The sequence below is a fragment of the Lithobates pipiens genome, unplaced genomic scaffold (genome assembly GCF_037356315.1).
Source record: "Lithobates pipiens isolate NorthernLeopardFrog02 unplaced genomic scaffold, aLitPip1_a1.2 Scaffold_25, whole genome shotgun sequence".
Taxonomy (NCBI): Eukaryota; Metazoa; Chordata; class Amphibia; order Anura; family Ranidae; genus Lithobates; species Lithobates pipiens.
The window spans coordinates 144,582,130-144,654,218 of record NW_027507787.1 but is presented as its reverse complement, the minus strand read 5'-3'; the positions used below and the strand labels follow the sequence as shown (position 1 = coordinate 144,654,218).

Here is a 72,089-nt window from a genome sequence, read left to right as displayed (position 1 = left end):
CAGTGCCATGTATCAGTGCCATCTGCCATCAATGCCACATCAGTGTCACATGTCATTGTCCTGGTGCTCCAGGGCCTTCAAAAGTGTAATAGGTAGTCAACAAGTTAGATGTGTAATTTATGCTCCTAGAACACGTGACGGTGCTCACTGCATGTTGGGTCTCTCTAAGTGGCCAGGCTGTGAAAAAGTCCCACACATGTGGTATTGTAATACTCAGGAGGAGTAGCAGAATTTATTTTGGGGTGTCATTTGTGGTATACACATGCCATGTGAGAGAAATAACCTATTACAATGACAATTTTGTGGGGAAAAAAAATAAAAAACAAAAAAATCTTCATATTGCAAAGAATTGTGGGAAAAAATGACAACACCAAAAACCTCACCATGCCTCTTACTAAATACCTTGGAATGTCTACTTTCCAAAAAGGGGTCATTTGGGGGGTATTTGTACTTGTCTGGCTTGTTAGGGTCGCAAGAAATGAGATAAGCCACCAGTACATCAGATGTGATCTATTTTTTATGATTCGCACCACAGCTTGTAGACTCTCTAACTTTCACAAAGACTAAATAATATCCACTAATTTGGGTTATTTTTACCAAAGATATGTAGCAGCATAAATTGTGGCCAAAATGTATGCAGAAAAATTAATAATTTGCAAAATTTTATCATAGAAACAAAGAAAAATGCGTTTTTTTTTCAAAATTTTTGGTCTTTTTTCATTTATAGCGCAAAAAATAAAAAACCCAGAGGTGCTCAAATACCACCAAAAGAAAGCTCTATTTGTGGGGAAAAAAAGGGACAAAAAATTAATTTGGGTACAGTGTTACATGACTGAGTAATTGTCATTCAAAGTGTGAGAAAGCTGAAAATTGGTCTGGGCAGGAGGGGTGTTTAAGTGCCCAGTAGGCAAGTGGTTAAGCCAAAAAGCATTCAGCCACATGTCTCAAGTAAAAGAAAAATCAATATATATCTCAGATAACAGTTGCTTTTAGTAGTGCATGAACAGAACACCTACTTCGGATATATATCCAGTGTGGATTAAGCTTGTTACTTAAGAAATGGTTGAAGGCTACATTCTGTGTTGGGCCCTGGGACATGAGTATTTTTAATCGAAAGATTCACATCTTCTCTTTTTTGAGGCAGGGTCGTATCGAAATCACCCAAATTGCAATATAACATTTTAGAGCAAATAATCGTATGTGTCAACTAAATGAGAATTATATGATTATTAATTGCAATGCAACATTTTGAGACAGATAGTCGCATGTATCATTATAAGTTAATTGGACCTGGGAGAATGTATGTATCTAGGTTTTATACAGCAACTGCATTTGATAATACAAAGATAAGTTGTCTGATTCAGATATACATCCACTGCAGTTCAAAAGGATGCAGTTAAATTGTTTATTCACAAGCAGGCTTAAGGTTGCATTCTATGGATTTCATTTAGGAAATCAACAAAATTAAGTTTAAGCAATTTATTGATTGCACTATGACATTTAGAAGCATAAATCGCATATACAATTATAGGTTAATTGAAACTAAAAATAGATATAGATATATCAAATAGCAACTGCTTTTAGCAGTGCATGAACAAAACACCTGCTTTGGATGTATATTCAGTGTGGATCGAAAAGATACGATTAAGCTTTTTACTCAAGAAAGGGCTGGAGGCTACATTCTGTATTGAGGCCCTGGGGCATGAGTGTTTTTAATCAAAAGATCCACATCTTCTCTTTTTGAAGCAGGATCGTATCAAAATCACCCCTATGTTTTGGTAAGTTTAGGGTATAGATCCCTTTTATTTTATGCCAGTGGTGTTGTCATTATGATGGTCTGCAAAATGTAATGCAAGTGGAGACATGTCTTCTCTTTTTTGTTTGTTGTCTTCCTTGACTGAGTTTTTTATGCTTCTTAAATGTTCCCTCGATGCGAACCCGGAGCTGTCTTTTGGTTTTACCAATATAATATTTTTTGCATGGGTATTCCAGCATATAAATTACCCTGCAGGTTGCACAATTAATAAAGTTCTTAATTTGAAATGTAGTGCTCCGAGTCACATCAGTGAACATAGTAGTCCTTTCAACAAATCTGCACATCTGACAATGTCCGCATGCATATATTCCCTGAAACCAGTTTGTCTTTCTTTTTCTGGTATATTCTGAGTGTACAAGTGTATCTTTTAGATTCCTTGCTCTCCTAGCAACCATTTGGGGGCGAGGTCCAACAATTTCTTTCAATATCAAGGATTTTGACAAAATCCCCCAGTGTTTTCAAAGTATATCTGTTACTTACAAAAACGTATAGATGACCCTTGATAAAGTCACGTGACTGTGGTGCAACGTGTCGGGAGGAGCCAGTGACATCATCCGAGGTGTCTCTTTACAAACACAGCGGACGCTGTGTGTGGATAGCTTAGAGCAGCTGATTGTTCACAAGTACTGTTAATGGTCATCTATACGTGAGTGAATTGATGTATGTTTATTGAACTTTGTGTGATGGTCACTGCGCAATGATTGCTCTCTTTGTTTTTCATGTTACTTACGCAAACTGACAACAAATGTATTGAAGAACCACAGAATTTTGTGTAAAAGGAGACGTTAAAAGGAGGAATGAGCCTGAATACCCTAAAGATTGTAGATTTGGTTCATGATTGATGTTATAATATATCCATGTGGAAGTATATTCAGGGACCTTTGGTCTAATGATTACATTGCAATACTAGGAACCAGGGCCGTTCGAAGGAATTTGGGGGCCCCAAGCAAAATGGACATGGAGGGCCCCCCCCCCCCCCGCATGCACGCACGCAAAGCCTACAGGAATCACAGCATAGCGATACAGTTTAAGTTCACCAACACTTTATATAAATAAAAAAAGGTTTACAGTGCAAATACTGCTCAAATATACATTAAAAACGTGCACAATAACTAAATCCAACATACTTAAAACGCACGCACACACACACACACACACGCACCACATTTTTAAATTCTCACAAACATGTGCAAATTATCTAAAACTGCTGTTTGCGAGCCTTGTTTTCTGCAAAGGCAATCACAATGTCCTCCATGTCCAAAGACTGGCAAACATCATGCTCAATTGACGTAAGTGCCAGTCCTGTGAGCCTTTTTTGGCCCATGGTGGACCTCATGTAATTTTTTATCAGCTTAGAGTGTACTGTAGAGTCTTTTCTCTGCTATGTAAATTTTTGCAAATTTCTTCAAAAAGCTTTAATAAATATTAACTGATTCAAAAAAGAAGCAATAAGATGGAAATGGGATGGTAAAGAAAGAAAATTGAAAGAAAGCTATGGTAATTGTTTTTATTATGGTCAGCAAGCTACCATATTTTTATTACTAAATGGGTCTTGATGAATGCCCCCCTGTTCCTTTTAAACCCCCTCCCTACCGTGTACCAAACGGCAGGCCAGAAAGAAAGGGAGTGAGCACTCAGTGTGTGCACTTCCTGTCAGTCCGGCAAGGAACAGGAAACTGAATCTCCTGTAACACGCGGACTGCAGGAGGAAGGAAGAGGAGCTTGACCACGCTACAGGCTGCTTGCAGGTTATAGGAAGCAGTGGCCGGGTGCGCGGCTGGGGCCCCAGGCCAGCTCGGGGCCCCAAGCAATTGCTTGTTTTGCCTGTCCTGTCACGACAGGCCTGCTAGGAACCAACGAGAACCTATTTACAATCTAATTTTCTCTGCTTGTGAAGGTGTATGTGGGAGTTTTTAATTTGACTATTTTGGACAGCAGAGGGACTGTCACGGGGCACATACATCAATTTGGTTAGTGTAAGAAAAAGCAATATTTCATAAAAAATAATTTATTAAAAATATACAATATTACAGCTTCGGATGGGTATCACATTTTCAGAGAGGAGAAGTAGGGTAAATCAACTAGTTTCTCTTCTCAGCTTCCTCAGGATATTACGCACATCTAGAAAATATACAACAATTTACTAATAAGTATAACAGTAGAAACAGCCAAAATGACATCACAATACATATAGCAATTCAATAAAGGAGACAAATTTTATAACATATGGTGAGAGTGTGATCTTACCTCTCTAATCCTCTCCCTAAATCAGCCAAAGCCTGAATTACGGGGCATTGGTTCACTAACTGATAATGCCAGTAAGTTTGTAGACAGCTTTTTACTATCACATGTTGCCAGTCTTCCATCATACATTAGGGACACTACGGACCACCTCAGATACATCGAGGACATCGTGGTTCCTCCCGACTCCCTTCTCGTGGCCTTGGATGTGGAAGCACTTTATACAAGTATTCCCCACGAGGGGGGAATCGGGACGACCAAGATGTTCCTGATGGAACAGGAGGAAACCTCGTGGCCTTTAAATGAATTCATCCTTAAATTATTGAAGTTTATTCTGACCCGAAATTTTTTCTTATTTGAAGATTTATACTATCTACAAATACAGGGCGTAGCCATGGGCACATCCTGTGCCCCTCCCTATGCGAACCTATATCTAGGCGCCTGGGAACGGTATATTTTTTCAAATGATTTATTTTAGATATATGTGGACCACATTCTATGCTGGTTCAGATTTATAGATGACCTGTTCACAGTTTGGACAGGGTCTAATATCTAACTGATGGAATTCATTGAGCTAATCAATCAAAATGATTTAAATCTACATTTCACAGTATCTTCTGACCCTAATGAGATTTCGTTTCTAGACTTGCGTGTCTACAAAAATTCAGATGGTTCCCTGGAAACAGATCTGTATCGGAAATCGACAGCAGGTAACACTTTGTTACATGCTTCCAGTGCACACCCCAAATCCCTTGTACGGAGCATCCCGTATGCACAATACTTACGGCTTCGCCGTAACTGCACACGGGATGAGGATTTTCTTACTCAAGCAGGTGCCCTACGGCAACGTTTATTGGCCAGGGGCTATTCTCCAATGAATTTACGGAAAGCCTTTCATCGGGCGATGGATCGGACAAGGGTATCCCTTTTATATCCCGATCCCAAAGGTTCCAAACCAGAAACAACTAAAATCATTACACAATATTCAGCTCATCACAGCTCCCTAAGAGCCATACTTACAAAACACTGGAACCTGCTCACAGAGCATCATGTACTTACGCAATACGTTCGGAAAACACCAGGGGTGGTATACCGAAAGGCTAGATCACTTAGAGATCAATTAACCAGTAGCTATTATCGGACTGAATCTACCCATCGTTCCATCCAAAGGGGTACTTTCCCCTGTGGCCAATGCTCCATATGCCCTTGGATATATTCAGGTTCCAGGGCTATGCTCCCAAATGGAGAAACATTTCTACCATGGTTTTCAGCCAATTGTGGAACCACGGGCATAGTACATTTAATGCTTTGCCACTGTGGTTCCTACTATATTGGCAAAACTATTTGTGAATTTAGGCAAAGAGTGGGAGACCATATATACTACTCGACCAATGGAAAACTCACCACCATTGGTAGACACATAGGGCTATACCATCGCTTTGAACCAGAAGCAGTTAAATTTCTAGCACTTGAGGTGGTTCCTGCTGATATTAGAGGTGGTAATAGAGACAAAATCTTACTACAGAAAGAAGCATTATGGATAGAAAAATTAAATGCTCTTGTACCCCAAGGTCTAAACGAAACCAACTCTTCTAAGCCCTTTCTATCTTTGAACAATGGGTTGTGGTCCTCACCTTAAATATGGAAGCTGTATTTTATTTATTTCCTATAATCCTCGTGTAATTTTGTCCATGACATGTATCTATACTGCCTGATTGCCACTTGCTCTTTATCCTTCCCTTGTTTCTTTCCTTCCTTCCCCCTTCGCCGTTCCCTTCCTTTTTTCCTCCCCTAATCCCCCCCTCCCCCTTCTCCCCCTATCCAGCTCGGTTTGATAGGACCCTTTGTTTCCTTTACCCTTTGTAATTACAAAAGTTGTATCAGTGACAATGTTTTATTGTTATTATTCACTTATAATGTTCATTACATAATAAAATGGTGTCAGAGATGTATTTGTATATTTTTTATAATGGTGGATTTGTTGTAAGGTGACAGTGTGATTTTTGTTATCCTTCTGATCCGATGTTTGTATCCCAAGATTAGCTGAGGCCGTTCGGGGTGGAGGGAGTGCTTTTCTTTCCCGGCGATTGGTGTGTCTTGGAGGAGGGTGCAGTTGGCGATCCACCCGATTGGTGGGTGCTCTGGCCTTTGTTGTCCCCCCTTTGCAAACAGCCCGATGGATATATACACCATCGGAGCTGTAGGCGCAGGCGTGCGGATGGTGGTTCCGCGCGTGCGCTGTTTCTCCCCGCTGCCCTGACTGAGGCGCGGACACTCCCTGTGCGCGGCCATGTTTTGGGTATCCTGGTGGGGAGGTGCGCATGTGCTGGGCCTTCTCGATGCGCGCGCACTGTACAAGCCACTGACCCCGCTGACATCATTCGCCGGCGACACGGCGCAGAGGTCATTGCGGGGTTGAGGGGTATAAGATGGCGGTTCCACGCAATCCCAATAAGGCCGACGGGATCCACGGGACTAGCAGGACTGCCATACGATTGGTGAGTTAGGAAGGGGGCGACCGTTTGGTGCACCTTTTGTTTTATAATCTCTCTAGCCATCTCCACTCACTAACTGACTGCTATTTGGAGTCTGATTCACTCCTTATACACTAATACGCCCTGTGTGGCTTATATAGACCTGCGAATGTGTGCAGCTGCATATACCCGGGATCCATTGTCCTATCCAAACAATTGAATGTACTGGTAACTATCCCTGTTTGATTATCCTGCTCTAACTGACCTTTGGTTGATCTTTTTGGACCCTATATGAGATCACATCTCTCTGCTTTCACTTCTAAGCAGTAATACCTTTTTTTCACATTAATTTTAGACTCTCATCACAGTGGTGTGGTTAGTTGTAGGTGTTGGGCATGTATAGTTTTACCTTTTATTTCCTCTTTGGGTTGGACGTCACTCCCCCTCCCCCCCCTTTCACATTTAATTTTATTCCTTCTTTCCACATGGGTTCTAATTTTTGCACTTACCATACACTCCTTTTGGTTCCTTCTTCATAAACAAATAATTAATCACAAACTAAACTACTAAAATTACCCCATTTGGATATAGGTCGGCATTTGAGTCCGTTCTTTCCCCCTCCCAGTCGCCGGGAAAGACCTGTTCTTTCTCTCGCCCCGTAATTCAGGCTTCGGCTGAATTAGAGAGGATTAGAGAGGTAAGATCACACTCTCACCATATGTTATAAAATTTGTCTCCTTTATTGAATTGCTATATGTATTGTGACGTAATTTTGGCTGTTTCTACTGTTATACTTGTTAGTAAATTGTTGTATATTTTCTAGATGTGGGTAATATCCTGAGGAAGCTGAGAAGCGAAACTAGTTGATTTACCCTACTTCTCCTCTCTGAAAATGTGATACCTATCCGAAGCTGACACTACACTAACCAAATTGATGTATGTGCCCCGTGACAGTCCCCTTGCTCACATTCCCTCGGCATCTCTGAAGGGAGACCAGAGATTTCAAATTCATTTCTCTAGTTAAATTGGGATGAGGGTGCACTTGGATATTGGATATGCTATTTAGATTTTTGTCCTGATGTGAGACCGTTAATTATCTTCTATTTTGGACAGCAGATTGCTTTAGCACTTAAAGTGGAGGGCCACCCTCTTCTTTCTTCTCTCCTCGTCGCGTTGTCTTCTGGGTAATGGGTTGCGCTGTGTTCTGGGAACTGTGTGTCCCAGAACACAGCGCGTCCCATTTACAAAGCGCATGCGCAGTAGGAAACGGGCAGTGAAGCCGCAAGGCTCCACTGCCTGTTTCCCTTAGAAAGAATGGCGGCGCCGGGACCCGAAAGCCGAGGGACGGGTCAGCCGAGTGCGGTCGACATCGCGGGCGCCCTGGACAGGTAAGTTGGCTTATTAAGTCAGCAGCTGCAGTGTTTGCAGCTGCTGACTTTTAATTTTTTTTTTTTTAAACGGCTCTCTTCTTTAATGATGATCTTTATTGAAGCATGACAAGCATTTAGCATGGAGCACTTTATACTTACATATGACATATTGCACTTTATTAAATTAAGCACCTATATTGCACTTTATTTTTTACATATATTTATATGTGCACTCTAAATAGAAAGTTGATTGCAGTGCACTATTACTTGTTGTATATTTAATGATATCTGTTACTTGTTTCCACTGTGCCCCATAGGTGGTAATAATTATTAATGAGGCCTGTATAGGTGTTGTTTTTTATTATTATTTCCATTTGTAGAAGCTGTTTTGTCAGCCAGAAGAGCCCTTCTCTCTGTCATCCAGGCCTTTTTTCTCACTCGTTTCAATTTTTTTTTTAGGATAGGCTCTGTCTTTAAACCTGTCAAACATTTCAGTTGCCTCCTTACGAAAGTCGTCATCCTTTGAGCAGTTTTTGCAGAGTCGCAGGAACTGACCCACTGGGATGCCTCTAATTAGGTGGTCTGGATGATCACTAGATGTCTGTAGGAGTGTGTTTGCCGCAGTTGGCTTCCTGTAAGTACAGGTCACCAATTGTGTACCCACAACGGTGATCTGTAGGTCAAGGAAGGAGATTGTATTGGTATCTATCATAAGGGTCAGACCGATGTTTTTATCATTCTGATTCAGAGTTGTCAAAAACTCATCAAGTTGCTCATGGTCACCCAGTCATACCATAAAGATATCATCAATGTACCTCAGCTAGGTCAATGCCCTGTTGAGGTACATTGGCATCTTGTAAACGACCTCCTGTTCCCACAGGCCCAGATGAAGGCAAGCATATGAGGGGCCCATGGGGCTGCAATCGCTGTGCCCCTAGTTTGCTGATAATATCCTTCAAGGAATTTAAAACAATGCTAGTTCCAATAATTCCAGGACAAATTAATTTTTTGCCCCATAATCAGGATGTACTGTTTGCAGAAAAAAGGAAACTGCCCTGAAGCCCCTCAAAGTGATTCCACGTTGATACCACAAGTAGGGCCTCAGGCGGAATCTCCAAATCATGTAGCTACGTCAGAACATTGCGGACATACAATGGCATTGAAGTCACCAAAGTTTTTATAAAGGAATCAACATATCTGCTGATTCTTTCTAGGGGGCCTTTTATTGCTGAGACGATCTGCCTGCCTGGCGGATTATCAAGGGATTTGTGGAGTTTAGGGATTATATAAAAGGTAGAGTTTTTATATTCTCCTACTCTTAGATAATCCCATTTCTTCTTTGTTAGGAGATTCACTTTGTGGCCCAGAAAAAGTTGTTGGTTGATTTTATTAACTAAAGCGGGGAAAGGGTTACTTAGTAGTTTCTAAAAGGTAGTGATGTCACTTTCAGGTCATCTGCACATTCTAGTTCACAGAGTGCTTGACGATCCTGACTTGATAGATTATCTGAGCCACGTTGTGTCCAGTCTATTTTGTTAAGGTCGTCCTTTACAAAATCAAGGAACACCCTAATCCAATTTGTGGTGTTTGTTCAGGGGAGGCCTTTTTTTTACATTTAATTTGTAAATTACTCGGTCTCCTAATTGGTTCAGAGTCAGGTTCATCATCTGAATCAATCTGCTTATCTAAGAGGGCGACCAGATTATCCATAGCTAAACTTTCCTCTTTATCCTCCGGAGTCATGCCAAGTGTTGCCACATTGGTGTAGTGTGCTTTTGGCTAGTATACCAGATTTTAAAGACCACCTTATGCAAAAATAAACTGATGTCTTTAAACACTGTGAATTCATCCATCGCTGTCAATGGTGAAAAAGATAAACCCTTGCTTAGCAGGCTGACATGTCTCTCTTCTATAGAAAAGTTTGATAGGTTAACAACTTTCATATCCCTCATTAGAGGTAATGACAAAGAATCGCAGCTCTCTAATACTTGGTGTTGTGGGTTTTGGTCTGTTTGCGAGTTTGATAAACAGTCCCGCAAATATTATTCTTTTCCTCATCCTAGGTCTCTTGTGTCTACTCTTCCTCCTGTTGTGTGAGTTCCCTAAAGGGACTAGGTTAGTCACATAAGTCTCATTTATAGTGCAAAATATACGTTTATTTTGTTGTCACCTTTTTCACTGTCTGAAGAATACTGCCTGTTTCTTGAATGGTTAAATGATCTATTTCTGTTCCTTCTACTTTGGCTACGACCTCTTGGTATCGTAAAGTCAAATATTTCACCCTTTTCAACATTTTCTAGGTTTTGCCTGAATTTATGCTGTTTTATTGTCATCAAATATTTCTGTGTTTTTTCTATTTCTTTTTTTCAGTATAATATTATGTTTCTCAAAATCAACTTCATTCTGAAGAGGTTCTTTACTGCTGTGTTCTAATTCTGCCATTAGCTCGTCCAGTTGGATCTTTTCCTCATCAATTATTAATTGGATAACCGATAGCCTATGCTCAATGCATTTGGCTTTCCGTTTTTTTCAAAAATCTGTGTGTGTAAATGTTCCGCAGGTACAACCCTTTCCCATAGACCTCTTAGGATAACCCCAAATTTAATATGTGATTCCAGAGAGGAAATGTCCCATTTACGATTCAAGTATTTAATTGTCAGTTTCTTATGTTCTTTGAAAGGTTTTTTAATAATCTGTTCATGGTCAGTCTTTTCCGTTATCTGTTCTCTAGTAAATACTGTTTGTATCTCTTAGGCCGCAAACACACGGGCGGACTGTCCGCCCAACTAGGTTCGTCAAACAGTTTGACAAACAGTCCGTTCAAAATTAGCATGAACGGACTTGACCACACGCAACGAACGAACAGTCCACTGAAAACTTGCGCGATGACGTGAACGGCACGTACAACGGGACGAGAAATTCGGCGTCCGATACACTGCAATGCAACCTTCGCCGTGTAAGTTCTTTCTGAGCATGCGCGAGACTTAGTTTGCCCAACAAGCCTACACACGAGCGGACTGTTCGCTCAAACCAAGTTTCAGCGGACAGTCTTACGGAAATTCCGAAAAACTTTGTTCGTCAGACTGTCCGCTGAAACTGTCCGCTGAAGCCCACACACGAGCGGACTGTCCGCTGAAACACTGTTCAGCGGACAAAGTTGGACGAACAGTCCGCCCGTGTGTACGCGGCCTAAGTCTATAATCTATCATCGCCTATTCAATAGGCCATGATTTCTGTCTCAGAAAATGGATCAAAAAATGCCTGAGTACCCGTTAATAGTAAATTGGGCACCAGGTCTTTGGCTGTTTGAAATTATGTTATTTTAAATAAGAGTAAGATGATCAAAGGAAAAAGGCATCTTGGCCTATAGGTCCCCTAAGCTACCACACAGCATAAAAATATAGTGTTTTTTTTTTTTATTCAATCCTGGATTATTGTATACTTGTACCTCTGGATTAGCCACAAACTGTGGATCCCTTCCACAGTTCTACACTGGCAGCTTTACCTAGCTATAACTTCAATCAATACTGTTCCTGTGGGAAAATACCCGTGTGGTGTCCCTAAAAATTGCAGACTCACCAGTATATGGTAGGTCTCCATGCCTAAATACAATAGCTGTAAAAAGAAGGACTACAGGAGAAAGGATTCCACTGAGAAGAGACACAGGCGGAACAAGCTGCTTAACCACTTTAGCCCCGGAAGGATTTACCCCCTTCCTGACCAGAGCACTTTTTACAAATTGACACTGTGTCTATTTAACTGCTAACTGCGCGGTCATGCAATGCTGTACCCAAACAAAATTTGCGTCCCTTTTTTCCCACAAATAGAGCTTTCTTTTTATGGTATTTGATCACCTCTGTGGTTTTTGTTTTTTGCGCTATAAATGGAAAAAGACCGACATTTTTATAAAAAAAATTTTGTTTTCTACTTTTTGTTATTAAAAAATCCAATAAACTCAATTTTAGTCATACATTTAGGTCAAAATGTATTCGGCCACATGTCTTTGGTAAAAAAAATGTCAATAAGCGTATATTTATTGGTTTGTGCAAAAGTTATAGCGTCTACAAACTAAGGTACATTTTCTGGAATTTACACAGCTTTTAGTTTATGACTGCCTATCTCATTGTTTGAGGTGCCAAAATGGCAGGGCAGTACAACCCCCCTCCCCCCAAATGACCCCATTTTGGACACCCCACGGAAATTTCTGAGAGGCATGTTGAGCCCATTGAATATTTTTTTTGTCCCAAGTGATTGAATAATGACAAAAAAAAGTTGCGGGAAAATGACAAACTTTTATTTATTTATTTATTTATTTATTTTGCACAAAGTTGTCACTAAATGATATATTGCTCAAACATGCCATGGGCATATGTGGAATTACACCCTAAAATACATTCTGCTGCTTCTCCTGAGTACAGGGATACCACATATGTGGGACTTTTTGGGAGCCTAGCTGCGTACAGGGCCCCGAAAACCAAGTACCGCCTTCACTATTTCTAAGGGCATACATTTTTGATTTCACTCCTCATTACCTATTACAGTTTCGAAGGCCATAAAATGCCCAGATGGCACAAATCCCCCCAAATTACCCCATTTTGGAAAGTAGACACTCCAAGCTATTTGCTGAGAGGCATCTTTTTTTTTTCACAAATTTGTCACTAAATGATATATTTCTCACACATGCCATGGGAATATGTGGAATTGCACCCCAAAATACACCCTGCTGCTTCTCCTGAGTACGGGGATACCACATATGTGGGATTTTTTGGGAGCCTAGCCACGTGCGTGGTTCCCGAAAACCAAGCACCGCCTTCAGGATTTCTAAGGGTGTAAATTTTTGATTTCACTCCTCACTACCTATCACAGTTTTGAAGGCCATAAAATGCCAAATGACCCCATTTTGGAAAGTAGACACCCTGAGTTATTTTCTGAGAGGCATGGTGAGTATTTTGCAGCTCTTGTTTGTTTTTGAAAATGAAGAAAGACAAGAAAAAATTTTTTTTTCTTTTTGAAATTTTCAAAACTTTGTGACAAAAAGTGAGGTCTGCAAAATACTCACCATATCTCTCAGCAAATAGTTTGAGGTGTCTTATTGGGGTAATTTGGGGGGGGGGGGTTGTGCCATCTGGGCATTCCATGGCCTCCAAAACTGTGTTAGGTCGTGAGGAGTGAAATCAAAAATGTACACCCTTAGAAAGCTTGAAGGCGGTGCTTGGTTTTGGGGTCCCATTCGCGGCTAGGCCTCCAAAAAGTCTCACACATGTGGTATCCCCTACTCAGGAGAAGCAACAAAATGTATTTTGGGTTGAAATTTCACATATGCCCATGGCATGTTTTAGCAATATATCATTTAGTGACAACTTTGTGCAAAAAAAAGTGTCTTTTCCCGCAACTAGTGTCACAATATAAAATATTCCATGGACTCGACATGCACCTCAGCAAATAGCTTGGGGTATAGACATTAATAGGAAATGGGGGGAATTGGGGAGAAAAAAATAAATATGGATGAAAGAACCTTCACATAAAAGACCTCAAAAGAAAAAATGTGTAGGTTCAATTGGACTTTTTAGGCATAAAAGAAGTTGTAGACACAACCGATATAATCAAGAGAGCTTATCTCTATTTATTATTAAAATAAAAAATATGAACAACCAATAAAAAAAAAAATTAAAAGAAAAGGAATTTTTTTTTTTACAAATAACAAGAAATATTGTTCCTCCTTATACATACATATTTATGACCTAATAGATATCCTATCAAAGGTAATATAGTCCACTCAAAATTTCCAAAAAGGAAAAAACAAAATACATATTTATATAAATATAAAGTAGAGGATATCAACCATACAGTCAGAAATTACATATGTTCTGGTGCTCTACATGTTTCGCGTCTACTAGATGACGCTTCTTCAGGAGCTGATAAGAGTGTTCTGTATTGTAAGGAGAAAAAATGGAATAAAATAAAATAAAAACATATATATGTATACATATAAGATCATAAAAACGCATTAAAACTAAATGTATCCGAGTAAACATAACATATTTCACTATACCACCTATACAAATGCTAAGGTGTTTCATGAAAGGCATCATTCCGGTATAAACACTCAAAGTACATACCAGTACGTTGCTGGTCCTTGTTGGCCATATATTGTAATCTTTTTTTCATGCAGCCTGTGAGCTGAACGAAAAAAAGAGATTGATCGGTGAGTATGCCCACCATTAAAATACCTCCCTTTATCCACCTAGTTCTAATGATGGGCATACATGCACCGTTTATATATGCCGAAGCATGGGGGCATTCTCCCGCAAAAGGTAGGAGCAAATCGCTCCTCCGCCCCTGCTGCCCCCATGCTTTGGCATATATGCTCTTTTTTTTAACTGTGGTGGTGAAATCACCTCCTACAGCACTGGCGTCACGGCTTTATGTATCGTGGGAGAAAATGCTGTTGCTGTCAAGATAAATAAATCTGCGCTACAACTGAATGATGTACTTGCTAAGCAAATGATGGTTAACAATAAAACAAAGTAGCATTACAGTATAACATTAAGACTTAACCATACCTGCAAAGCAAACAACAAAAAAAGCGGAGTAAAAAATAACACATTTTTTAACGCAATCTGTGCCTAAAATATATATATGCCGAAGCATGGGGGCATCCTCCCGCAAAAGGTAGGAGCAAATCGCTCCTCCGCCCCTGCTTCCCCCATGCTTCGGCATATATGCTCTTTTTTTTTAACTGTGGTGGTAAAATCAGCTCCAACAGCGCTGGAGTCACGGCTTTATGTATTGTGGGAGCAAACGCTGTTGCTGTCAAGATAAATAAATCCGCTCTGCAGCTGAATGTCGTACCTGAAAACAAAAAAATGGTTAACAATAAGGAGGTAAGAACAAAAACACTCTTATTATCCCTCCACTTTATAGGGAGCAAGTTATTACACTGCAATCTGGCTCTCTCCCCCAGCCTAAGACGGGAATCTACAAGCCGCTGGGGAAAGCTCCGGCAATTAGGTCACACGGTGCCATATGCTCCAATCTGCTGATCAAACAAGTGACTAAACAGTGGCACGCTCGTGTAATAATTGTCCACGTACAAGTGGTACCCCTTTCCGAATAAGGGTGACACCAAGTCCCACACTATCTTTCCAGTGCTTCCTATGTAGTCAGGGCACTTTGTCAGCTCTACGTGACTATCTTTGCCCTTGTAAACCATAAAAATACATTTATAGCCTGTGGCCCTGTCACAGAGCTTATACATCTTGACCCCGTATCTGGCATGCATGCTGCGAAGGTACTGTTTGAATGACAAGCGGCCAGAAAACGTAATCAGCGACTCATCAACGCAGACAACTTGATGGGGAGTAAACAAGTCTGCAAAATGTTGGTTGAAGTGGTTTACTTGGGAGAAAAATTTGTAGAGCCGATCGTATGCATGAACCGCAAGATCAGCTCGTATCGTGCCCTGGTCATGGAAGCAGAGAACACGAGCATATGGTGAATTGTGTCAGTGGACCAATATGACAACAACTCACTCTTTTTGGTTATGCAAATGTTGAGGGAAAGGCCTAGAAAGAGCTTAAATTTGGAAACCGTAATTGGTTTCCAATCTCTGGCAAGGGAGGACTGGGGAATAGTGACAATGTGTTGACCAGCGTACAAATTGCTTTGGTCCACAATAGATCTATAGAGATCTTCGATGACAAACAGCGAATAAAAATCAAGTGGCATAAAATCAACTGTCTCCACCTGAATGTTGGGTTGGCCAGTGAATGGGAGAAGTACGGGTGCTGCAGAAGTGGTGGGTTCCCAATCAGGATTGGCGAAAGCAGCAGGAAGGGCACTATGGGCACAATGGGCCTGTGTTCGTCTTCTTGGTGGCAGCAGGACACTACTTGTGCTTGCCACCTGACCAGCTTGAACTGCACTTATGGGACTTGCCACGTCACCACATGATACTGCAGTGCTGTTTTGACTATGACCAGGGTGTACTAGGCCACTGGTGCTTGCCAGTTCACCAGAAGGAATAGTGGCGCTAGTACTGCTCTGCTCCATTCGAGGGACCTGCGGATCTTGCACATCAACAACAGAAGAAGTTCGGGGTCTGGTACGCCTGATCCTTGGCAGGGACCACAACTGTGTTGTCAGAGCTATCTGTCATGGAGCCGCTGTCCTCTACAGGATTGTATTCTGAGCCTGAATCTGACAGATGAGTGACTTCCTCTTCACTATCTGTCATGCTCAGAAACGTGTAGGCCTCTTCACTAGTGTACCTTCTATTTTCCATTTTGGGCTCTAAATTTAGTGGTACCCTAGTGAGACTCAGGGGTAAAAATGCTCCTAGGCTGTCAGCAACTGTATTAAAACGCTACCAAAAAAAACTGTTAGCGATCGCAGGGATCAGGCCTGACTCTGCAAACGCTGCAGTTATGTGTTTAGTGTTTTGTAAGTGACAGTGATTGATAGATACTGCATTTGGGTGGGCTGGGCTGGGCAGGATGGAGGGGCTAAACGCTGGTGCTAGCAGGTATCTGGGCTGATCCCGCTAACACTGCATTTTTCAGGAACCCTAAACTGTTGGGGACGCTAGTATAGATCTGATCAGATCAGATATTGATCTGTTCAGATACTATACAACTAAGGGAAGTGTATGCTGCATGCGTGGGTGTTAGCGGTACTGCCACTAATCTGACGCTGCCTGGGGCGACGCAGACCCTATCTGACCCTAAAACCTAACTTATATCAACCACCAGGCGATCAGGGGGTTAAACCTTTATTAGATAATAAATGGCAGGTGCCCTGAAACTATAAAAAACAAACTAACTGACCAACGTCACCCGTAACAGTTATACGGTGATCACTGGTGAAAGGGTTAACTAGGGGGCAATCAGGGGGTTAAAACCTATACCTTAATACCTAGGTAGTATATGGGGGTCCCTGACGCTATAAAAAGCTGCAGCGAACCTAAACACCTACCTGCCTAACTAGCATCACCTGTGACACTAATACAGCAATCAGAAAAACGATCGCTTAGTGACACTGGTGACGGGGGGGGATCACTGGGTTAAACCTTTATTAGGGGGGGTTCCTGGACCTAAAGGGGGCTAAATCTAACTGCCCTAACAGTTAGGCCCCTTTCACACTGAGGCATTTTTCAGGCGCTACAGCGCTAAAAATAGGGCCTGTATAGCGCCTGAAAAAAGCTGCTCCTTTCACTCCAGTTTGAAAGCCGGAGGGCTTTCACACTGGAGCGGTGTGCTGGCAGAACGGTAAAAAAAGTCTTGCTAGCCGCATCTTTGGAGTGGTGAAGGAGCAGTGTATTCACCACTCCTAAACCGCTCCTACCCATTGAAATCAATGGGGCAGTGCGGCTATACCGCCGGCAAAGTGCAGCGGCATTTTGCGAGTGATTTTAATCCCTTTTCAGCCACCAGCAGGGGGGTAAAATAGTCAGATAATCAGGTAGACTACTAGGCAGAAAACAGGTTGCTTCAGGTACTAGCTGCAGACGAACAGCACAGAACATCTGCAGCTGTACCTTTAAAAAGGGCTACTGGCGCCAATCGCGTTAGCGCGCACACGTGCTGAAGTCCGGGCCGACCCACGGTGTGAGTGCGCATGCGCGAGCGGAGATCCGCTCGCACAGAACGAACGGAGCCCTAACATTGCCCTCCCACAAGGGGCAACCTCCGGGTGCCCCTAACGACTCTCTTTTCAGGGTGTGCGGAAAAGAAGGCCCGAATTAATCTGTCAGCATGCAGGTTAACAGCAGGTTCCCAAGAATTACTCTCCGGGCCATAGCCCTTCCACTTAATCAAGAACTGACCTTGTCACTCCCGTCTTCTGAAGTCCAGAATGGCCTCAACCTCATATTCTTCGTTTCCATCAACAAGAACAGGCTCAGGCGGTCTTGTTCCTCTATCAGGAAAGGGGTCAGGTACAGAAGGTTTAAGCAGAGATTCATGGAATCAGGTAAGGATATTTCATAAGACACTTCATTAATCCTCCTCTTAACTGGAAACGGCCCCAAAAATTTGGGTGCCAGTTTCTTGGAAGGACAGGCTAATTTCAGGTTAGAAGTTGAAAGCCATACCTGATCCCCGACTTGAAGAACCAGTTCTCCTCTTCTCTTTTGATCGAAGGCCTTCTTACTGTCCGCCTGAGCCTTGGCTATGGCTTCTTGTAGGATCCGATTGTTGCGATGGAGAAAGGACACAGTGTCCTGGACTGCTGGAACAGGAGATTCTGAAAGGAGATCAGGAAGAAATGATAAATGAAAACCATAATTGGCAAAAAACGGAGACTGCCCTGTGGCAGAATGACTGGCGTTGTTATAGGCAAACTCCGCCAAGGGCAAAAGGGATACCCAATCATCCTGCACAAAAGACGTGAAACACCTAATATATTGTTCGAGAGTCTGATTGGTACGCTCTGTCTGTCCATTGGTCTGGGGATGGTAAGCAGAGGACAAGGCCAGTTCTATCTTCAAAGTCTCACATAGGGCTCTCCAAAATCGGGAAGTGAACTGGACCCCCCTGTCTGACACAATATTAGCGGGCACTCCGTGAAGTCTGATGATCTCCCTAATGAAGATACGGGCCGTCTCGAATGCTGAGGGGGTTTCCTTCAAGGGTAGGAAATGGGCCATCTTGGACAAGCGGTCACAAACTACAAAGATGGCTGTACAGTTCTCAGAGGGAGGAAGTTCAACTATAAAGTCCATGGTGATCATTCGCCAGGGTCGGTCAGGTGCAGGGAGCGGTTTCAGCAGCCCCCAGGCCCGGCTTCTGGTAACTTTACTTCGAATACACACGGGGCAGGAATTAACATATTGCTTGCAAAATTCCGTCATGCCATGCCACCAGAAGGTACGCTGCACGAGTTCCAGAGTCTTACGGAAACCAAAGTGCCCTGCGAGGGGATGATCATGAAGAAGGCCCAGGACCCTCATTCGGACGTCCTCAGGGACAAAGATTTGATTATCTTTCCATAGCAGACCCTCTCTGGTTGCCAATGTAATCCCCGGAGGGCAATTGGAATTAAGGGAAGCTCCTCTTAACTGGGATAGCAGATCTGGCTGAACGAGCAAAAAGGTGCTAGCAGGAAGAATGGTGTCTGGGAGTGCAGTATCCTTGGAACCATCAAACATGCGAGAAAGCGCATCCGGCTTCACATTCTGTGAACCAGGACGATATGTAATATGAAAGCAGAACCGATAGAAGAAGAGGGCCCAGCAGGCTTGCCGAGGCTTCAGACATTTAGCAGTTCAGAGATACTCGAGGTTTTTATGATCAGTGTAAATTAGCACAGGATGGACCGCACCCTCCAGTAAATATCTCCACTCCTCTAATGCAGACTTGATGGCTAGCAACTCCCGGTCCCCCACGTCATAGTTCCTTTCAGCAGGAGAACGTTTTCGGTAAAAGAACCCTACGGGGTGCATCAGGTCATTATTGCCCTGACGCTGGGAAACCACTGCCCCCACCGCCACTTCGGAAGCATCGACCTCCAAGATATAGGGTCGAGACGGATCAGGGTGGCTGAGAATGGGGGCAGAAGTGAACAGGCTCTTGAGTTTCTCAAAGGCCACCTGTGCCTCAGGGCCCCAATGGAAGCGCACGTTTTGCTTGGTGAGCTGGGTGATGGGGGAGATGATGGCAGAAATCCCCTTAATGAACTTTCTATAAAAATTCGCAAAGCCCACAAAGCGCTGAATCCCCTTCTTGTCAGTGGGAGCCGGCCAATCGAGAACAGCGGATACCTTCTGCGGATCCATTCTGATGCCTGCTGGGGAAATTTCAAGGCCAAGGAATTGAATGTTCTGCTGCTTGAACCTGCATTTCTCGGCCTTAGCGTATAATCCGTGTTGACGGAGCTGAAGCAACACTCTGCCGACGTGCCCTCGATGTTGTTCTAGGGACCCGGAGAAGATCAGGATATCATCCAAGTAAACGATGACAAAAATGTCCAGAAAGTCCCGGAAAACATCATTTATCAGATGCTGGAAGGTGGCAGGGGCGTTGCAAAGCCCGAAAGGCATCACCAGATACTCGTAGTGCCCAAAACGAGTTCGGAAGGCAGTCTTCCACTCATCGCCAGCCCGTATACGGACCAGGTTGTATGCTCCCCTTAAGTCCAACTTGGTAAAGATAGTAGCCCATCTCAGCTTCTGGAAAAGTTCAGGTATCAAGGGCAGGAGATAACGGTTCTTAACCGTAATTTTGTTCAGCTCACGGTAATCCACGCAGGGCCGAAGTGACTGAACTTTCTTGGTGACAGAGAATATTCCTGCACCTGCGGGAGATGTGGAATGGCGCATGAACCCCTTCTTAAGGTTTTCCGCAATGTAGTCCTTCAGGGCTTCTTGTTCTTTCTCAGACAGGGGAAAAATGCGTCCGAACGGGATCTCAGCTCCTGGAAGGAGCTCGATGGGACAATCATAAGGACGGTGCAGAGGAAGGGAATCAGCCCCCCACTTACTGAAAAGGTCCAGAAACTCGTGATATGGTTCAGGTACTGACTGACACAAGTCCAGGTCGGAGTTCAGACAGAGAAGCGTTCCAGGTTGAGTAGAAACTCCAGGAAGGCAGTGATCTAGACAATAGGGGGACAGAAACTTCACCACCCCGGCGGACCAGTCAATGGTGGGATTATGGGCCTGTAGCCAAGGTATGCCCAGGATCACCGGAAACAGTGTTGAAGAAATTACGTCGAAAGTTATCAGTTTATGCTGGCAACAAGTGGTAGCTGATAGTGGAAGAGTCTCCTGGGTGACCTGACCTGATTTGATTTGGGAACCGTCAGCCAGGAAGATGGAAAGTCCGTGGGTCTTCCTCTGAAGAGGTATGGAGTGCAGGTAGGTGAAAGCAGAGTCGATGAAGCAGCTGCAGGCCCCGGAATCAATGATAGCGTTGACGCAGACTGTCTTTTCCTGAAGATGTAATGAAAGTAGAAGAGCAATGTGGGAGGTGTTGGCTGGCATGGTTATAGAGCTGTCAGACACAGAAGAAAGAATTTACGTGTCTTAACAGGGCAGTTGGTCACATAATGTCCAGATCCACCACAATACAAGCATAAATTCAACTGCCGGCGCCGGGCTCGTTTTTCAGGTGACAGGGTAGGCCGCAACAGTCTGAGCTGCATGGGTTCATCAGAGGCTTGGGCAACACTGGCAGGTCCCCCTTGTGGGGGAGAAGAGAAAAAGGCTGCCGGGGTGGGAGCTCTTGCAGTCATCCAAGCCGGTCTATGAGGTTGAGAGGAGCGTTCGGCCCTGCGCTCACAAAGCCTCCGGTCAATCTGGATGGCAAGTGCAATTAGGCCCTCCAGAGAGTCCGGGGTACTGACACGGGCCAGTTCGTCTTTAAGGCCTTCAGACAGACCCATACGGAACTAATGTCTCAGGGCTGACTCGTTCCACTAGATGTCTGCGCTCCAGCGTCTGAAGTCCGAAACATGGTCCTCGGCCGTCCTGCGGCCTTGCTGGAGCGCAGATAGAGAAGATTCCGCAGTGGCAGTCCGTTGGGGGTCGTCATAAAGCTGGGACATTCCTTCGAAGAAAGAAGAGAGAGTCTGGGTGAGAGAGTTATCGTTCTCCAGGAGATGATGGGCCCAGGACTGAGGCTCTCCTTGCAGAAGGGAAATGACGAATCCCACCTTAGTTGCTTCCAGGGAAAAAGTTCTGGGCTGAAGGGCGAAATACAACTGGCAGGCGTTGCGAAAGGCCCGAAACTTGGAACGGTCCCCTGAAAACCTCTCCGGGATAGGTACCCTTAGTTCAGGTGGAGGCATCATAACAGCAGTGTGAGAGGTTGGTAGAGCAGGAGGAGGCGGAGGTAACGTGACTGTTGGACCGGAACTAGATAGGTGCTGGACTCGTTCCTCCAACCTGGTATATCCCTCCTGAAGAGATTTCACGGCCTGGGTGAGGGCCGCAAGATGCGAACAAATCTCCTTCATGGCGGAGGCTCCTTCCGCAGGCACAGTCATGGCTGTTCGTACTGTTAGGTACCTGGGTGGTGAGCCTGACTTGGTGAAAGGAGACCTCTCTTACGGCTCTGGTTCAAGTCCCCCTGGAGTGAGAACAGTGGGGCAAGAGCACAGCGGGGTAGGAGCATCTGGCCGGATGCAGCAGTGAATGCAGGTGAAGCGGAGATCCTCCAGATGCAGGAACCTCAGGAGTAGATGGCAGCAGACGATGGTTGACAAGCTGACTGTGGCGGCAGAGTAGACGGCCGGAGAACTTAAAAGGCTGCAGCAGGTCCAGGAAGGTCTTAGAGCAGGGTATATGCAGGTCAGACAACAGGCAGGAACCAGCAGGGAAATGGCAAAAGGAGCAACGTTAAACAGGCAGAAGTTCAGCAACGGTGGTCAGTCCGAGACAAGGTCAGGCAAGCCGGGATCGGGACAGGAGAGAGCAGCGAAGTCAGACAGGAGCCGGGTCAGATAATCAGGTAGACTACTAGGCAGAAAACAGGTTCCTTCAGGTACTAGCTGCAGACGAACAACACAGAACATCTGCAGCTGTACCTTTAAAAAGGGCCACTGGTGCCAATCGCGTCAGCGCGCCACGCGCGCACGTGAATGGCGTGCGCCCATGCTGAAGTCCGGGCCGACCCGCGACGCGAGTGCGCATGCGCGATCCGCTCGCACAGAACGAACGGAGCCCTGACAATTCCCTTTGAAGGATCCTCCCTTTTCGGGAATAAGCTGGATTCAGCTGTTACACGTGCTACAGGTGGTAAGTCAAGGTTCTTACCCCAGGATCGCCGTCTCCTGGGACAGAGAAGATCTCAACACAGACAGGATCCAGAGCGCGCTAGAGATGCCCCTCGCTACAGCCCTGGACGCAAATTTAGAAAGAACTGGAGGAGAAATCAGCCCTCTGGCCAGAAGTCCTCAAAGTCAGCTTCGTCTGGGGGACGGGAGGCTTCCAAGTCCTTTTGATATAAAGCCTGTCCAGGCGAAGCAAGTTGGGCCTCGTTTACTCCTTTTTCAGCACGTGTGGGCAGCCTCAGTCAAGGACTACTGGACGATCAAAACAGTCTCATTGGGTCATTCCTGGGTCTTCAGCAGCCCGCCCATACACCAGTTTGTTCCTACAATTCTACCACACTCAGAAGAAAAGAGACAAATTCTTCTGTCTTATACGGAATCCCTGTTGGCTCAAGGGGCCACCAATCAGGTTCCAGCCGGGAAAAGGTTCCAAGGGATTTACTCCCCCCTTTTCTTGGTCCTCAAAAAGAACAGTTCCTGGAGGCCAGTCATCGATTTGACACACCTGAACTCATTTATAAGGAAAGAAAAGTTCAAGATGGAGACACTGCTAACAATACGTCAGACGATTCAACCAGGCGACTGGCTTATTTCCATAGACCTGAAAGATGCTTACTTTCATGTTCCAATCGCAAGGGATTTTCAGAAGTATCTCTGTTTTGCAGTGGATCAAATACACCTTCAGTTTACATGTGTCCCATTCGGGCTTACAATATCGCCTCGGGTGTTTTCCAAGCTCTTACTGGCTATCATGGCTCTAATCAGGGTCAGAGGTATTCGGTTGCATTACTTGGACGATCTGCTCTTACTTTCTCAAAACAGAGACCATCTCTTGTTGCATCGAGATCAGGTCATTTCCACTCTGACGGAGTTCGGGTGGCTGTTGAACAGGGAGAAAAGTCATCTAATCCCAACTCAGTCCCTAACTTTTCTCAGAGCCCACAGGGAAGAGTACAATCTCCTTACCTCTAGAGAAGATTCCGGTGATTTGCGACAGAATCTATCTTGCAATGTCGTCTCCCCTTCTCAGGGCCTCACAGTGTCTGATGATAATAGGTACCATGGTGGCCACAGCTCCGATGGTGAAATGGGCGCAATGGAAGATGCAGCCCTTTCAGAAGGGCTTCTCCAACAGTGGGATCCGGGCTCCCGAGACCATCTGGTTCGGATAACCCCTTCAATGAGGGAGAGTCTCCCCTGGTGGTTACAGCAGAAAAATCTTCTGAATTGCCATTCAATAGCCCCGGTCTCCTGGGTAACAGTGATAACGGATGCCAGCAGCAGAGGTTGGGGTGCTCTCTGTCTGACGGAAGTAGCCCAAGGCAGAAGGTAGCCTCAAATGTGTTGGAGCTCCGGGCCGCCTTCTGTGCCTTGCAGGCTTTTCTCCACCTAACATCAGGAACCTCAGTCCTCCTAATGATGGACAATACGACAGCTGTGTCTTACATCAAAAGACAGGGGGCACCCGCAGTCTTTCCTTGCTGAAGGAAGTAAGCCCGATCATGTCCTGGGCCCAGTCGAATTTATTAAATCTGTTGGCAGTCTATCTTTCAGGAATTCAAAATGTCCAGGCAGACTTTCTCTCAAGGTTTTCCCTGGACAACAATGAATGGTTTCTCCACATCGAGGTGTTCAACTGGATTCTGTCTCTGGGAATTCTACTGGAGGTGGACCTGTTTGCCTCCCCATGCAATTTCAAACTAGAGAAATATTACGAGGTGTCGTTGTCCCCAGGCCTCAGAGTGGATGCACTGACGGAGCAGTGGAGGTTCCACAAGGCTTATGCCTTTCCCCCAGTTTCGGTCATTCTCCCATTTCTGTCCAGGCTCAGGTGGGAAGAAGTCAAAATATTAGAGGTTATTCCATACTGGCCCAACAGGCCATGGTTCCCTCTCTTGTTACAGCTCAGCTACCAGGATCCAGTTCCTCTCCCCTCCAGACCGGATCTCTTGTTGCAGGGAACAACTTGTCACCCATGCCCAACACAGCTCCATCTGATGGCCTGTTTTTTGAGAGGGAAAGGCTGGAAGCATTAGGCTGTTCTGACACAGCCATTGCTACTTTACTAAATGCCAGAAGACCGGGTACCAACAAAGTTTATCAAAGAATTTGGTCAAAGTTTGCGGACTATGTGTCTACATCAAATGGTTCATGTAGATCCCCGAAGATATGGGATGTTATTGGTTTTCTGCAAACGGGTTTAGATTTGTCCTTATCAGTGAGTTCCTTGCGGGTTCAGGTTTCTGCAATCTCTGCATTCTCAGGGGTTTCCTGGGCCAAGCATCCTCTCATTAGGCAGTTCTTCAAAGGGGCAATAAGACTCAGACCTCAGAGAAAACCGAGGTTTCCGAAGTGGGATCTTCCGTTTGTATTGGACTTCTTCTCAGAAATGCATATGGTACAAGCATCTATTAAGGATCTCTCTTAAAACTGCCTTCCTAGTAGCCATAACATCAGCCAAGAGAGTTTCCGAGATCAGTTCTCTAGGCTGCAAGGAGCCATTTGTCACTTTTTTCCCAGATCGGGCAGTCTTGATTCCTATGTTAGGATCAAATCCGAAAGTAACAACTGTTTTTCATGAAAATCAGGTAATTGTTCTTCCAGTTTTCCAGTCAAATGAAGACTCCAGTATTCATCCTCTAGATGTTGGGGAAGTCTTAAAGCAATACCTAGAAGCCACAGCTCCTTTCCGGAATTCAGACCAGCTGTTCATTTACTTCTATGGGAAGAATAGGGGTTTGCGTGCCTCTTCAAGAACCATCGCGTCTTGGATTGTCCAAGCCATCCAAAGGGCTTATAAGGCTAAGGCTTTGGCTCCCCCAGAAGCGGTAACTTCTCATTCTACTAGGAGTGTTTCTACATCGTGGGTGGCTTCCTGTCATGTTTCCCCGGAAGTGATCTGTAAAGTGGCCTCATGGTCGTCGATTAATACTTTTATGACATACTATTGTAGAACCGGCTTCTTTGTCTTCAGTTAATTTTGGTTTGAATGTCTTATCTGTTGATGGTGCCAATTAAGCCTTATTTTCTTTAACCAGCAATTGCCCACCTGGGTGTGTATGGCTAGTTATTTCCCATACGTAGGCTGCTATGGAGTCTGTCAGGAAAACAGAACATTTATATCAAATACTTACCGTAATTTTCCTTTCCTGATGGAATCCATGGCAGCAGGAGTTCCCTCCCATTTGCTGGAGTAGGCTAAGTTACGGAACGTGGTCTCTGTCTTGAAGCAAAGATTTATGGGAGTAGGGTCCTATGAGGTATGAGAGGCGGGATTAACCCATACATAGGCTGCCATGGAGTTCATCAGGAAAGGAAAATTACGGTATGTATTTGATATACATTTTCTGTTATGGGACAATTTACTACACTTTACCTAGTTCCCATGATTATACCAGCTGGTGCTGTGGGGGCTGCAATTTTCCCTGTATATTTAAGGTGGGTCACTAGTGATTTATTGGCCAAAAACACATTGAGATAATAATTATTTCAAGATAGTATGTCTAATGTGATATCCTAAATGTTTAACACACCGGGCGAAGCTCTTGCTTTTTGTGCTGCAATTCAATCTGATTGAAAATCTTATGTGCATGAAATGGCCTTGAGTGACATCTAGTGGTGAATATCAAGTGGTGCATATCTAATACAGCCAACATTTTGTGAATATTGTGGAAAGAGGGAAGGAATCTATATATGCAAGTCTCTTTCAAAACTCATTGGTTTATGTGCCTGTATTTATTTGCAGCAAATTACTATTATCTGATTAATTCTTAAGCTAAAATAGATAGTTGGAGACCCCCATAAATACTGGAACCTCTTATTTATAGTTGCATAGTTATATAGAGAGATAGAGCAATCTGAATTGTTGTACCCTGAATATAATCATGAGACCCATTACCTTGCCCTCTCTCTTTTAGATTTAGGAATCATTTACAGGCAGACCTATTGATGAGTTTCTGTCACCCTGCAGTTTCATGGGGGGAACCTGTAGGCTTATGTTCTAAGTCACTGACTATTTACTATGTGAACTACAATAATGTATTTATAAGAGCATAGAAATGTTTGATTTGTACATAATGTTGTGTATACATATTATATATGTGTTAACACATCCATAGCTGCTTGAGGAAGCAGAGTCTACCTGTAAAACTTCCATACTGGAAAATTGTCTTTAAAGAGTGATAGGTTCATTAAGACCTATATATATTATATAAAATGCTAGTAAAGTGTTTATAAAATAGGTGGATAGGCAGATGAACATACAGTATATGGATGATGCAATAACATGTGACTAATGATTAATTTTAAAATCGATTTTAAAGGGTTCCCAATAAAACTTATTGATTTTCGAAAAAATTTTGGTTTGTGAATTCTCTGATTTTGTCATAGAAAAATATATGCTCTTCAAAAGTCTGTATCCGTTTTGGATTAAAGCCTCCATTTTTGTATATACCTGTTGAGGAATAGTGCTATCAGATGCTTTTCACACAGATCTTAAATGACATAACTCTTTTTCATACAATCAACTATATACTACCATTCTAAAATGATTATGTATTTGTTTTGTGTTCATGACTAGTGTAGAATAGCATAGCTCCCAACTGTCCCCGATTTTGAAGGACTGTCCCTGATTTGGAACAAAGTCCCTCTTTCCTCCTCATTTGTCCTTAATTTTGGTCTGATCTCTATAGTTGCATATAAAATGCACTTTTTATCTTTCAAAAAAGTGTTTCCCAGTGCTAAATCTTTCATCCAATTTCTAAATTGCTGCATCTGTAAATTTAAAAAGAAATAGGAGTGGTAGATAAATGCACCTGTGGGTTTAACTAATCTTTTTTTGTTGTTTAATTCTCCTTTAATGGGTGTGTGGCAGGGGTGTGTCCTATACCTATATACTTTTGCTAATAGGTGTCCCTCATTTCCATTTAAAAAAGTTGGGAGGTATGGAATATATATCCCTAAATTGACAGATATCTGCAAGGCCACTGATGGCAAACCTTGGCACCCCAGATGTTTTGGAACTACATTTCCCATGATGCTCAACTACACTACAGAGTGCATGAGCATCATGGGAAATTAAGTTCCAAAACATCTGGATTGTCAAAGTTCACCATCACTGTGCTAGGCCATCCCCCTGAAACTCAGACCCCTACATAAATAAAAAGAGACCACACCAAAGTTTGGAGTTCAATGACCATTTTATAACACAGCATTTCTTAAAACAGAAACAAAACAAAGCTTGCTGGTCTTTTACAGCACCAACACATCCTATTATACTACTGCGAAAAACCTTTAATTATAATAGACCACCAGATGCAACACACCAGCTCAGAGACAAACCTCCCTATCTGCAATGACCTCCTTTTTCATATTCCTAGTTAAACCATCGTTAACAGGAATGCACATGAGGACACCATAACACTGTTGGGCCCTAAACCATTCTATTAGCCCTAAATTTTAACTGTCTACAAAGACCAACAATCGCTCAGCTGCTATGACATTCATGGAGCCACAGAACCAAAGAAAACACAGGGAGGGTGGTTGGAAAAATAATTTTTTTGTCTCTTGCACTCCACTGGAAACTTGTGGCTCAAAGAACCCCTCATAAAGTCTCTGAGATCCCACTCAGCCAGATCCCCATGCTCCAATCAGGTAAGGCTTCTGAAACATACAAAGCTTGCCAGTTTTAACCCTTGTAATGCTTGTCTGCCCTCTTAATCCAGTCATGTCAGCCTTTTGTTTATTTTTTATTTTTTTGTCTTCCTAATGTTTCTGAGATTATTTTACATTCATCCAAAGAAGAGACTAGCCAACATTGGTACTTGGTACAAAAGAAATCTATAAATGATCCTGAAAAAAACATGACAATGTTTTTACAGCATAACTAAATTAACCAGCCACTTTTTCCTGTTAGACTATCATGGCTCAAAGTTCATTAAATAATCGATAATCTCGTATATAAAAACTCATCTGTTCTGCACATGACGTGATCTGCTCTAGGCACATTACTTGGTACAAGAAGATCAATTGGTCATTTAGGATAATCTGAATAAGATCATTGAATGTACATTTTTTTTTCTCCAGCTTTTTCTTCATTGTTTTTTTTTTTGGACTTTTCCAAAATGATTACCTTTACTTTTAGGTTAGATATGGTGGTCCATTTTCAGTCCCTTCACTTTGCAGTTACAATTTTCTTACTATTATTCTCCAAGACTATGTCAGACACATCTCCCATGTGCTCTGTGGTACAAGGGCTTCCAGGTCTCAATGGACGAGATGGCAGAGATGGAGTTAACGGGTTAAAAGGAGATCCAGGTCAGAATATACCTACTAACATCCATTCTGCATATTTTGCAGCCCAAACGGGGTTGCTTTTTTCGATTAAGTAGATATTGTAGTATATCATAAGCAAAATTATTTAGATTGTTACGTTTATAAGTCTTTTAATTTAATGCAGCTATTTTCATCAAGTCCGTGAATGTATATCTTCTTTAAATGATTGAGACTGAGTACATAGTTTTCCCTTTCATTTTTCTCTTTTTTTATTTTTCTTATTATTGTTAGAGATTTTTTTTATCAACACGTAATTTATTTATAAATTCTTTTCTTGTTTGTTTTTTTTTGTTTTTTTTATTTTATGTAGGACCACCAGGTCAGCCAGGACCACCAGGATTAAGAGGCAACACTGGACCACCAGGAAAAACTGGACCTTTAGGAAATCCTGGGGTTCCAGGTAAAATAACAGTTGGTTTTTATATATTATAACGAGTCATCTCCCATATTTGCTCAAATAGAATTTTTACAGACAGCTGTGAATAAACAGAGGTTTCAAGAAAAATACAAAATATGGATCCAATTTTATTCTTCCACAAATGTCAGATTGTTTCTTTTTCTTACAGTTTTATTTTGTTCTCTGTAAACAACTGCAGGTAAATGTTTAACAGATGAACTCTGGTCAGTTTATAAAAACCCTCTTTTGGTAGCCCCCCCACCCCCCATTTTCTAATGCTTGCTTAGCCCAGGGAGATTTACAGAGAATACTTACCTTATTCCATGCTCCCCAGAAGCCATCACTTTCCCTCATTTCTCTGTTCTCAGTATGTGGACAAGCACTTGACATCATTACATACAATAGAAGATGAGTAGCTTCACTGACCCAATTGTTCAAAGCATGAGCATGTCTCTTTTGCATTAAAAATCCTGCCTGTCCGCCCATTTTCATTTTGAAAGCTTTAAGTACTCGCTAGCAAAACATTTTTAAAAGTATAATATAATGTTCAAATCAAATAGACTGTATAATTTCCTTTTGTAGGAATTCCGGGTCAGAAAGGAGTTAAAGGAGCTGATGTTGGACTAGCAGGTAAACTTATTAACTTTTAAAGTGTATATAAACCCTAACAATGAACTTCTCCTATTTGATCTCTTTAGGTCTGTTAGATATATCATTTTAAGTGTTTTGTTACTATATGACTAGTCGGGGGAAAAAAAAGATAATCCTGGTAGAAATCGAGTTATTTAATGACTTTCTGAGCTCAATACCAGTACCCGTACTGAGTGCTATCAGTTACGTTATTTCAGCTATCTCTATGGACTACAGAATACCTCCTGACCATGTTATGGAGATGAGCCAAGTGTGTGGGAGGGTATTTTGTAACCCTGTATCAGGGTGACTGCTCCTCCACCATAGAGACAGTGCAGTACATGCTGTTGCCCTTATGCCTTGTGCACAAGGTCAGAAATTCAGACGGAAAAGGTCTGATTGGATTAATTTGTCGGAAAATCCAATCATGTGTGGGCTCTATTGGACTTTTTCCATCGGAAATTCAGACGGAAAAAATTTGAGAGCAGGATCTCAAATTTTCCGACAAAAAAAAAACTGATCAGACTTTTTCCGATCGTTTGTAGAGAATTCCAATCGGACAAAGTGCCACGCATGCTCAGATCAAATTACGAGACCAAAGCTATTGGCTACTAGCCTCTACGAAGTCCCATCGTAACGAATGATCGGATTTTCCGACAACTTTGTCTGACCGTGTGTATGCAACACCAGTTTAGGACAAAAGCCGTCTGAAAAAATCAGACAGATTTTGTTGTCGGAATGTCTGATCATGTGTACAAGGCATTAGACATTAAGGGGTTAATTTACTAAAGGCAAATAGACTTTGGACTTACACTCAGCAAGGGCATTTGCTCCAGAGTTCAGTAAATGAGTTTCATTTGCAAATACTTTGCAAATATCCAATCATACACAGGGAAGATAACAAAAACACAGAATGTTATGAAGATTGGGTAATAGAAGTCAGTAGAACCCCCCCCCCCCCTCATTTACTAAGCTCTGGAACAAATTCCCTTGCAGAGTGCAACTGCATTAGCAAAGTGCACAGTCTATATGCCTTTAGTAAATCAACCCGTAAGGATTGATGCATAAAATGTTCACTGTACGAATGTGACACGCATCTGCATAATCAAAATGAAAAAACGAAACAAAAAATGTAATTCAAACAAGAATGGCTGCACACCACGGGTAGTCCTTAAACACTTTATTGTACAATCTTCAAGTATAAAAACCATACCAGGACACAAAAGAAGCTGTTTATAGTTGACGCATTTCACACAAACTTTGTACTGAACCAATGACAATTGAATAAGTACAAAGTTTGTGCGAAACGCATCAAATAGCAACAGCTGCTTTTGTGTCCTGGTGTGGTTTTCATACTTGAAGATTGCATGATAAATTGTTCAAGGATTAGGCATGGGGTGCAGCCAATCTTGTTTGTATTACCTCTATTGTTGAGATAGAGTGTGATTGGCCATCTAAAAGTGACAGTTGTCACCAAATCAAAAGGAGAGGGGAAATATTCCAAAGAAGACTTTCCAGTGACCATTGTCTAAGAGCAGAATTCCACTTACTTCCAGAGATTTCCTCCTGCTTCCTTTTTGCATCTCTGGGAGAGGAAGTGAAGGGAAATCTCATAGTGGGACAGAGACAGCTGGTGTGTTTTGTTGCCCCTTTCTTATTGGTCAGTGTTAAAAATGTAACTTTAGGGTGAAAAGTAACTCACTATAATAAATATAATCTATATTATGAAATGAAAAATTGACTGCATCTAGCTTGAGCTTTAAGAAAAAATGAAAAGATCACAAAGCTAACCTTAATGGGACCTTTTGGGGCATCAATACCCTATAGTAGAATGAGATTATCTTTCAATAAACAAATTACTGAAAAGGTTACTGTGAAATCAATAAGCATTAAATTATGTCTGACAAAACTTAAAGAAGAACTTACAGTGGGGGGCACCCTAAAAAAAAAAAAAGTAAAAGTCAGCAGCTACAAATACTGCAGCTGCTGACTTTTAATAATTAGACACTTACCTGTCCCAGGGTCCAGCGATGCGGGGGAACGAAGCCCCCTCCCTTGTTCCCCCGCTCTGCTTGTGGCGCCAGCATTCTTATTGTGGGCACCCGGCTGTGGCTTCACAGCCAGACACCCATTGCGCATGTGCTAGTGGCGCTGTGCGCCGTGATACACCACACAGTCATCTGGGACACTTGACAGGTCCCAGATGACTGTGCAGCACTGAGGGGAAGTGATGTCAATACTTGAGTGCTGAAGGAAGCAGACTACGAGGGACCCCCTAGCAACAGGCATTTAGAGGTGAGTAAAAAATAATTTCTTCCAATTTTTTTTTTTTAATGAATTTTAAGCAATTTTTTTTTGGTGGCAACACCACTTGAAGTCTTAAAGCTGTGCCCCGATAACACAAATGGAGGACAAAGGAATAGTCAGCAGTATTTCCTCTGGTCTTCCCGCAGCTAATATTTTCCCATTACTGACTCATTACTGACTTATCTTATCCTGTCTCTGTGTAAAGGTGGCCATCTTTGTAAAAGTTCCTCATGTCAGAGTCTTCATAGGGAAAATAGTCAGCAGTGAGTAGTGATTTTGCCAAATCTCTATGAAAATCTCTTGAGACTAGCCGCCAGAGGCAGCATTTTCTTAATATCACACCGTAGATATGCAGCTATGAAGTTGTAGGCACAGGAGTTCCTAGGCATCCTCAGATACCAGAAAGCACACTGCTACTTTTCAGAAAGAGTTCCAGACAAAAGGTATAACTTTTCCGATTCAGTTTAGACACAATTAATATTTCTTAAAGTGTTACTAAACCTACAACAGTAAAATCAGTCTGTATAGGCAGTAAAGCATGCTTGTTATATTCACTATGGAACATAAGGGGTTAATCCTCCGCATTGTGTAAAAAGGCTGTTTGATCCTGTATGCACAGACCTTCCCCTTTTTGTATTGCCCCTAAAACATGTCCGGATAAGACAGAGTGGAGTGGTCTCAGCCTGCACATGCTCTGTTTGGTGTGTATTGCTAGGGTTGTTTATTTCAGCACTGTCAAGACAGAGGATCAGGGGTCCTGCATCCTGATAGAACAACCAGAGCAGTATGAAAACTCCTCCTACAAGCTTTAACCAGGTACTGATAGAAGTCACAAGACTGCTATACAGTATACTGATGATGAGAACAGGTATTTAGCAATGTATACTGTATTTACTAAACTTATTGCATTTCCATGTTCTGTGTACTATGGGAGACCAGATGTAGTGAAGGCAGGGTCCAGAACGTCCACGGAGCCGCAGCAGCAGGCTGTGGGCGTAGGGACGGCATGACAGCTGCTTTGAATGCACTGTCGCCGTTTTAAGGGGAAAGAGAGTGGCCGCTTTAAGAGAGGGGAGTAGGCGGGGCGGTGGGCAGAGCCTGCCGTCTTGCAGTCACGAGGCAGAGGAAGCCAGGGTCAGTCGGAGAGCGGAGGAGGAAGCGATTGGACATGCACCCTTGCCGCTCCGACGGGTAATATGGCTTCTGCGGAATTCAGTTGAGAGCAGCGATTGAGAGGGAGGGCGCCACATGGCTACAGGCGCAAATAGCGGCGGTGGCGGCGGAGCGCGTGAGGGTGGTGAGGGGGGACAGCAGAGACACCTCGGGCGCGGCGTTCCCGGCCGCCCGAGCGGTTCAGCCCGGAAGTAGGCCGCAGGGGCCCCCCTGCGGACGGCGCGCAGCACCCCCGGTCGGGATACCAGCTTGCAGCAGCAGACTCAGGGTGAGGGGATGACCCCGGCCTCCACCGCATCCGGGGAAGGGAGCAGCAGGTATGCCGCAAGGAGCAGGGCCCAAAGGAGGGGACCAGAGAGTCCGGCGGGTGGGTCAGGAGCATCCCTGGAGTCGGCGCCCCCTGCACGGCGCCAGTGCGTGGACCAGGCCATGGCGGCTGCGGGAGCGGTGGGGGGCGGCCAGAGAGGATCGGAGGTGCAGCGGGTTGGGGTTCGGCCCGGCAGGGTGGCCCCCAGTCCCAGGGACACCGGCAGTGGTCGTTCGGCTAGCCAGGGCCCCGGAGGGGCAGCTGAGGGGGCACGCGGGGTGTGGAATCGGCGCACCGGGAGACGCAGGAGCCCTTCTCCCAGACAGGAAGGCGGGGCTGGCGGCAGGGGGGGCCGGGACTCCAGAGCACTGCACCGCAGACCCCCTGGACAGTGGAGAAGGCCCGTCGGGGCGTCCTACTTCTGAGAACGTGTCGGCTGTGGAGAGCGGGAGATGTCCGAGTCTGACGGTGGAGAAGATCGCAGAGAGGATACGGCGCTGGGTCCGAGAGCAGCGGCTGCGAGGCCCGGTCCTGGGCAGCCCGGTGAGTGTAACCCTTCTATTACGATGTCTACTTTGTTGCATGATTTATTGGGTCGGGGTAGCGTGCAGGGGTCACCTGGTGGGGGTGGGGGGATCGGGGGTTGGGGGGTCAGCTGGCCGGCCTCCGACTCCGGTGGCCTCTGCGGGAGACACGGGGCAGGAGAGCCTTGGGATTTTGTTGTCAGGCCTTAAAGATTTGGTGCAGCGGTTTGAGAGAGGGGTGGTGAGAGGACCAGCCCAGGCGTGGTTGCAGGCCTCGACTGTGGCCGCGGCGGGGATGACGGGGGTAGCATCTTCGCCTGCGGTGGCTCCGGTGGCACCGGTGGTGGGGGGAGAGAAGTCGGCGGGTGCTTCTGCACCCGCGCCCGACGTGAGTTCGGAGAAGGTGGGTGAGAAAAGTGCGGACCAGGTGCGGTTGGCTGATGCGGCGAGGAGCGAGGTCTACGTCTGCTTCGAGGGACCGTTAGGGGCGCACCTGAAGCCGGAAGTGAAAGAAAAAATTTGGAAGGGTGAGTACATCGAGATTTTCACCCTGCTGCCGCTGGAGAAATTCAACCTGGATAGGTTGAAGCCTGAGGAGCGGAAGAAGGAAGACGAGGAGAAGCGGAGGTACCGGTTGATTCCCAGGACCTTCGCTAACTGGCTCTAGGCGTTTGCAGTTTTGGCGAGTGTGGTGGGTGAGAAGGCGCCGGAGCATTGCTCGGCGTTGTTCGTGTATCTGGAAGCCATTAGTGAAGCACACCGGACGTATGGTGGCACAGCGTGGCTCCGGTATGATGAACAGTTCAGGCAGCGGATGGCAGTCCGACCTTCGCTTCGCTGGGATCACAAGGACATTAGCTTGTGGATGAAGCTGATGACGGCGGCGAGGGCTCCTAATCAGTTTTTTCAGCCGGGGGTCGGAGGTGAGCGATGGGGTTATTGCTGGCAGTTTAACGAGGGATCTCGCAAATTTGAGTCGAGCTGCCGTTTCAAGCACTTGTGTTCGGGCTGCGGGGGGTCCCATGCCCTTGCAAAATGTTTCAAAAAAGGGAAAGGGCACCCCGGAGATTCTGTCAACAAGAGGGACGACTCCGGTTCGGGTGGAAAGGATGCTGCCTTTCCTCAATAGATAGGCGGGGTTTACTTTGGGTTTTCGGATTCCTTGCTCCTTGACGTCGGTGCCCCCATTGGCCAAAAATTTGAAATCGGCTCTGCAGCATGCGTCTGTAGTGATGGAGAAGTTGGGTAAATAAGTCGCGTTGGGCCGCATGGCCGGCCCGTTTCCGGAGGCACCTCTCCCACATCTGGTGGTTTCTCCGCTGGGGGTGGTTCCTAAAAAGGAGCCGAACAAGTTTCGGTTGATCCATCACCTATCTTTTCCGAAAGGGGGATCGGTGAACGATGCCACCGCGCCAGAGGACTGTGCGGTTACATACACTTCCTTTGACGCGGCGGTGTCGTGGGTTCGGCGGTACGGCCGCGGGACGCTAATGGCAAAATCGGACGTCGAATCAGCGTTCCGGCTTTTGCCTGTTCACCCGGATAGTTTTTGGCTTTTGGGGTGCCGTTGGGAGGGGGCATTTTACGTGGACCGGTGCCTACCCATGGGGTGTTCGATTTCTTGTGCCCTGTTCGAACAATTCAGTTCCTTTTTGGATTGGGCCGTTAGGGATGCGTCGGGTATTAACTCGGTCGTCCATTACTTGGACGATTTTTTGTGTGTTGGCCCGGCGGGCTCGAACGTCTGCGCGGTCCTCTTAGGAACGCTGCAATACCTGGCGGAACGCTTTGGCGTCCCTTTGGCTCCGGGTAAGACTGAAGGGCCTAAAGCCTGCATCACGTTCTTGGGGATTGAGATAGATTCAGGCAAGATGGAATGCCGTCTGCCCTTGGATAAGTTGGAGGAAGAAATTCGGGAGACCGTAGGGGTCGCAAGCTGCAGTTGCGGCAGTTACAATCCCTGTTAGGCAAGCTCAATTTTGCGTATCGGATTCTTCCGATGGGGCAAATTTTTTTGTCGCAGGTTGGCTGTGGCTAGGGCTGGGGTTCGGGCCCCCACGCATTTCGTGACACTGAGGCGGGAACACAGGGAAGACCTGAGGGTGTGGCAGGAGTTCCTAGCGGCATATAACGGACGGGCCCTGTGGATGGCGGGGCCCATCAGTAATTGGGATCTGGAGTTGTTTACGGATGCCGCAGGGTCTTCCGGTTTTGGTGCCTATTTCCAGGGACGTTGGGGCGCGGCACCGTGGCCCACGGAGTGGACGGAGGCCGGGTCTGAAGAACCTGGTGCTGTTGGAATTGTTTCCCATTGTAGTGGCACTGGAAATTTGGGGGGAGTCGTTTCGGAACCTTAAGGTGCGCTTCAATTGCGATAACATGGGGGTGGTACAGGTGGTCAATCGGCTGACCGCGGCCTCCGGGCCAGTGGTTAGGCTTGTACGCCATTTGGTCTTACGCTGCTTGCAATTGAATGCCTTCATCTATGCTGTGCACCTGCCGGGGGTTGATAACACGCTGGCTGACGCGCTGTCTCGTTTTCAGTGGGACAGGTTTAGGGGATTGGCACCGGAGGCAGAGCGTCACGGGATCAGCTGCCCGGCTTGGATGTAGCGCATAGCGTTGGACTCGCAGCAAGGTGGATTGAGTTGTCCGTGAGTAGGACGACGTGGAAGGCTTATTCGAGGGTGTGGCAGGAATGGTCTGACTGTTTGACAGCGATCGGCATTGTCCCGGGCGATGCGGGCATGGCTCAGGCGGTGTTCTACTTCATTAGCTTGGCTATGGAAAAGGGGGTTTCGGCGGCCTCGATTGACAGAAAACTGGCGGGGTTGGCCTTTTTGTTTAAATGGGAGGGAGGTCGGGACTATACTAAAGAATTCTGGTTGCGTCAGGCGGTGAAGGGTTACCGGAAGGAACACAGACGGAGGGACGGGCGGCGTCCGGTTTCCTTTCAGGTGCTCCGCGGCCTGTGCGGGGTGTTGGAGACAGTATGTAGTTCCATATTTTGGGGTTTTCCGGATTGGTGAGATGTTTTGCCCGGCCAGGGCGCGACATGGGGGGTTAGCAATGGGGGAGGTCGAGCTGTGCCCAGGGGTGGTGAGGATTTGGTTACGCAGGTCCAAGACGGATCAGGAAGCGAAGGGGATGCTGGTGGAAGTGGGTTCGATTGCCGAGAGCACTATTTGTCCTGTGGGGGCGGTGGGGGCTTTCCTGCACGTAAGGCCTCCGGGCCCGGGCCCCTTTTTCGTGCACAGAGATGGTTCCTTTTTGTCCACATTTCAATTCAGGGCTGTTTTTAAAAAATGTGTGATAGCAGCGGGCTTTGACCCTAAACATTTTTCATCACACTCCTTCCGCATCGGAGCGGCCACTGAGGCGGCTAGGGCCGGGCTGAGTGCGGAGGCGGTTCGGAGAATTGGGAGGTGGGACTCCGAGAGGTTTAGGCTGTATGTTCGGCCAGAACTGTTAGTATGAGCATGTTGGGGGATGAGGTGGGGATATGTATATGTTTTCTGGGGTGGAGTTCTGGTTGTCGTGTATTTACTTGGTTTTTGTTTGCAGGATATGATGTTGGCTTGGTGTTGATTCTGGGCCATTCATACGTGTTTTGGGGTTCGAAGAGAGCGGACGTTCAGCCTAATGGGCGGCAGCTTCGGATTCCTAGGACCGAGGCGCAGGTTCGCTGGATTGGGGGCCCCGGTATGGTGGAACAGGGTGTTGGGTGAGGTGCACAGATTTTCTCGCCTGGATCATCCACCTGATGTTCTACTATTGCACGTGGGGGGTAATGACATGGGGGTCAGGTCCATGAGGGACCTCATCAGAGACATAAAATGTGATTTTCTTAGGCTAAAAGCCGCTTACCCGGGCATGGTCATTATATGGTCAGACATGGTTAGCAGGACGTCGTGGAGGTGGGCGTTGTCGGACAAAAAAGTGGATAGGGCCAGGGTTAAGATTAATAAGGAAGTGAGCAGGTTTTTTATCAGGAATGGGGGATTGGCGATTAGGCATCGGGAACTGGAGTTTGAGACCTGGAGGTATTTGAGGAGTGATGGGGTTCATTTGAATGAGGTGGGGACGGACCTGTGGACTTTGGGTCTCCAGGAAGGGATTCACAGGGGTTTGTGTGTGTGGCGCTGCTCAAAAGGGTAAGGCTTTACCACCTTTCGAGCTGTGGCAGTGTTTTGCTGTCAGTTGAGAAGGTCAAGTGGTGCAGGTGGAAAATAGGTGGTACCCATCCATGGTGATGGGGGTGGTTGGATTTGTACTTCACGGTTACATGGGGTTAACCGGGAAGAGTAAAAGGGTAGGTCACTGCATTGGTTGGGTATAGCCTCCGAGACAGGGGTTTCCGTCTGGAGGTCAAGAGGTTAAAGGTAATGTGCAGTGACCAGTAGGGTCTATTTATGCTATGACCCAGGATACAGTTTTAAAGGAAAGTTGTTTACATGTTAATTATGGTTATTTATTGAAAGTTTATATTTTGTTACATATTTATATTTTGGTTTAATAAATCAAGGCCTGTCGGCCATTTACTCCAAATATAGTCTGGTCTGGTTTTTGGGTGGTGTTGGGTTTGGAGAGAGGTGGAAGTATCTTTTGGGTAAGAGTGATATGGAGGGGAGGTGTCAGACAATACAGAGGTCAAGAACGTCCACGGAGCCGCAGCAGCAGGCTGTGGGCGTAGGGACGGCATGACAGCTGCTTTGAATGCACTGTCGCCGTTTTAAGGGGAAAGAGAGTGGCCGCTTTAAGAGAGGGGAGTAGTCGGGGCGGTGGGCGGAGCCTGCCGTCTTGCAGTCACGAGGCAGAGGAAGCCAGGGTCAGTCGGAGAGTGGAGGAGGAAGCGATTCCCACCCACCCTCCCTTTTTTGTTTTGTTTTTCGGGATGGTTCAGCGGGGTAGGCTTCGGTGGGTTGGCAGTGTTTTGGGGTCAGTTGAGAAGGTCAAGTGGTGCAGGTGGAAAATAGGTGGTACCCATCCATGGTGATGGGGGTGGTTGGATTTGTACTTCACGGTTACATGGGGTTAACCGGGAAGAGTAAAAGGGGTAGGTCACTGCATTGGTTGGGTATAGCTTCCGAGACAGGGGTTTCCGTCTGGAGGTCAAGAGGTTAAAGGTAATGTGCAGTGACCAGTAGGGTCTATTTATGCTATGACCCAGGATACAGTTTTAAAGGAAAGTTGTTTACATGTTAATTATGGTTATTTATTGAAAGTTTATATTTTGTTACATATTTATTTTTTGGTTTAATAAATCAAGGCCTGTCGGCCATTTACTCCAAATATAGTCTGGTCTGGTTTTTGGGTGGTGTTGGGTTTGGAGAGAGGTGGAAGTATCTTTTGGGTAAGAGTGATATGGAGGGGAGGTGTCAGACAATACAGAGGTCATGGGTTTAGTAACACTTTAATTTTACATGTAAAAATAAAATCTTATTTTTTTAGTTCAGTTCCGCTTTAAAGTGGTTCTAAAGGCTTAAGGTTTTTACCTTCATGCATTCTATGTACTGTATGAAGGTAAAAAGCAGCCCCTCCCCCCAATACTTACCTGAGCCCCATCATGATCCAGTGATGTGCAGTCCATGTACTCTTCCTTCTCATTGTCTAAGACAGCAGTGGAAACCAATGGTTTTCAATTACAGCCAGTGAGTCAAGGAGAAGAGAGGGGGCCGAGTCATGGCTCTGTGTCTTAATGGATACTCAGAGCAGCGGCTCAAACCAAGCCTGCTTGTGTGCCCCCCCACAGCAAGATGTTTGCTCTTGGAGCACTTGGCAAAAGGGATATCTTAATATCACTCTAAGATTTAAATGAGAATCAAGGTAAAAGCGATAATAAACTGCCAGAAAAATTCAGGTTTAAGTCATAATGTACTAGTATGCACTACATGCTAGCACACTATGACAGACTTACCTGGACATGGAGCCCTCCAGCTCAGCACTGTCATAACTCCCCACGCATTTCCATCTTCCCCCGGTCTTCATTCCAGGTATTGCGGACTCTGGCTCTGTGCATTGCCTGGGCCGCAATGACATCACCTGACGCATGCGGCTCTGGTACAAAGCTCCAAAGATACACCACAGGTATGCCGTCCCTTCAGAGCGCTTGCGCCGGTAAGGTCACCGGCTGCATGCTGTCAGGAACCATGAATCAGACAGAGACAGAAGTGCAGTAAAAATCACACTATTTAATAAAATGGTATAAACAGAGCAAACGTAGTCAAAGCCAGAGTTCATTATCCAGGATGGGTAGTCAGAACAAGCCAAAGAAACAGGATTCCAGAGATCAGTGAAGTCGGGTGCAGAGAACAGGATCAGGAACCAGAATGGAAGTCAGCCAAGCAAAAGTCTTTCACAGGAAATCACAGCAAAGAGAGATCTGAATATGTTGACCAAGGTGAAGGCACAGAAGATCTGATCCATGCAGTTTAAATAGCTAGCAGAGCTAGCTGACAAGCAGGAAATGAAGACCAGGTGAGTCACAGTGGAATGAAGAGTGCTGTCAATTAACCAACAGCTGAGCACAGAGCTCTGAGAAAGAAGGGCTGAGCCCAGCCCTGACACATGCTTTGTGAATATCTCCTAAACAGTGCAAGTTTATTCACTGTACCTACAGATAAGCATTATTATAGACTTATCTGTAGGTACAAGTTAAAAAATTGACTTTACTTTCACTTTAACTGGCTGATTTTTTACAAATACTGTAAGCATTTCATAATAAAAACATTTAAAAAATACATTAACGCTTTACAGACTAATTTCAAATGCATATTTCCTCTTATTTTAGAACTTGCAAATATGCAAAAGAAGTTATCATTTTTTGAAGAACAGCTGAGAATTATGCAGTCTAGTTTTGCCCTTCAGAAAAAAGGTTTGGTCATTATCAATAAATATTGTCTATTTTAAACTCTATCACCAGACTGCTTGCTCAGTATTTCTGCTATGTATTATATTAGATAATTAGATGTGCATAACTCATAAAGGCTTATGTACACCAAGGTTCAGTATTGAACTACATGGCAAATGTGTTTTTTCGTTGATAAATGTATATTTATATCTTGGATATGTGTGGACAGGGTGCAGCGTGGTATGGCAGTGGCAAAGAGAACACAAAATCCAAATGACGTAGACTGTGTATATTTTAGAACATTTAAACAGGTTACATCAAGGCCCGGTGGTAAGCACAACCTTATGGAGTCACTTACGCAGGGCCCTCTTTAATATTGATTGGACCCGGGGCAAAAATTTTCTTGGGGCCCCCCTCCCCCATACAATTTTGCTCTCCACCTTCTCTGAGACATACAATAAATAGCAGCTAGACTTAAAATCAGTTTACTGTATCAGATCAGGCAGCGATTGCGATTGGTCGCCAGAGGTTACAGCATATAATTAGTGCTTACTGACTAGTTGCTAGAAGTTACAGCACACATTACGGCTCACTGATTAGTTGCTAGAGGTTACAGCACATGATTTCTGCTTGTTAATTGGTTGCTAGAGATGGCTGTACAGTAATACTGCTCACTGATTGGTTGCTAGAGGTTACAGCACATCATTTCCTCACTGCAGGGGGGAATGATATACATAGGAATGTCACCTTTCTTTACATATCAATGCCACCGGCCTCAGCTATTTACATATGAATGCCACCAATATTTACACATGAATTAAGGTTATTTATATGTAAACACAGGTCTGCAGGTGAGTCATCTGTACACAACAATAGGACAGAGCTGAGCAGCATTAGTAGCAACACTTCACACTGAGATATCAGGACACAACACAGGACTAACATGTCAAAGGACAAGGGAATTTAAACTGGGATAGTTGGCAAGTATGAGGCAGCTACTTTGGGCCCCACAACAATGACAGGGCCCAGGGCAACTACCCTTTTTGCCCTGCCTTAAAGACGGCCCTGCACTTACGGAGTCAGTAGCAGTGGTTCTTTAGCTTGGAACGATGCAGACAGCTTCTGCAATGAGGAGTGGGAATGCGCCCTGGCCCATCCCATCAAACTAGAAAGCTTTGATGATAGAGATGGCCTAGTACCTGCGCTTTCCCTACTACTCTGGACAGGGCAATAGGCAGCTTAAGCAGTCCCCTGAGGGTGCCAGTGAGGAGGGCAGTGAAATCCACATCCAGAGCCCATAATGTGAACCCCAGAGCAAAGTCCAGAATCAAAACAAGTTCCAGCACTTGTAACCAGTGACTTGCCCCGCAGGGGCGAGCTGGTGTGGGCATCAGTGACACCTGCCTCGTTGCTTGTGCAGGGTGTTTCGGGTCCCACGCAGAAGCTGCATCTCTCCCTCTTCTCCTCCACTATAACACACTGACTGTACACAGTGCAGATGGGAAGCCCCCTCCTCCCTCGTCCTTAGCTTGGATGTTTCCTATACAGTTGTAGCGCACCCCCCTAAGGAGTCGCAAGTAAACTGGGATCTCCCACCCCGCACAGCCAGGCACACCACATTTTTACAGTCACTTGAGTCAGAGAACAGTCTGTGACTTTGTTTTTTTTTGTTTTGTTTTATTGAGGGTAATAACTTGGAAAGGGATGGGAGATTTTGAGATGCCCATTTGACTTCAGCAACAAACTTCAGGGACAGTTTTCCTATATACAGTCTCTTTATACAGCTCTATGTACATCTCCACTTCTTCCTCCAGCACTCACTTGCAGACCCCAGCTGAAACATTGTGAATATCTGACAGTCACTCAGTAAGACTAAAAGCAATAGCCCATTACAGACAGGAACCTGATGCCCCTTAGTTGTGTAGTAGAACAACAGTGTCCAGCTTGCATCACCCCTGTAGCTACTGATTCCAGCACCACCTCTTCAGGCACTGACAACCCACCTGGCTGCAGATGCCCCTTTCACTAGTCCTCCAGGCTAACTTCTAACTGCTATCCCACATTCCTCCAGACTGACACTGACCGGCCCGCCCTGCTGACTTTCAGGAGATCTCACAGACAATCTGACCTGCCCGTGCTGTCCTATCCTTGCACCTGTGCCTCCAGGAAGGGCTTCCTCAGCGTGTTTTGGCAGGATCCTTCCAGCACCAGAACCCCAGGCCAGAAGTCACTCCTCCCCCAGACTAGGAGGCATTCTCATGGGCCACTGACAGCCTCCTCAGCACCCCATCTCCATCTTCCACCCAACTGCCCCTCATGCCTATTTATGAGGTGGCCTGCCCCTTGCCAGCCCTTCATTGAGGATTGGCTGAGGCCCTCATAAATATTCCAAGCAGCTCCTCCAACCACAGCCCACTATGTCTAGAATATTCTCCAATGTCCCAGAGAACAGGGGGAGGCACCAAAAAAATTGCTGGGATAAGTCACCCAGCCCTGAACTAAAGTAACCCTGACCCAGATTACACAGCTCACTCTTAGCTCTGAGCTATGTTTAGCCTCGTACACACACGTTGATTTTCAGACGACAGAACGTCCGATTTTTGTGGCATGCTAGTCTCATGCCAAAAGTGAAGAAGTTACTATTACTAACATGAGAATTTTCATTTGACAGAATGCAACGTCAGAAGTGACGTAACATGTTGAATAATTTTGTATGTATTCTTTCATTTCTGAGCATGCGTAGTCTTGCTCTTACAACTTTTTTGCCACGAAAACCATACTAATGAAATGAAAATCAGATGTTGAGTTCACATCCAATAAAAATGTTATAGTCTTCACATACAGCTGAAACCAGTTGTCGAAAGAACCGTACTAACGGTAAGATTTGCAGACGAACTGTTATCCTAACACAATTGACGTCCGAAAATCAAAGCGCATGTACGGGCCTTAACAGTAAACCTATTTACATCTAGCACACATCTAAAGGGTGCTACACAGTATACACAGACAAGAGGAGGAGGAGGATGGACACTGTTTTGCGTGTCTCGCTGATCTGAGATCTTTAATCAATATACAACATGAGACTTGCAGGGGAGGAGACACAGTGAAGGGGGGCAAATTGCTGTGATTTGGGGGATGAAAGAGGATACTGTATGTGCTATGGGGTACTTTGGGAGGGGAGAAGACTTGTGCTGGGGGGGGGGTAAATTGTTATGTCCAACCCCTTTTCCAGCACAAGTCCTCTCCCCTCCCAAAGTACCCCCTAACACATACAGTATCCTCTTTCATCCCCCAAATCACAGAAATTTGCCCCCCTTCACTGTGTCCCCCAAAATCAGAGAGATGATAACTGCTACAGGGGGAAAAATTAGGATGTCTGGGCCCCAGTACCTTACTAGATATTCGGGAGGGGGATTGCCTTGGGTGCCCACACTGGTGGTGCCCCCCAGGCAAGTTAGTGGTACTAACTTTTTCAGCACTGGTCTCCAGGACTCAGGATTAGTTCACATAAAAATCACACTGGAATGTGCTGTGCATTCCTTTGTGATTCACATGCTTTTTGGGTGATGTTTGATTTCAGCTCATTCATTTGAATGGGATGAAACTGTGCTGGTCCACACCAAGAGTTTGTGCATGCACTACATTACAAACTGCACAGCATCCGGATCGCATGGTACTTCTGTACCATATCATCTGGTGTAGGCAAACACACAGTATATGCAACCTACATTTGGGGAGTCGTTAGGTTAACACCCACTGCAGATTGCAACACAGGTTTCCCGGCATTTTGGTGTGAACAGGCCCTTAGTATGGATTTGTGGGAATTTCATTTGTATCTCAGAAAGGCCCCACTAAAACCTGGACAGTTGAGAAGTATGAATTTTTATTAGTGTAGCACTGACTCCTGAAGGAGTGGCTGATTTTATTGTGCTTACCGTTACCTTCTTCACCTCGTATACTTCTAGGGGTTCCCGAGGTAGATGGCCCAGAAACTGCAGAGACTGACAACAAATCCACTTGAAGGAATTTTTATTTGCAAAAGATAGTTAAACAAACAGTCTCTCAGTATAGGATCAGAGGGTTTAGGTGAAAAGTCCAGGTACTCTTAGTATCAAAGTCAGTATGAAGAATAACTTCCTTACTTTTGAACAAATCCAGAGAATAGCCATTCACAGCTGGATCCTCACCCTAATTGGATAGTCTTTCTCTCACCAGGCCTAGCAGCCAACAGGGTGTTCGAATCAGGAAGACGTCTCTGCTACAGACTTTGTTATAAAACATGTAAAGGAAACTTGAAAACATGTAGAACACTTGTGTGATACCAGTATCTGGCAGCCGGTCCGGCGATACCACACAAGATTGGATTCACTTGGGTCCTTCAGCTTGTCCAGGCTCTTGTCGAGAAGCCAACCCTTGTGTGGCCTTCTCCCGAAGAATCCTCCCCTGGATAACGTCACAGTTGCTGGGCCTCTCCACTAACCAAGACGGCACCGGACCAACTCCGAATTCAGTTTCCTCGCTTTGGGCTAGCCAGCCCCTAGGTGTAAAAGTCAGATGGATCCGCACCCCAGGCCATGGAAGTCCTGGGGGCTGGTCAGGAGGACCAGGACCATGTAGTCAGAACATACTTCTGGACCGGAACCCCCGAAACATGTGACATCCGCATCTTAAGTACCCCCTCCCAGAAGGCACAGCAAGAGTGACACTCCCACTGGGCAGGTTCCGAGAAAAAGGAACCTTAAAGCACCCAACTAGACTGTGTTTCCATACCTGCCAGAAGTGACAGCGCCCCCTATGGCCAAGCAGAACACCCTTCAGTCCAGTCAGACTGATGCTAAGGTCAAAATTTAGAGTAATCAAACCCCAAACCAAACTGCAATTTACGGGTAACATTAAATTTCAAAAACACATAGCGCGTGCTCTTCAGGAGCCGGCACTACATTACAAAGGGGTAGGATTTGTTTTTGGAGGGAGGGTTTGTACTGGAAAGGGGGATTTGGGTAGAAGAATTTGTGACAGAGCTGGGGAAAGGACTTGTGCTGGCGTGGGAGATTTAGGGGAAAGAGTATTTGTGCTGGGAAGGATGGGGATAGGATTTGACCCAGAATGGAGGGGGTTGTGCTGGAAGTAAAGACCTGGGTGAGAGGATTTTTGCTGAGAGGGAGATGGGGTGGGGGGATTTGTACTGGGGAATTTGAAGAAACATCTTTCACGCTGTACCCTATCACAAATTCAATGTGAAGGAGGTCTCAGCATGTCTGTAGACAGTGGGTGAGGGGGATGGCAGGAGGATGGTGGGGAGGGGACACCAAAATGCACCTTCAGCTATATAGACAAAAATCCTTGCACCTGCCCCACCTCAGGAACCTCTCCCTGTCACTAAGTGCTGTCCATAACAGATGAGGAACCTGTCCTTACACTAATCATTCACAGAATGTGCACCAAATCAGGGGGACAGGGCCTTAAATAAGCTCTGCTGTCATCCAAGATAACCGCAGAGGTCACGAAGGGCACAAGTGTCTGAACGGACAGCTGTTCCCCTGGTGACTGCAGGAAATCATAGAGGAACCAAGTTCCTTACAACTTCCTTTCCCTTCTGCACTGCCACTTCGTTAGAGCGCCACCTACAGCGGGGAGTATGAACTGCACCTGCCAACATATGGACTTTACTTAGTATATGGTTTTAGGGTTGGAAAATGATAAATAAGGTTAATTTTCATGATTTTCTCTTAGACATGTCCTTGTTCTTCTATGCATGTGATTATGAAGGCCGGCAAGCTTTGATATTTCACCATAGTCAAAGCAGATTGAAGTGTGCACCATATTTCATTGGAATATATATAATTTTTCTAGTATTTCAAAAATCAATTCAATGAGGTTGGAGAAAGAAATTACATCATAATCTAGTTATTATTTAGCATTTTTGTGCATTAATATTCATGTTCCTTTTTGCCTTTATTTCAGCTTTGCTATTTGCTAGAGGATCAAGTTCTGGTAATAAAATATTTGTCACAAGTGGAAAGGTGGTGACGTATGATGAGTCAATTGCGATATGTACTAAAGCTGGTTTTAAGCTTGCTACACCATTAAATCCTGAGGAAAACAAAGCTGTTTCAGATATTATCCAGCATTACAAAACCTTTACATTCCTGGGTGTTACTGATGAGAGAACAGAAGGTACTTTCAGGTATGCAAATGGAAATCCAATTAAATATTCCAACTGGAGTCCCGGGGAGCCTAATCAACAAGGTGAAGAGGATTGTGTGGAAATGCAATTGAATGGAAAGTGGAATGACAAAAATTGTAAAGAAACACGACTGAATATCTGTGAAATCTCTTAGTACTGTAACATTGTGCTTTACACAATGCATGCATTCTAAAAACAAATTGTATTGTGATGCATTACTAATTCTTAATATATATATGCTGTATATATATATATATATATATATATATATATATATATATATATATATATATATATATATATATATATATATATATATTATATTATATATATATATTTGGACAACTAATGTATTTTTACAAAAAATAAGAAATAACATTTTTTTTTAAATTTTAAAAACATTTTGCAGTTAACCCAAAGCCTAAGGCTACATTCACACTGTTGCAGGTGTTTGTCAATGTGTAAATCACACCACATCAATTTAATTAGGATGATGGTACCCACCCCTACCCGAATTCCACATACAAAGTGAGGAATTACATATTCTGACTGCTCTGTTACAGACGTGTGTGTAGGCAGGAATTAACACGCCCGATCAGGGACAGTGGAAACAGTCCTCGTTAGTGCCTCCCTATGCCGGTAGAGATTGTGGTCAAGTGAAAACATCAATGAGCTGGTTCTCCTACATAGAAGCAAGGAAGCTACTGGCACAGTTAACTTTTTGTATGCAATAGTATTTCACATCAATTCACACTTTCCTAACTGCACTTCCTAATTGTATTTTTTGTAACTTCTTCCACCCAGTGCAGCACTTCTGAGAGGATACCGCAGAATCTGTACCTCGCACCTCCAGCCCACACACCCATCAGGTCACCTCACTCCTGGTGACCACTCAAGACCTTACTTTGGATAGTAAAACATTTTTTTTTTCTGCCAGTAAATACCTTATACAGCCCACTTCCTGTTTCTTGTCTGGTAAAAAGCCTAGGCTTATGACATCATGCACAGCTCTCTCTCTCACTCTCATGAGAGTTTGCCAGGAAGGGAGGGGGGATGAATCATAAGAGGGACAATGAGAGCTGCAGAGCTGGAGGTGTGCCTCTGTGTGTCTGTGTAAATCCAGGAAGTGAACAGACAGCAGCTTCAACTGCCCACAGTTAAAATGAATGCAGCCAGACTCAGTGAAGGGAGATTTCTGCAGTATGTTTGGCAAGTACAGAATCACAGTATATATAAAATAATATGCAAAGTGGTTGGATGGAAGCTTCAGAATGGCAAAGATGTTTTTATTACAAATTATGTGAGCAGACTGCAGTTCCTCTTTAAAAACAATTGTTGAGTTTAATAGAATTCAATTCAATCCAACATGTATATTATTTGAATAAAAAATAATGCCTTTAATACTGTTTTAATTATTAAACATTTAGTTTAAAGATATTTAACATTGAATTTTGCAAAATAAAAAAAATACAAATATTTTTAAATGAAGTAATGAATGAATTAATTATCCATTTTTTGTGTAAAAATAAAAAATAAATATACAAATATACAGTATATATTTGCCATAAATATGTCTTTTAACAAGAAAATCACTAATCCAAATTAAAAAAGAAAATGTATTAACAACATTAATAATATATTTTAAAAATGTTGGCGTAATTAGGAAAATATTAAAATAATAATTGTAACTTCTTTTTTAATGAAATTAAATATGGTATTGTATGTATTATAGCATAATATAAATATAAAAAAATGTAGATAACATTAAATAAAAAATAAAAAAAACATAAATAATCAATCAACATAAAAGTTATAGATTGATAACAAACATTACAATTAGAATTGAGCTACAGCAAGGGAATATTAGTAAGAATATATATATTACTTCATCCTGTTGTGATTTTGCATTTGAGCTATCCTGTGTGTATCCTCTACATCCTCTTCATTTTGACTAAAAACATACAAAAAAAAAAATATATATTATAAAAAATATTGTAATTTAGATAAATATTGCAATGGAATAATTCATCATATTTACACTGGTCCAAAAAAAATTGTTTGAAGGTGTTAAATAAAGAGATTACATTAAAAAATAAATTGCATAAATTAAGAGTATGTTTAAATAAGAACATTTTTTAAATTATTTAGAACAAAAATGCAGTACTAGGAAAACAAAATACCATTTCAGTCTTTGCAGATGACACCAAGCTATGCAGTGGAATAACATCCTTACAAGATGTCTCAAACTTACAAGCCAACCTTAACCAGTTCCCGACCAGCGCACGCCGATGTACGTCGGCAGAATGGCACGGGCAGGCATATTGGCATACAGGTACGTCCAATCTTCAATGCCGCCCTGCCATCGCGAGCACGCCGCCGGCGGCGCGCTCGCGTGCCGGTCGGGACCTCCGTGAGTCCGGTCGCGGGTCCCGCGGACTCGATCGCCGCGGGCATTCCCGCGATCGTCTCACTGGGTGGCTGAATGGAGGAAATGCTGTGTAAACAGCATTTCCCCATTCTGCCTAGCAACTATTGACGCTGATCTCTGCTCCATGTGATTGGAGCAGAGATCACTGTTCACTAAATGAAAGCCCAACCCTCCACAGTTAGTAACACACTCCTAGGAACACTTAACCCCTACACTGCCACCCACTGGTTAACCCCATTCACTGCCAGTGCCATTTACACAGGAATCACTGCATTTATAAAGCAGTGATTACTGTATAAATGACAATGGTCCCAAAAATGTGTCAAAAATGTCCGATGTGTCCGCCACAATGTCGCAGTCACAATAAAAATTGCTGATCACCCCCATTACTAGTAAGAAAAAATAATAAAAAATTATTAATAAAAATGCCATAGAACTATCTCTATTTTGTAAACGCTATAACTTTTGCGCAAACCAATCAATAATCGCTTATTGCGATTTTTTTTCCAAAAATATGTAGAAGAATAGGTATCGGCCTAAACTGAGGGAAAAGAATGTTTTTTTATATATTTTTGGGGGAAATTTATTATAACAAAAAGTAAAAAATAATGCATTTTTTTCAAAATTGTCGCTCTATTTTTGTTTATAGCGCAAAAAATAAAAACCACAGGGGTGATCAAATACCACCAAAAGAAAGCTCTATTTTCTGGGGAAAAAATATGCTAATTTTTTTTGGGAGCCACGTCGCACGACCATGCAATTGTCATTTAAAGCGACGCAGTGCTGAATCACAAAAAGTGGCCTGGTCTTTGACCAGCAAAATGGTCCGGTCTGTAAGTGGTTAATGCACTGTTTAATTGGGCGATCATGTGGCAAACAAGGTTTAATGTTGATAAATGTAAAGTTATGCACTTGGGGGCTAAGAATATGCATGTATCATACATATTAGGGGGAGTGCAACTGGGGGAATTCTGGTAGATCATAAGCTTAATAATAGCATGCAATACCAAGCTGCAGTTTCCAAAGCAAACAAAGTAATTTCCTGTATTAACAGAGGTACAGAATCCAGAGAGAGAGATATAATTTTGTCCCTGTACAAATCATTAGTAAGACCTCATCTGGAATATGCATGCAGTTCCGTTTTGGGCACCAGTTCTCAAAAAGGATATAGGGGAACTGGAGAAAGTGCAGAGAAGGGCAACTAAACTGATAAGAGGCATGAAGGAGCTCAGCTATGAGTAGGGGCAGCTTATCCATTAGGGGTGCCGCCCCCCATCCATGATCGCCCCGTCTATACATCCATCCGACCCCTTTCAGGATGCTGGATACTTGAATTCCAACAGGGTGGGTGTTTTTTTGAAGCACCTGATTTGAGCCAGAGCATTGCACTATGAGCCCACCCAGGTGTGTGTAAAGAAATAATGAAACACTGATTCTCCTCCCGGACAATCAGGAAGCGGGTATGAGACCTGTTTCCCGATTGTCTGAAAAGAGAAGCATACCGATTGACTGTGGAGGAGGAGGAGGGAGGAAACAGAAGCCGTAGACAGCAGGGGAAGCTACTGCCACCGCCGCCATGATGACCGCAGGGAGCAGGGGAAGGGAAAGCTACCACTGCCGTGATGCCCCCAGAAAGCAGAGGAAGCTGCCAGGGAAAGCCTGGGAGAAGCGCTGCCCGCCAGTACAAGGGGTAAGTGCCCTGGACTAGTGATGGACGAACTTCCGACGGGACGTTTCGCGAACGCGAAACGCGAACGGGCACAAACGTTCGCGAAAACGACCGTTCGCCGCGGGCTCCATTGACTTCAATGGGAGGCGAATTTCGCAAACCTTTAGGTCGAATTTGCGGCCACGGGGTAATTATTAGGGGGTAGCACGCAGTCCCACCACCTGGACAATAGCATAATACATGTATGAGGTGAATTTGGGATCGATAACTACAAGCATTTTTTTTTTATTTGGGAAATTGTTCTGACAATTCAGGACTATGGAGCTAATGAAGGCAATGGAGGAGAGGGAAGGTCAGGGACCAGGGTAGGCAAACAAGAGGGTGCAGGAGATACAGAGCACTGACAGCAGCACCGTAATACAGAGCACTGACATCAGCACCGTGACATACAGCGCTGACAGCAGCTCCGTGACATACAGCGCTGACAGCAGCTCCGTGACATACAGCGCTGACAGCAGCTCCGTGACATACAGCGCTGACAGCAGCTCCGTGACATACAGCGCTGACAGCAGCTCCGTGACATACAGCGCTGACAGCAGCACCGTGACATACAGCGCTGACAGCAGCTCCGTGACATACAGCGCTGACAGCAGCTCCGTGACATACAGCGCTGACAGCAGCTCCGTGACATACAGCACTGACAGCAGCTCCGTGACATACAGCGCTGACAGCAGCTCCGTGACATACAGCGCTGACAGCAGCACCGTGACATACAGCGCTGACAGCAGCTCCGTGACATACAGCGCTGACAGCAGCTCCGTGACATACAGCGCTGACAGCAGCTCCGTGACATACAGCACTGACAGCAGCTCCGTGACATACAGCGCTGACAGCAGCTCCGTGACATACAGCGCTGACAGCAGCACCGTGACATACAGCGCTGACAGCAGCTCCGTGACATACAGCGCTGACAGCAGCTCCGTGACATACAGCGCTGACAGCAGCACCGTAAGCAGCCCCAGGAGGAAGTCAGCACAGCACAGGGATGGTGTGATCCCCTCATAATAAGAACCCCCAGGAGGAAGTCAGCACAGCACAGGGATGGTGGGAGCCCCTCATAATAAGAACCCCCAGGAGGAAGTCAGCACAGCACAGGGATGGTGGGAGCCCCTCATAATAAGAACACCCAGGAGGAAGTCAGCACAGCACAGGGATGGTGGGAACCCCTCATAATAAGCAGCCCCAGTAGAAATATGACACCGCTCAACCTCTTCAAAGAGGAGGGTAGGGGCATATAGTACGGTGTGCTTTTTTGGGTCAGGGAAGTGAGCCAAATGAATTAAGAAGGTCTGTGTGCTTGATTCCAAAAATTGTTTATAGACATATACATGGTCTACTGATCACATGTGTTGAATTCCTCCGAGATCCATGCCTCATTCATTTTTAGAAATGTGAGGTAGTTAACACTGTCGTGAGCTAGGCGAGTACGCTTATCGGTCACAATCCCCCCTGCTGCGCTGAACGTCCTTTCGGACAGGACACTGGATGAGGGGCAAGCCAACAGTTCGATTGCAAATTGGGCAAGCTCTGGCCAGAGGTCAAGCCTGCCCACCCAGTAGTCTAGGGGTTCATCACTCCTCAGAGCGTCCACATCGGCCGTTAACCCAATGTAGTCGGACACCTGACGGTCTAGGCGTTCCCTGATGCTGGATCCGGATGACACCTGTCGATGGGTCGGCTGAAAGAATGACCTCATATCCGAAGTCACCAACACATCTTCAAACCGGCCTCTTCTTGCAGGCGCTGTTGGATTGGTACCCGCAAATCCTTCTCTGGGAGTGGGAATTGCTCCTCTGCCAGCGCACGCAAAAGCAGAATGCAGCATTTCTCGAAGCAAGGCCTGGAAGTGCTGCATTCTGACAGCCCTCTGCGACGGCGGTAACATTTCCGCCATTTTGTGTTTGTACCGGGGATCTAAGTACGTTGCCACCCAGTACTGGTCCTTGACCCTCATGCTTTTTATACGGGGGTCCCTATTAAAACACTGGAGCATGAAGGCCCCCATTTGCACTCAAGCGGAAGGTATGTGGTGGTGGTGGTGTTGTTGGTGGTAGTGTCTTTGGGGGTGCACATAGCAGAGAGTGAAGAAGAGGGTGCAGATCGAGAGGATGAGGAGGGTGCAGAAGAATAAGGCTGAGTGAGCCACTCAACCAAGTCTGGTGCGTCCTTTAAAGTAATTGAACGCACCTTCTGCAACTTCCCACTTTGGCTCAAGGCTGTTGCTCCTGCCCTACCCCTACCACCCCTGCGGAAGGGCCTGCCTCTTCCTCTGCCTGTCATTTTTTAAATCACCCTGTGACAAAACTCTTAGTCCCTATACCGCTGAAGGACTGCTGCAGTATAGGGCAGCGGTCAGCAGTAGTGCACGTCAACCCTATGTATTGTGGACCGATAGCGGTCCTTACAGAACAGCAGACTGTACTGCACTCAGGCCTATGTACCGTAGCACCCTATACCAAGTTACCAGTCCTTATAAGAACTTTTGTGGACCAAGCAGGTTGTGTGTTAGTGATTAGCAGACTGTACGTCAGTCCCTATACCAATGAAGGACTGCTGCAGTATAGGGCAGCGGTCAGCAGTAGTGCACGGCAACCCTATGTATTGTGGACCGATAGCGGTCCTTACAGAACAGCAGACTGTACTGCACTCAGGCCTATGTACCGTAGCACCCTATACCAAGTTACCAGTCCTTATAAAAACTTTTGTGGACCAAGCAGGTTGTGTGTTAGTGATTAGCAGACTGTACGTCAGTCCCTATACCAATGAAGGACTGCTGCAGTATAGGGCAGCGGTCAGCAGTAGTGCACGTCAACCCTATGTATTGTGGACCGATAGCGGTCCTTACAGAACAGCAGACTGTACTGCACTCAGGCCTATGTACCGTAGCACCCTATACCAAGTTACCAGTCCTTATAAAAACTTTTGTGGACCAAGCAGGTTGTGTGTTAGTGATTAGCAGACTGTACGTCAGTCCCTATACCAATGAAGGACTGCTGCAGTATAGGGCAGCGGTCAGCAGTAGTGCACGGCAACCCTATGTATTGTGGACCGATAGCGGTCCTTACAGAACAGCAGACTGTAACGCACTCAGGCCTATGTACCGTAGCACCCTATACCAAGTTACCAGTCCTTATAAGAACTTTTGTGGACCAAGCAGGTTGTGTGTTAGTGATTAGCAGACTGTACGTCAGTCCCTATACCAATGAAGGACTGCTGCAGTATAGGGCAGCGGTCAGCAGTAGTGCACGTCAACCCTATGTATTGTGGACCGATAGCGGTCCTTACAGAACAGCAGACTGTACTGCACTCAGGCCTATGTACCGTAGCACCCTATACCAAGTTACCAGTCCTTATAAAAACTTTTGTGGACCAAGCAGGTTGTGTGTTAGTGATTAGCAGACTGTACGTCAGTCCCTATACCAATGAAGGACTGCTGCAGTATAGGGCAGCGGTCAGCAGTAGTGCACGTCAACCCTATGTATTGTGGACCGATAGCGGTCCTTACAGAACAGCAGACTGTACTGCACTCAGGCCTATGTACCGTAGCACCCTATACCAAGTTACCAGTCCTTATAAAAACTTTTGTGGACCAAGCAGGTTGTGTGTTAGTGATTAGCAGACTGTACGTCAGTCCCTATACCAATGAAGGACTGCTGCAGTATAGGGCAGCGGTCAGCAGTAGTGCACGGCAACCCTATGTATTGTGGACCGATAGCGGTCCTTACAGAACAGCAGACTGTAACGCACTCAGGCCTATGTACCGTAGCACCCTATACCAAGTTACCAGTCCTTATAAGAACTTTTGTGGACCAAGCAGGTTGTGTGTTAGTGTTTAGCAGACTGTGCGTCAGTCCCTATACCGCTGAAGGACTGCTGCAGTATAGGGCAGCGGTCAGCAGTAGTGCACGGCAACCCTATGTATTGTGGACCGATAGCGGTCCTTACAGAACAGCAGACTGTAACGCACTCAGGCCTATGTACCGTAGCACCCTATACCAAGTTACCAGTCCTTATAAGAACTTTTGTGGACCAAGCAGGTTGTGTGTTAGTGATTAGCAGACTGTACGTCAGTCCCTATACCAATGAAGGACTGCTGCAGTATAGGGCAGCGGTCAGCAGTAGTGCACGTCAACCCTATGTATTGTGGACCGATAGCGGTCCTTACAGAACAGCAGACTGTACTGCACTCAGGCCTATGTACCGTAGCACCCTATACCAAGTTACCAGTCCTTATAAAAACTTTTGTGGACCAAGCAGGTTGTGTGTTAGTGATTAGCAGACTGTACGTCAGTCCCTATACCAATGAAGGACTGCTGCAGTATAGGGCAGCGGTCAGCAGTAGTGCACGTCAACCCTATGTATTGTGGACCGATAGCGGTCCTTACAGAACAGCAGACTGTACTGCACTCAGGCCTATGTACCGTAGCACCCTATACCAAGTTACCAGTCCTTATAAAAACTTTTGTGGACCAAGCAGGTTGTGTGTTAGTGATTAGCAGACTGTACGTCAGTCCCTATACCAATGAAGGACTGCTGCAGTATAGGGCAGCGGTCAGCAGTAGTGCACGGCAACCCTATGTATTGTGGACCGATAGCGGTCCTTACAGAACAGCAGACTGTAACGCACTCAGGCCTATGTACCGTAGCACCCTATACCAAGTTACCAGTCCTTATAAGAACTTTTGTGGACCAAGCAGGTTGTGTGTTAGTGTTTAGCAGACTGTGCGTCAGTCCCTATACCGCTGAAGGACTGCTGCAGTATAGGGCAGCGGTCAGCAGTAGTGCACGTCAACCCTATGTATTGTGGACCGATAGCGGTCCTTACAGAACAGCAGACTGTAACGCACTCAGGCCTATGTACCGTAGCACCCTATACCAAGTTACCAGTCCTTATAAGAACTTTTGTGGACCAAGCAGGTTGTGTATTAGTGTTTAGCAGACTGTGCGTCAGTCCCTATACCGCTGAAGGACTGCTGCAGTATAGGGCAGCGGTCAGCAGTAGTGCACGGCAACCCTATCTATTGTGGACCGATAGCGGTCCTTACAGAACAGCAGACTGTAACGCACTCAGGCCTATGTACCGTAGCACCCTATACCAAGTTACCAGTCCTTATAAGAACTTTTGTGGACCAAGCAGGTTGTGTGTTAGTGATTAGCAGACTGTACGTCAGTCCCTATACCAATGAAGGACTGCTGCAGTATAGGGCAGCGGTCAGCAGTAGTGCACGGCAACCCTATGTATTGTGGACCGATAGCGGTCCTTACAGAACAGCAGACTGTAACGCACTCAGGCCTATGTACCGTAGCACCCTATACCAAGTTACCAGTCCTTATAAGAACTTTTGTGGACCAAGCAGGTTGTGTATTAGTGTTTAGCAGACTGTGCGTCAGTCCCTATACCGCTGAAGGACTGCTGCAGTATAGGGCAGCGGTCAGCAGTAGTGCACGGCAACCCTATGTATTGTGGACCGATAGCAGTCCTTACAGAACAGCAGACTGTACTGCACTCAGGCCTATGTACCGTAGCACCCTATACCAAGTTACCAGTCCTTATAAGAACTTTTGTGGACCAAGCAGGTTGTGTGTTAGTGTTTAGCAGACTGTGCGTCAGTCCCTATACCGCTGAAGGACTGCTGCAGTATAGGGCAGCGGTCAGCAGTAGTGCACGTCAACCCTATGTATTGTGGACCGATAGCGGTCCTTACAGAACAGCAGACTGTAACGCACTCAGGCCTATGTACCGTAGCACCCTATACCAAGTTACCAGTCCTTATAAGAACTTTTGTGGACCAAGCAGGTTGTGTATTAGTGTTTAGCAGACTGTGCGTCAGTCCCTATACCGCTGAAGGACTGCTGCAGTATAGGGCAGCGGTCAGCAGTAGTGCACGGCAACCCTATCTATTGTGGACCGATAGCGGTCCTTACAGAACAGCAGACTGTACCGCACCCAAGCCTATGTACCGTAGCACCCTAGACAGACCAAGTTACCAGTCCTTATAAGAACTTTTGTGGAACAAGTGAGTTGTGAATGATTAGCAGACTGCAGCAGAAGGGCAGCAGTCAAGTATAATATTCTTTCTATATTTGGAAGAAAGAATATTATACGTGTACAAGCCTATTACCGTACCACTGATACCAGTCCTGAAAAGAACCTTTGTGGAACTAATAGTAACAGCAAGTCTTTAAAATTATCCTCACTGCCTGACACACTGCTTCCTGCCTGTCCCTATACAAATTGGCAAAAAAGAGTAGGCTGGAACGATTAGCTGGAACAGCTCTTTTGTGGACCTGATAGTAACAGCTAATGATGATGATGATGATGATGATGAAGAAAGACTAATCTGGCTGAGCTGTCCCTAAAATAGCAGCATACAGCGCTCTGTCCCTTTATCTAAACTGACAAAAGAAACTCAGGCTGCTGACCTAACACCTATACCAGTCCTGAAAAGAACTTTTGTGTACCAAATAGCTAGCGTTTTCTCTGTCCCTACTCCACACAGGATCCTTTCCCTACAGTGACAGAAGAAAGAATGTAAAATGGCCACCGGATCGGGTGTATTTATAGGTTAGGGGGAATGTCCAAGTGTCCATGAGCTGTCATGTCTCAATTGGTTGTCCTGTAACACATGATAAACGTGTCACGAAAGGTTAAAGTTCTTGTATACATTAAACACGTAAGTCCGCCGGGGCGAACGACGGAAAAAGGCGTTCGAACCCGCGGACGGCGAAAGTCGGAAATTCGCCGCGAAACGACCGCCGGGCGAACCGTTCGGCCATCACTACCCTGGACCCGATCGATCGGACCAGGGAGGGAGGGGGGATATGATGGGACTGTTTGCCGCCTGACCAAAAAAAATTACCACCGGCCACTACTGGCTATAAGTTTATTCTCTCTTGAGAAGAGGAGATTAAGGGGATATGATCAACCTGTACAAATACATAAGTGGTCTTGAGTTATTCAGTTTAAGGTGATCACAGCAGACAAAGGGGCACTCTTTACATCTAGAGGAAAATACATTCCACCACAAAATATGGAAAGGTTTCTTCACAATAAGAGCTGTGGAAATGTGGAATAGACTCCCTCCAGAGGTGGTTCTGGTGAGCTCAGCAGATTGCTTTAAAAAAGGAATGGATTCTTTCCTAAATGTACATAATATAACTGGGTACTAACATTTATAGGTAAAGTTGATCCAAGGAATATCTGATTTCCTCTCGGTGGATCAGGAAAGAATTTGTTCAGCTGCTGGAGCAAATTGGATCATGCTTTGCTAGGGTTTTTCACCTTCCTTCTGTCTGCCCCCCGGGATGTTCAATAGTAAGTGGAATTGATTCCATCATATCCCGGGTGGGTAGATATATTGATTTTTATTTACAAACCCTAGTGAGTAAAATGTCCTCTTTTATTAAGGATTCCAGACACGTGATTAACATTGTGACTGGGATTTCTGCCAAACCGGGAATATTGATGGTAACAGCAAACGTTGCCTCCTTATATACAATTATCCCGCGCGATTTGGGGATGGAAGCCATCCAAGGTTATTTGGATCGAGACTCAAATCTCCCTAAAGAACAAATTGCTTTTCTTATGACACTGCTCAGATTTGCAGCCTCCCATAATTATTTCTGGTTCAACCACCAATTCTATAGACAGGTTATGGGAGTGGCTATGGGGGCTAAATATGGCCCAAGCCTGGCTAATCTGTTTATGGCCAGGTGGGAGGAGGATGTCATCTATGCCCAGGACACTCCACAGTTGGTCCTGTGGGCAAGATACATAGATTACTATGGAAGGGCCAGTCGTGTGACCTTTCAAATTTTTTACAGTCCCTTAACAACAATCAAAGGGGTATTCAATTAAATTATGAGATGAGTCAGGTCAGAATCAATTTCCTCGATCTGAGTATCTCCATAAAAGATGGGGCATTTGTCACTTCTACCTTTTTTAAGGGGATGGATAGAAATTAGTTTATCCCCACCGATAGTTGTTATCATGTCTCCTGGTTCAGAGCAGTTCCTAAAAGACAATATAGGCGTAACTGCTCTGACCCAGGGGAATTACGGATTCAAGCTGATGTTCTCACCTCCAGATTTTTAGAGAAAGGGTATGAACATGGCTTTTTGGCTGAAACCTTGGAGACTGTCTCCAATATGGATAGAGCAGATCCGTTGAGAGAAAGGGGCTCTAGAAATGATGATGCCTTTCAGGGAAATGTCCCTTTTGTTACCACCTACTCTCTACAACATAAAAGTATAAAACATTTGATGAATAAACATTGGCATATTGTCAGCAACAATGTTATGTTAAGAAATTTTCTACCTGTTAGGCCTAAAGTGGTATTTAGGGGTGTTCCTTCTTTGAGACATCAATTGGAACCCAATGTGATTGATCCGCCAAAGATGAGTAGAGGTCTTTTTGACCAGCTAATGGGTTATTATAGGTGTGGAAAATGTAGGGTTTGTTCTCTTACGTACCCAGAGGCGAACCACTATGTTTGCCTCTACAGTGACTCGGAAGGACCACATCATTAAACCATGTATCACCTGTTCTACAACGGGTGTTGTCTACATGTTGCAGTGCCCGTGTGGACTGCAATATGTGGGACACACTAAGCGCCCATTACAGGTGCGTTTGAATGAACACATCACAAATAAATTGACAGGGTTCCCTAAACATTCGGTGTCCAAACATTATTTGTTAAAACATAAAGATCCTTCAAAGACTCTGTTTTTGGGTATCGATAAATTCAAAACACATTGGCGAGGGAGCTCGAAAGTGAGAGAAATATCCAAGTTAGAAATGACTTGGATCCACCGTTTGAAGTCCTATGTTCCATACGGACTCAACATAGATACAGATGTGAATGCATTCATAGATAATTCGAAAAACTTTGTTACTGGTATAGGTACATTTATTTGATTTATTTGTAAACTCTGTCTGAGATGTGGAGGTAGGCCTTTGTAATATAGGCCCCCGCTAGGACTTTGGTGGAATGTTTATATTACATTTTTTTTTTCTTTTAGTATATTCAGTTTTAATGGCCACAGGTATGTGGAGTCTGCACTTTTTGTTATAAAATTTTTGGTATAATATTTCTTTAGGGTCTTACAGTGGTGTGAAAAAGTGTTTGCCCCCTTCCTCATTTCCTGTTCCTTTGCATGTTTGTCACACTTAAGTGTTTCGGAACATCAAACCAATTTAAACAATAGTCAAGGACAACACAAGTAAGCACAAAATGCAATTTGTAAATGAAGGTGTTTATTATTAAAGGTGAAAAAAAATCCAAACCATCATGGCCCTGTGTGAAAAAGTGATTGCCCCCTAAACCTAATAACTGGTTGGGCCACCCTTAGCAGCAACAACTGCAACCAAGCGTTTGCGATAACGTGCAATGAGGCTTTTACAGCGTCCTGGAGGAATTTTGGCCCACTCATCTTTGCAGAATTGCCCTAATTCAGTTACATTAGAGGGTTTTCGAGCATGAACAGCCTTTTTAAGGTCATACCACAACATCTCAATAGGATTCAGGTCAGGACTTTGGCTAGGCCACTCCAAAGTCTTCATTTTGTTTTTCTTCAGCCATTCGGTGGTGGACTTGCTGGTGTGTTTAGGATCATTGTCCTGCTGCAGAACCCAAGTTCGTTTCAGCTTGAGTACACGAACAGATGGTCGGACATTCTCCTTCAGGATCTCTTGGTAGACAGCAGAATTCATAGTTCCTTTTATCACGGCAAGTCTTCCAGGTCCTGAAGCAGCAAAACAGCCCCAGACCATCACACTACCACCACCATATTTTACTGTTGGTATAATGTTCTTTTTATGAAATGCAGTATTCCTTCTACGCCAGATATACTTGGACACACACCTTCCAAAGAGTTCCACTTTTGTCTCATCGGTCCACAGAATGTTGTCCCAAAAGTCTTGGGGATCATCAAGATGTGTTGTGGAGAAATTGAGACGAGCTTTGATGTTCTTTTTGCTCAGCAGTGGTTTTCTCCTTGGAACTCTGCCATGCAGGCCATTTTTGCCCAGTCTTTTCCTGATGGTCGAGGCATGAACGCTGACCTTAACTGAGGCAAGTGAGGCCTGCAGTTCCTTGGACGTTGTTGTGGGGTCTTTTGTGACCTCTTGGATGAGTCGTCGCTGCGCTCTTGGGGTAATTTTGGGCGGCCGGCCACTCCTGGGAAGGTTCACCACTGTTCCATGTCTTCGCCATTTGTGGATAATGGCTCTCACTGTGGTTCGCTGGATTCCCAAAGCTTTGGAAATGGCTTTATAACCCTTTCCAGACTGATAGATCTCAATTACTTTCTTTCTCAATTGTTCCTGAATTTCTTTGGGTCTCGGCATGATGTGTAGCTTTTAAGGATCTTCTGGTGGACCTTACTGTGTCAAGCAGCTCCTATTTAAGTGATGCCTTGATTGTGAACAGGTGTGGCAATAATCAGGCCTGGGTGTGGCTAGAGAAATTGAACTCAGGTGTGGACAACCACAGTTATAGTATGTTTTAACAAGGGGGGCAATCATTTTTTCACACAGGGCCATGATAGTTTGGATTTTTTTTCACCTTTAATAATAAACACCTTCATTTACAAATTGCATTTTGTGTTTACTTGTGTTGTCCTTGACTATTGTTTAAATTGGTTTGATGCTCCGAAACACTTAAGTGTGACAAACATGCAAAGGAACAGGAAATGAGGAAGGGGGCAAACACTTTTTCACACCACTGTATATGGGCTGCTCAGAGTGGGGTAGGTTTTGATGGACATGGGGGAGGGAAGGGGTAGGGATTATGGGGGATTTTTTGTAAATATATTGACTGATATGAATTTTAAATATTTTTTTATTTTCAGTAATAGCACCATCACAATAGCATTCACATATATATATATATATATATATATATATATATATATATATATATATATATATTTTTTTTTTTTTCATGGGATATGTAATGCCATTAATATTAGTATTAGTATTCATTTATTTGTAGTTATTTATTTATTTTTTATATTTTTTCTCACTTATTTATTTATAAGAGGCAAGAATATAAAAACACATATGGATTCAGGTATAATAAAATTGTTGGTTAAAATGATGAGCACATTTTTTATATGTTCACGGGGAATGGTATAATATGAAATATATAAATATAAATATAGTAATAGGAAAGTTTTTTCAGCTATTACTAGTATTGGTATAGATTAACACAGGTTCGGTGATTTAAGGGGTTATTCTATATTCTATATTGTATTATTCTCCAGGTCCCTTTTAATTTGTAATTTACTTTTTAGTATTTGTTTATCAGTATAAGGGAGAACCCGTCCGTTATAGGATGCCCTGGTTTGCCCTTATAGTATGCTATGGAATAAAGGGGCTTTGCCCATATCTAAGATGGTGTCTTCCGCTGGACCTCTATGTCTCAGAACGAGGTCTGGCTCTATTTCTATGTGACGTCACCATGCTGTATGAGAGGAGGATGGGCTCCCGAGTTGCCGGCCGGCTTGTTTTTATGTGATCGAACCTTTTTTTTTTTTTTTTTTTATGTAAGTGCATTTTCGTTTACAATTAAAGGAGTGTTGATGATTTTACACTATGGGAAGCATGTCTCTCTTTTTCTGAGCATATTTATTGTGTGTGAATGGGGGTGTGGAGCATCGTAAAGATCTACAATTTATGAAGCGTTGGCCCTGATTTGCAAGACATCCGGTATAGGTGAGAGGTTGCGATTGGCTTTTACCATAACGCTCCTTACGCTCTAGCATCTGGTAAGCGCATTCTTTTGTCGGTGGCTGGGCACATTAGTGATAGATGTGTGGAATCACTGTGGTGTGTCCGTTTTGAAGCTAAGTGATTTACTTTCAACACAAAGATCTCTTCGCTATGGACTTTTATTAATTTAATAAGTCAGAGACTTTATGATGAATGTAGTGCTATTTTATTATAAGCTACTTTTATATATTGGCACAGCTCTTTTCTTCTACTTCCACTGATTGTGTGTGTGTATCCCACAGTGGAGCAGCAGCCTTGTGATTTTCAATATTCATCGTAATTTTTATATATATTTTTTTATTAATATTAATTTTGTTTATTATTATGTATTATTATCTTTTGGTCTCAGCGCGGTTTTACCCCTTTTGTTTTGTGTTTGTCTTTTTTCACTGACTAACTATGTAACTATGTAATATCATAACATTCAGTGCAAATAAATGTGTACATAAATATATACAGTGTATATATGCAAAACAGTGATAGTCATAAAGAGAAACAAAAGTCTAAATTAATGTGCAGAAAAAGTATTGTGATCCACATTGACACATATCAAATCCTTCACCAGATGATCTCTCCACTGACCATAGTGTAGTATTATTGTTTAATCCAAAAGTTTAATCCAAAAGATATCCAAAAGATATTAACAAAGTAAAAACAGTGAATGTATAAAAAGTATCCTCAATGTTTGCACACACAAATGTAAAACTTACAGTACATCCACAATCCATTTTTCTATGGATTCTATAGTGTTTATCCTCCAGAACCATTCTTTTTTTGATGGTATTGTATTTGAGCGCCAATGACATGGGATACAGTGTCTTGCAGCATTTATCATAAACATTGCTAATGATTTTAGGTATAGTTTTTTGGGAATTGTATTGTAGCGTAACAGGTATTGTGCTGGTTCGAATTTTAAGGCTTCTGGAGTTACTAAAGTAGTGGTTTCATGAACTATCTTCCAAAAGTTTTGGATTAGTGGGCAAGACCACCAAAGTTGTATCATCGAGCCCTTCTCATTGTTACATGTCCAGCATCTATCCGAGACCTGAGAGTAGAATTTGTGTAGTAGGTTGGGAGTTCTATACCATCTAGATATAATTTTAAAGCCACACTCTTGAGTGGCAACATTTAGAGATCCTTTATGTGTGTACGTGTAGCTGGCTTCCCAGTTCTCTTCAGATAGATTTAGATTTAGATCTTGTTCCCAGGCTTGGCATGACAAAATGGAGAACTCCGAACCGCTCATGAAGAGTGAATTGTAAAGGGTTGATATATTATGTTTTTGTGGGCATTTATTTGTACATAAGTCTTCTAATGTCGTAAGGGTTCTGGTCCAAAGTTGGGCTGTTTCAGTTCTGGTCAAAAAGTGTCTTACTTGTAGGTAATTCCATTGCGAGATCTGGTTTGGGGCTTTATCTTTATTTATTTCCTCTAAAGATAGTAGTTTGAGGGGGATAATCCATAGGTGTGAGGGGGATAATCCATGGGGAAGAATTATTTTATTTGTAGTTATTATGAAATATTTCTAGAGTAGGGCATATAAGAGGATGGGATTTGATACCTTTTATCCATGGTAAGTAGTTAATTTGGTGGGAGAATTGTGTTTGTTCAAGTGTCTTTAATTGATTGATGAATGTTCCAGTGTACTATTTGTGTCAGGAGAGCTGCCTGGTGATATTTCCGTAAATCTGGGAGTGCTATTCCTCCATTGTTTTTGGGTAAGTTTAGTCTAGTGAATTTGATTCTAGGGGGGGGTTACTCCTCCAAATAAAGGTGGATCATGCTTTGCGGAAGGAAGCCAAGAGAGATGCTGGCAGTCTGATGGGTATTGTTTGCATAGCGTACATAAATCTAGGTAGGGTTGTCATCTTTATTAATGAAGCTTTGCCAAACCATGAAATGTTGAGAGAGTTCCATCTTTTAAGATCCTCCTGGGTTTCCTTTAAGATGGGCAAGAAATTCAGTTCGAAGAGGTCATTTAAGTTTGTTGGGATTTCAATTTCCGAGATATGTTATATTTTGTTTGGCCCATGAGAAAGATGAGAAAAAGTATTTTTTTACATAAGTCTACTGAGCTTAAGGGTAGTGAAATATTGAGGGAAATAGATTTTGAGTGGTTGATTTTTAAATTGGATATTAGTTGGAAGAGTTCAAGATCTTGGATGACGTTCGGTAGGGAAATATGGGGCTGTGAGAGGAAGAGAAGCATGTCATCTGCGAAAGCAGCAACTTTATACATATGGTTTTGTATTTTTCGATACCCTTAATGTCTGGGTTTGATCTAATTTTATTCAATAGAGGTTCTAATGTGAGGACAAACAATAACGGGGCACCCCTGTCTTGTACCATTATGTAAGTTGAAGGCGTCCGACAGGTGGCCATTGACTCAAACATGTGCTGTTGGATTGGAATAAAGTGCATTAATATATACTCTCATCTGGGGTAGGATACCTATATGCTTTAGTACTGCGTTGATGAAGTCCCAGGCTACTCTGTCGAATGTCTTCTCTGCATCGAGGGACAGGAAGAAGCCTTGTTTGTTTTTGGATGTTAACCAGTGGTTTATGTTCAGCGCTTTAATTGTATTGTCCCGCCCCTCTCTTCCAGGGCTAAAACCCACCTGGTCAAGGGAAATGAGGGAAGATAGCTAGGGTAGGAGTCTGTTAGCTAATATTTTGGCATAAATCTTGACGTCAACATTGATTAAGGAAACTGGTCTGTAGTTAGCAGGGGTGGACTGACAACTCATGGGGCCCCCAGGCAATAGGAGATTATGGGGCCCCCAGGCAATCTGAGACTATGGGGCCACACAGTATACATATATGTGTGCACACAGTATACACAGACATGTTTCTATTGGCTGAGAAGGTACTGGATAGTGATGGACGAACTTCCGACGGAATAGTATCGCGAACGCGAAACGCGAACGCGGCAGATAGTTCGCGGACCGTAACGTTCGCGGCGGGCCCCATTGACTTCAATGGGAGGCGAATTTTGCAAACCTACAGGTCAAATTTGCAGCCACAAAATAATTATTAGCTGTGCATACATAGTCCCACCACATGGTCAATGACATAACACATGTCTGAGGTGAATCTGGGATCGACAACTACAAGCATTCTTTTTTTATATGTGAAATTGTAACAATTCAGGACTGTGGGGTGCATGAAGACAATGGAGGAGAGGGAAGGTCAGGGTAGGCAAAGAAGAAGGTGCAGGAGATGATCACCAGCAGCGTGACATACAGCAATGACACCTGCACCGTGATAGAGTGATCTGACACCAGCACCGTGATAGAGAGCACTGACATCAGCAGCGTGACATACAGCAATGACACCTGCACCGTGATAGAGTGATCTGACACCAGCACCGTGATAGAGAGCACTGACATCAGCAGCGTGACATACAGCAATGACACCTGCACCGTGATAGAGTGATCTGACACCAGCACCGTGATAGAGAGCACTGACATCAGCAGCGTGACATAAAGCACTGACACCAGCACCGTGATATACAGCACTGACACCAGCACTGTGATATGCAGCAATGACCTGCACCGTAAGCAGCCCCAGGAGTAAGTCAGCATAGCACAGGGATGGTGTGAGCCCCTCATAATGAGCATAGCACAGGGATGGTGGGAGCAGCTCATAATATGCACAGCAGAGGTACAGCCCCAGGAGGAAGTCAGCATAGCACAGGGATGGTGGGAGCCCCTTAAAATAAGCAGCCCCAGGAGGAAGTCAGCACAGCATAGGGATGGTGGGAGCCTCTCATAATAAGCAGCCCCAGGAGGAAGTCAGCACAGCACAGGGATGGTGGGAGCCCCTCATAATGAGCATAGCGCAGGGATGGTGGGAGCCCCTCATAATATGCACAGCAGAGGTACAGCCCCAGGAGTAAGTCAGCATAGCACAGGGATGGTGGGAGCCCTTCATAATAAGCTGCCCCAGGAGGAAGTCAGCACAGCACAGGGATGGTGGGAGCCCCTTCATAATAAGCAGCCCCAGGAGGAAGTCAGCACAGGGATGGTGGGCGCCCCTCATAATGAGCATAGCGCAGGGATGGTGGGAGCCCCTCATAATATGCACAGCAGAGGTACAGCCCCAGGAGTAAGTCAGCATAGCACAGGGATGGTGGGAGCCCTTCATAATAAGCTGCCCCAGGAGGAAGTCAGCACAGTGTGTTGAATTCCTCCGAGATCCATGCCTCATTCATTTTTAGAAATGTGAGGTAGTTAACACTGTCGTGAGCTAGGCAAGTACGCTTATCGGTCACGATCCCCCCTGCTGCACTGAATGTCCTTTCGGACAGGACACTGGACGAGGGGCAAGCCAACAGTTCGATTGCAAATTGGACAAGCTCTGGCCAGAGGTCAAGCCTGCCCACCCAGTAGTCCAGGGGTTCATCACTCCTCAGAGCGTCCACATCGGCCGTTAACCCGATGTAGTCGGACACCTGTCGGTCTAGGCATTCCCTGATGCTGGATCCGGATGACACCTTTCGATGGGTCGCTGAAAGAATGACCTCATATCAGAAGTCACCAACACATCTTCAATCCGGCCTCTTCTTGCAGGCGCTGTTGGATTGGTGCCTGCAACTCCTTCTCTGGGAGTGGGAATTGCTCCTCTGCCAGCGCACGCAAAAGCAGAATGCAGCATTTCTCGAAGCAAGGCCTGGAAGGGCTCCATTCTGACTGCCCTCTGTGACGGCGGTAACATTTGCGCCATTTTTTGTTTGTATCGGGGGTCTAAGTACGTTGCCACCCAGTACTGGTCCTTGACCCTTATGCTTTTTATACGGGGTCCCTGTTAAAACACTGGAGCATGAAGGCCCCCATTTGCACTAAACTGGAAGCGGTGTGGTGGCCTGGCTCCTGCTCATCATCCAGGATAATGTCGTCCTCTTCATTCTCCTCTCCCCATCCATGCACAACAGGGATCCCAGAAAGGTTTAAAGCATGCTCTTCTTGCTCCTCCTCATCCGCCCCGGCACCATCCTCCTCTGACTCCTCTTCAGACTCCTGTTGTTGACTTGTCTCAGATAGAGTAGCCCCCCCGGGAATTCATCCAGCATTGCAACTTCCTCATCTTCCCGCTCCTGCTCCTCCACAGCTTGATCAATGACACGACGCAATGCACGCTCCATAAAGAAGGCATTAGGTACCATGTCACTGATGGCGCCATGGCTGCGACTGACCAGTTTGGTGATCTCCTCAAATGGCCGCAGAAGTCTGCATGCATCGCGCATGAGCAGCCACTGGCGCGGTGAAAAAAACCCCAGCTCCACAGAACCTGTTCTGCCGCAGAGTTCATACAGGTAGATGTTAACTGCACGTTTCTGCTGGAGCAGCCTATCAAGCATATAGAAGGTTGAGTTCCATCGCGTCGGGCAATCGCAAATAAGGTGTCTGACCGGCAGATTGTGTCTCCGCTGAATGTCAGCAAGGTGAGCCATGGCCGTGTAAGATCTTCTGAAATGGGCTGAGATTTTCCTTGCCTGCCGCAAGATGTCCTGGACCCCAGGGTATTAGACAACGAATCGCTGCACGACCAAGTTTAAGACATGTGCCATGCATGGCACGTGCATAATTTTGCCCTGTTTCAATGCGCTAAGCAGATTGACACCGTTGTCACACACCACTTTACCAACTGTCAAATTGAGCAGTGTTAGCCACTGATCTGCCTGTGAACGCAAAGCTGAAAGGAGTGCCGGGCCTGTGTGGCTCTTGGCTTCCAGGCACAACAGACGCAGGACGGCATGGCAATGTCTCACCGGGCATGTCGAATAGGTTCTGGGGAGCTTGGGCGGCGCAGCGGAAGAGACGCTAGCAGCGGAAAGGAGGAGTCAGCCGAGGAGGAGAGGGAGGAGGATGGAGTAGGAGGAGGAGGAGAAGAAGAGCCAGGCCTGCATGCAATCTGTGGCGGTAAAACCAAATCTACACGGTTGCCACAGTTACATGCTTGACGGCCGTCAGAAGGTTCATCCAGTGGGCAGTTAAAGTGATATACCTTCCCTGCCCGTGTTTGCTAGACCAGGTGTCTGTGGTCAGATGTATCTTGGCACCGACACTGTGTGCCAGAGATGCATTCACTTGCCACTGAACATGGCCATATAGCTCTGGGATGCCCTTCTGTGAGAAATACTTCCTTCCTGGGACCTTTCATTGTGGTGTTCCAATGGCCACACATTTTCGAAAGGCCTCCGAGTCCACCAGTTTATATGGCAGTAGTTGGCGGGCTATCAGTTCTGACAAGCCATCCGTCAACCGTTAGGCAAGAGGGTTATCCGGCGTCATCATTTTTTTATGCTCGAACATTAGGCCCACGGAAGCCTGCCTTTTTGCAGAAAAACGTGAGCTTGGCGTGATGGAAGGTGGAGTGGAGGACAATTGTGAGGAGAGAGGAGAAGGAGAAGTAGAAGACGAGGCTGGACGGTGAAAGCCTGGAGTGTGGCTTTGTGTGTTCCGTTGCTCCCACTGGGCTCGGTGATGGCTGCTCATGTGCCTTCTTAAGGCGGTCATCCCTAGGTGAGTGTTGGGCTTACCGCGACTAATGCGTTGACTGCAAAGATTGCAGATGGCAACGCTATTGTCAGCAGCAGACACGTTAAAAAAAGCCCACACTGCGGAGCCATGTGCCGGTGTCCTGGGAGCGCCAGATGTGACCGTACATGGTCGATGACTCGCTCCTGATACATTTGCAGTCTGCTTTGTCCCTCCTGTGCAATGTAAGTTATTCCTGCTTCTCCTCCCTATCTGCTGGTCCATATCTCCCTCGGAAATCCCCTCCTCTTCCTCTCTTGTGGGCACCCACGTGACATCACTAGTCACGTCATCATCGATGTCACCTTCCCCACCGCTATAAGTAGAGATCTCGGAGTAGGCAGCAACATCAGGGACCAACCTCCTCCTTGGGCTGATCTGGGTACTGTCGTCAGACTGCTGAGTGGCGGTTGTTGCTACCTCCTCTTCCTGATCCAATACCAAGAGTGGCTGCGCATCAAAAATGTCTTGATATGGACCGGAACATAATTCCTGTGACTCAAGCGGAAGGTATGTGGTGGTGGTGGTGTTGTTGGTGGTAGTGTCTTTGGGGATGCACATAGCAGAGAGTGAAGATGAGGGTGCAGATCGAGAGGATGAGGAGGGTGCAGAAGAGTAAGGCTGAGTGAGCCACTCAATCAAGTCTGGTGCGTCCTTTAAAGTAATTGAACGCACCTTCTGCACCTTCCCACTTTGGCTCAAGCCTGTTGCTCCTGCCCTACCCCTACCACCTCTGCGGAAGGGCCTGCCTCTTCCTCTGCCTGTCATTTTTTAAATGACCCTGTGACAAAACTCTTAGTCCCTATACTGATAAAGGACTGCTGCAGTATAGGGCAGCAGTCAGCAGTAGTACCCCTCAACCCTATGTATTGTGGACCTATACCAGTCCTTAAGGAATAGCAGACTGTACCTCACTCAACCCTATGTACTGTAGTACTTAATACCTTACCAGTCCTTATAAGGACCTTTGTGGAACAAGTAGGTTGTGAATAATTAGCAGACTGTACCTCAGTCCCTATACTAATAAAGGACTACTGCTGCAGTATAGGGCAGCAGTCAGCAGTAGTGCACCTCAACCCCATGTATTGTGGACCTATACCAGTCCTTAAGGAATAGCAGACTGTACCTCACTCAACCCTATGTACTGTAGTACCCTATACCTTACCAGTCCTTATAAGGACCTTTGTGGAACAAGTAGGTTGTGAATGATTAGCAGACTGTACCTCAGTCCCTATACTGATAAAGGACTGCTGCAGTATAGGGCAGCAGTCAGTAGTAGTGCACCTTAACCCTATGTATTGTGGACCTATACCAGTCCTTAAGGAATAGCAGACTGTACCTCACTCAACCCTATGTACTGTAGTACCCTATACCTTACCAGTCCTTATAAGGACCGTTGTGGAACACGTAGGTTGTGAATGATTAGCAGACTGTACCTCAGTCCCTATACTGATAAAGGACTACTGCAGCAGAAGGACAGCAGTCAGCAGTAGTGCACCTCAACCCTATGTATTGTGGACCTATACCAGTCCTTAAGGAATAGCAGACTGTACCTCACTCAACCCTATGTACTGTAGTACCCTATACCTTACCAGTCCTTATAAGGACCTTTGTGGAACAAGTAGGTTGTGAATGATTAGCAGACTATACCTCAGTCCCTATACTGATAAAGGATTACTGCTGCAGTATAGGGCAGAAGTCAGCAGTAGTGCACCTCAACCCTATGTATTGTGGACCTATACCAGTCCTTAAGGAATAGCATACTGTACCTCACTCAACCCTATGTACTGTAGTACCCTATGCCTTACCAGTCCTTATAAGGACCTTTGTGGAACAAGTAGGTTGTGAATGATTAGCAGACTGTACCTCAATCCCTATACTGATAAAGGACTGCTGCAGTATAGGGCAGCAGTCAGCAGTAGTGCACCTCAATCCTATGTATTGTGGACCTATACCAGTCCTTAAGGAATAGCAGACTGTACCTCACTCAACCCTATGTACTGTAGTACCCTATACCTTACCAGTCCTTATAAGGACCTTTGTGGAACAAGTAGGTTGTGAATGATTAGCAGACTGTACCTCAGTCCCTATACTGTTAAAGGACTACTGCAGCAGAAGGGCAGCAGTCAGCAGTAGTGCACCTCAACCCTATGTATTGTGGACCTATACCAGTCCTTAAGGAATAGCAGACTGTACCTCACTCAACCCTATGTACTGTAGTACCCTATACCTTACCAGTC

General features: G+C 44.9%; 1 protein-coding gene across 2 annotated transcripts; it reads left to right on the top strand.

Moving 5' to 3' along the window:
• Window positions 1-28,675: 28,675 nt before the first annotated feature.
• On the top strand, window positions 28,676-48,779 carry LOC143930543 (pulmonary surfactant-associated protein A-like). 2 transcript variants are annotated; one of them, XM_077454925.1, is made up of 5 exons: window positions 28,676-28,985; window positions 29,314-29,403; window positions 29,983-30,030; window positions 41,132-41,215; window positions 47,156-48,779. In XM_077454925.1, the coding sequence occupies exons 1-5, from the start codon at window positions 28,733-28,735 to the stop codon at window positions 47,530-47,532; spliced, it is 852 nt and encodes a 283-aa protein (XP_077311051.1). In that variant the 5' UTR covers window positions 28,676-28,732; the 3' UTR covers window positions 47,533-48,779. The 2 variants fall into 2 exon arrangements, with proteins under 2 accessions (XP_077311051.1, XP_077311052.1); XM_077454926.1 differs by lacking the exon at window positions 41,132-41,215.
• Window positions 48,780-72,089: the final 23,310 nt, after the last annotated feature.

Excerpts from the sequence above, each read along its gene's own strand:
- LOC143930543 (XM_077454925.1), top strand. The coding sequence starts at position 28,733 with ATGTACATTTTTTTTTCTCCAGCTTTTTCTTCATTGTTTTTTTTTTTG. Across the intron at positions 30,031-41,131 it reads AGCTGATGTTGGACTAGCAG|AACTTGCAAATATGCAAAAG; the intron begins GTAAACTTATTA and ends CTCTTATTTTAG. Across the intron at positions 41,216-47,155 it reads TTTTGCCCTTCAGAAAAAAG|CTTTGCTATTTGCTAGAGGA; the intron begins GTTTGGTCATTA and ends CCTTTATTTCAG.